Source organism: Diabrotica undecimpunctata, unplaced genomic scaffold (genome assembly GCF_040954645.1).
Source record: "Diabrotica undecimpunctata isolate CICGRU unplaced genomic scaffold, icDiaUnde3 ctg00000625.1, whole genome shotgun sequence".
Taxonomy (NCBI): Eukaryota; Metazoa; Arthropoda; class Insecta; order Coleoptera; family Chrysomelidae; genus Diabrotica; species Diabrotica undecimpunctata.
In genome coordinates this window covers 190,805-262,893 of record NW_027311926.1, presented here as the reverse complement: position 1 = coordinate 262,893, position 72,089 = coordinate 190,805, and the positions used below count along the sequence as shown (strand labels likewise).

Genomic DNA, 72,089 nt, shown 5'->3' with positions numbered 1-72,089 from the left:
TTGTTAAGTGAAGTTCCTGGTCCCCATGATGGCAGTGTTGCCACCTTCGAAAGGTCAACTTCTTCTTCTTCCGTTTCTTCTTTTTCTGATTCTCCTATTTCTTCTTCTTCCTCCGTGCAGTAATCAATTGTTTCATTCTCGTAATATTTCTTTAACCTATTTACGTGCACTACCGGTCTAGTTTTTCCTTTTTTTGTACCCACTGCATACGTCACTGGTCCGACTTTTTCTATAATTTCAAATGGTCCTATCCATTTTTTTCTGTAACTTCTTTGAAAGACCTGTCGTGCTACTTAAGTCTCTCAGATATACTTTGTCTCGTTCTTCAAATTCTCTTATTTCTGTGTTTTTATTGTATCTTTCTATCCTTGATTCTTTAGCTTTTTCTACATTCTCCTGCGCTTTTGTATATACTGTTTTAATTCTTGCTTCTAACTCTGCTGCATAATTTTCGTCTAAATCGTACCTCTTCCTCTGGGGTTGTGTTATGAGATATAAGGGTAATATTTGTTCTGCTCCGTGTAACATATAATATGGTGTGTATCCTGTAGAAGAATGTATACTTCCTCGATAAGCCATTAATACGTACGGTATCCATTGATCACAATCTCTTTGATTATCCGCGATATAGTGCGAAAGCATGTCCTTTATAACTCTGTGCAATCTTTCAATCTGTCCGTTCGTTGTAGGTGCATAGCTAGCTGTGTATAACCTTTTAATTTTCAATATATCGCAAACTTCTTTCATAACTTGTGACATAAAATTGCTTCCTCTGTCGGTCAGTAATTTCTGAGGGGTTCCATGTCTGCATACTATTTGCTCTACGAATGCTTTTGCGACCGTTGCAGCTTTTTGATCTGGTAACGGTATAGCTTCACAATATTTCGTAAGGTGGTCCTGAAATGTAAGTAAATAACGATTTGCATTATGCGTCACTGTTAGAGGCCCTACTATGTCCATTGACGCAATTTCCCATGGTTTAGTAACTGCTGTAAATTTTTGTAATGGCGCTTTTCTGAAATGCGGGGAAGTTTTCCTTATGTTACAAGAATCGCATTTTTGACAATAATTTGTAACGTCCGCTCTGAGGGTTGGCCAATAAAATCTACCTGTTATTGACGTTATCGTCTTTTGTTGTCCCTTGTGGCAATGTAGCGGTGTATCGTGGAAATCTTCTAAGACTTTTCTTACTAGTGTCTTGGGTACTACTAATTTCTCTGCTCCTCCTTTCTTGTCACAATGATAGAGCAGTCCTTCCGTGTCTATGTAATAATTTTCTTTACATTTTTCTTCTCCCATTTCCATTTGTTGTATAATACTTTTGCAAAAGGTGTCTCGTTGTTGTTTATTCCTCAAGTTATCTTTATCCCAGACTGGTTCCCATTGTTCTTCCTCCTTAAATGATAGAATTTTCTTTTCTTTCTTCGGCTTTACTACTTCTACTTTTATGTTTGAGTTGTAAAAAATAAATTTAGCCATTTTGCTTATTTCTTCGCAACCTAATCCGTTAAGTTGCTTCTCTGAGTATATTATCGTAATCTGATTTTCTTTATTCTGTTCACATTCATTTTTTAAGTTCCTTACGCATTCCCAAACGTTCTGATATGATGACTCGCATTCTGGTCTTGCCTTTTCTATAATATAGTAGAGATTCTTTTCTGGTACGTTCCATTGTACTATGCTGCATATTTCATGATCTTTCGGTATCACTGGTTTTCCAAACACTTCTGTGAGTTGATTTGTTACGGGGTCCATGATGAGTCCTTCTCGTGGTATGAATATTGCTAATGGTTGATCGTCTGGTGTTGTTATCGGGGTTTCTTCTTTAATCGTACTATTTTGGATTCCTTGTAAGGTATTATTTTTTTTGTACTCTAAATATTCGTCATATGTGGTGTCTATGAAATTGTTGGTTGTGTCGTACATTCTACTGAGCGCATCTGCGTTTCCGTGCTTGCGTCCTGGTCTGTGAATGACTTCGAAATCATATTCTGCTAGAGTAAGTGCCCATCTGGTTAGTCTGGAACTAGGATCTTTGAGTGATAATACCCATTTTAGTGGTCGATGATCTGTAATGATTGTGAATTTTTTTCCATGTAAGTAGCATCTGAATGTTTTCACTCCGTATATTATTGCTAATAGTTCTTTTTCCGTGGTGAAATAGTTTAGTTCGGCCTTGTTGAGTTTTCTGCTTGCGTAAGCAATCGGTTTCTCTTTTCCTTCTCTTATCTGGCTTATTGTAGCTCCTACACCTATATTTGATGAGTCTGTTGATAATATAAACGGTTGATTGAAATCTGGGAATATGAGTAATTTGTCGGATGTTAGAATTCCTTTTAATGTGTCGATCGCTTTTATTACTTCTTCTGATATTTTGAACTTTACGTCATTTTTCGTTAATTCTACCAAAGGGGCTGATATTTCCGTTATATTGGGGATGAATTTTCTATACCAATTTACAAGTCCTAAAAATGATCTAATTCCTTTGACATTTTTCGGTAACGGGTATTTGTGCACTGCTTCCAATGTTTCTGGATCTGGGGAAATTCCTTCCTGTGTTACTATGTGTCCCAAATATTTTACTTTTTGCAAAATAAAATTGCATTTCTTTGGTTTCAATTTTATGTTAGCGTCGCTTAATCTTTCGAAGACTTCTTCTATTTTCTTTATGTGGTCCATTTCGCCCAAATAGTTGAATAGTATCATATCATCTAGATATACCATGCAAAATATTCCTGTGAGTCCGGCTAGTATGGCGTTCATAAATCGCTGAAAAGTTGCTGGGGCGTTCGCTAATCCAAAAGGCATTTTCGTAACTTCGTAGTGTCCGTGGTATGTACTGAATCCTGTTAGTGGAATGTCTTTTTCGTCCATGTCTACCTGGTGGTAAGCGTCCGCGACGTCTATTACTGAAAATAACAATTTCTCTCCTGCTTGATATCCTTGTAGAAGGTCATTTATGTTTGGTAAGGGGTAATATTCTTTCTGTGTTACTGCGTTTAATCCTCTGTAGTCTATAAGTCTATGCACAATCTTATTTTTTCTGTTCCGTCCGGTTTCTGCTTAACAATCAATACTACTGGGGCGCTCCACTGACTGGTTGATTCTCTTATGACTTTAGCTTTTAGTAGTCTGTCTATTCCTTTCTTGAGTGCTCCTCTTTGTTGATATGGCATTCTATATGCGGTCTTGAAAACTGGTTTTGTGTCTGGTTCTAGAGTAATGCTGTGTTTGACTTTCGATGTGCTTGTAATAATCTCGTTGTCGTCCGTAAAAATGTGGTGATATTTTCTTATTACCTTTATTAATTCTTGTCTTGCTTCCCTGGATAGGTGCTCCATTTCGAATCCATCTTCAATCCATTTATTGTTTGAGACACCAAATTTGGAGATTGTTTCTGCTTTCTTTTGTTGTTGTTCTACAATACATTCTGATGCTATTCCAATCTTCTCTCCTTTTCTCAAAGTTATGCTTTGGAACGATGCGTTTATTAGTCTTATGGGAATCATTTTCCTTATTATCCACTACTGCATTAGCCATTCGTATGAAGTGTGGCCCATTTTTTTGTGATTTACAGACTATTGTCGTACCATCTATTTGTTTTCTGATTTTTCCCATTGTGACGACTTCTGATCGGGCCGGTATGGCTAGCTCTTCGTTCAGTACTGTTGGAGACTCTTTGTTTTTTGAGAAGTATTCTTGTTGGTTATCTTCATTCTTTAGATTTGTATCGTTGGTTCATGGTTCGATCTTCTTGACCCTTTCTGATTCGTTGTTTTTGTCGACTAGTATCTCTTCCAAGTCCACTTGTTTTTCTTCGGCTTTTTTATCTTTTCTCTTGTTTCTTCTTTTTGGTCTCGTTCTTTGTTTAGGTTCCGTCTTTTCTACCTTTGACTGATCATTTTTCTGTTGTGTTTCATTGATGTGGTGTACTGTTTCTTCCTGATTGTGTTGTGCTGTTTATAGCCGTTTTCTCTTATCATCTGTATATTGTTTCATGTCGTTTTTCCTTCTTTGCTTTGTTCTTTTGTTTGTAGAGATTCTAGTTTTTTCTGTCCTTTTCATTTTGTTCCTGCTGTTCGATGTTTTAGTAGTGGTTGGCTGCTGTTCTGGTGATACTCTTGGCATTTGGGATTCCTTTTGTGTCTCCTTTTGTTTATTTGGTTCGCTCTTTCTTGATGTATCCTGTCTGTTTGCGTTCGGAAAGTTTTTTCTGTCTTCTTTTATAACACTTTTATGTTGTTTTTCCAAAAATTCTTTTACTATTGATAACCATTTGTTCCATTCTTGTCTTGTGGTTTTGTGGTCATTGTCGAATGCTTTTACCGTCATTACTTCCATTATCTCTCCTGCTGTTATCATTGGAATTGATTGTCCCCATCATATTAGTGAAGGTTCGTCTTCATATGAGATGATTGCTTTGTGGCTTGCTAAAAAGTCTCTACCTAATAACATTGATACTTCGCCTAGCGTTATGTCGCTACAGACTATGAATCTGGCTTTTGTTTTCCTGCTTTTGGGTGTTGTTTGTATATCCACATATGCTGTTCCGTATATATCTATCTCATGTCCTGTTATCCCTCGTAGCGATAGTGATTCCGTGATTTCTGGGTTTATATCTTCATCTTTTATTAGTGATTTCCTTATCAATGAGAACGCGCCGCCCGTGTCTATCATGGCGGAGAGTTTTCTTCCATTAATCGTGAGTGTTATTACATAGGTTTGTTTTGTTTCTGTGCCGTCATCGATGTGTTCTATTTTGTGTGTGCCCCTCGTAATTTTTCCATTTTGGCCACTGGGTGAGGGCTTATTAGTGGCCATGGTAAGTTTAAATTTTGGTTGCGGTTCTTGTTATGTTGACTTTCTCGTGTTTCTTGTTTTCTTCTATCCTCGTTCCTGTCTCTGTTGCTGTTCCATCTGTTTCTCTCCTTTCCTTGCGAATTGTCTCGTTGCTTGCTTGTGTAATTATTCCTTCCATATTTTTGCGTGTATGTTTTTGTCTCTTGTCTACTTTTTGGCTGAGTGTCGTTAGGTTCTTCTGTTAAGTAAGCAATTTCTTGCCCAGTGCCCTTTCTTTCCACATTCAAAGCATTCTTTTACCGTTTTCTTAGCTAGATTGGCTCCTGTCCAGCATTCCTCTATGAAGTGTCCCTTTTTCCCACATTTATAACATTTAAATTCTTGTGCTGCTGGTGATAATTGTCCCCTTTTCCTTGTTCTGCATTCCCTTATGAGATGCCCTGTTCTGTTACAGTAATGGCATCTTTGTTCTTCTCTTATGGCTGAAACTCTGGCTGTATTCGCTCTTCCTTGTATCATCATTAGATTTATCTCCTGTAATGGTACTATTTTCTCTGCTTTTTCCAAGTCTAAGTTTGGCTCCTTTAACAGTAAGATGCCTGTTTCTTTCATTAGATCTCTTCTGAGTCCTAGTTTAAGTTGGTTAAGTACCAGTTCTTTGTTTTTCTTCCTAATACCTGGTTGCTCTTCGGTTGTTGCTTCTTCCAAATCTTCTTCTAGAACTCTGACAGCTAGTATTTGTAGTCTTGTCGTAAAATCCGATACGCTTTCGTCGTGTCTTTGGAAGCAATTTGAGAGCATCATCGTCCTCTCTCCTGGCAATTTTTTTGGTGCAAATTTTTGGATTAGCTTCGCTTTTAAATCTTCGTAGTTCAGGTTATCTAATGTTGGATCTGATTTGAAAAATTGGTACGCCGGTCCTGTTAATTTGAATTTTAATATTTGTAAGGCATCCTGTTCTTTCCATTTATCTAATTGTGCGCGCTGTTCTAGGTTCTCGAAGTATCGAATGGGATCCTTTGTATTGAAATCTGCTAGGGTAGCCGCGACAACTCCTAGGGGTTGCGGTGGCCATGATATCGTTACTGGGGTAATAGGCGTTGCTTGTGGCATGTTAAAAAATAATTTTTTTTTATATATGTTTATACTTTTATACTTTCTTCAAAATATTCCTCGAGTAACAAAATATATATGGCACACTTGATTCATTAAAACAAAATTGAATGTGATATGTGAACAGTTATCTAGTAATACTCAACAAATGCTATGTTGCACTTTTACAAGCAACAAGGTCGTGCACTCGACACTGTGAACTTGACCTAGTTACTGAAATTCCTTATTTTCAACTACTATGTAAATAATACCAGTGTCTTAAACTGTATACATTATATGTTTAGTAGAGTATTATATGGTAATTTTTAAGAAGTCAAAAAAAACAAATATATAGAGAATAAATTGTTGTCAAATAAAATAAAATTAGAATTGTACGTTCAATTAAAATCGACTGTTCCAGTAAAGTGTTAGTAATAATAAATTTTTTTGAAAAAATATTTAAATTGTCCTTCCTTTAATGTTTATAAAAGGCTTTACCTACCTTAGTAAGGCTTCTTAGGATTCTGGGTTTAAGGACGGGATTATTAGGATGCTATTTCCTTTAAAAAAAAATCTACTTTCTACTGACAAATTTGTGCTACAGTGCAAAAATTATTTTGTACTGAATGGAAATTTTCCAACTGATTAATTTGCTTATTCACGAAAGATTCTGCACACGAAAGGGAATTATTCACTATATATTTCACTCTGTTGCTGTACTAGGAAAAAAAAATTTGGAATGTCACTGGTGAAACCAAAATTTCAACGATGGAAGAAATTCTTATAAATATAAAAAAACTTGCAAAAGTTTACCAAAAAAATAAAAAAACTGAAGAAGTGACTTAATCATCCCTATTTTCCGAATTAATTTCCCTAAACCGGAACCGCTGTCACCACTCTAATAATTTGTCGCCACTCTAATAAATGCTGTCACCATTGTAGAAGACGCCTGTCTCAATATCCTTATCAATGTATCTACAATTCTTAGGGATACTTATCCCTGCGAGCGGGGCACGGCTTACTGGTTCCACTAGCCTGGACTGACTGGTTTCGCCCTCGCGGATTTACAAGAGGGTAGGGAGATTTTGGGAGGAAGGTGATTAAGGACTTTTCGGGCTCAGGTCCTGCAAAGAGTAAGAAGCTATGGGCTTACGTTAGAAGCCGGAGCACTGCATAAGCGAAAATGTGTATCTCTTCTAGTCTCTACCTGTAACGGCCGGGAAGAACAACAAAACAAATTTCGAGTTTACAATGTATTAAATAGACTGTATACTACAAAATATCAGTTATGACCAATAATGTTTCGATCAGGCGCGAAGGGAGACGAGAAGAGACAAAGCAAGGAATTAAAGGGCGGACAATTCCGTATTATTAGATATACCTTGGGTTGGTATATAGATCTTAATTACCTTCGCGTATTTAGGCTGTAGCTAATGAATACGCCTCCAGTCCTACATGGATTCGAGATCCGTCCGTTGAAGCACGGCGCGCTATCGCGAACTTTCTAATCTCCAGATACCGGCACTTCTGCGTCACACTATCCCGTCGAGTTAAATAGCGCTGCGTATCGTTATTGTATGAGCCCATATTCTCAATTTTTAGTCGTAGTACCAAGGCCGAGTTATTGGTTTTTTTGCTGACTGAGTCCCCGTGTTATTTTTTCAGCGGAGGTCTATATTTTTTAAACGTGATTTTTTTTCTTTTAAGCAACCGTGGTGACCTGATATTTGAGACTCGTGTAATACATTTAAACTGGATCGAGTTTTCAATCTTTGTTTAATGTAAAAATATATACATTAACTATGTTACTTACTAGCTATGAATTTATTTGTTCTTTAATCAATTTGGAATATATAATAATTACTTAAATAATTATTACTCTTTTCTAGGCTAATTACCCCTTAATTTTTCCTTCTTTATTTCCTTGCTATGTTTACATTACAGTAAAACAAAGTTCTACAAAAGACCTCCAGTACCTTGGTGGAACAATGAAGTAGCATATGCTCTATCTTCTTGCAACCATGCTTTTAATGTAATTAAAAAACATAATACTAATGAAAATTTACGTAGTTTCAAAAAACTCAGGGCTACAGCAAGATATCTCATAACGAAAAGCAAAAGAAATACCTGGAGAGAGTATGTATCATCTATCAATTCGTCAACACCCTCCGAGGTTATCTGGACTAAAATTCGTAAACTTAAAGGCTCCAATTCGTATAGAAATATAAACACCTTAACACACAATAATAAATTAATCACTTGCAAAAATACAATCGCAGAAACTTTAGCTAATGTCTATCAAGAAAATTCTAGCGACAAAAATATTTCTGACAAATCCCTAACATATAAGAAAAACATAGAAGCTTCTACAATCTCCATTAACAACTCTGAATAGCCCTTAAATGCTCCTATAACTCTTCAAGAGTTAGAATTTTCTCCCTCAAATATAAAAAACACATCTGCAGGACCAGATGATATTCTACCAGTCTTCATAAAAAACTTACTATTCGGCGCCAAATTAATTCTGTTAGATTTATTTAATACCTGCTTCTTAAAGCATGAATTCCCAGATCTTTGGTCTAAAGCAATTATCATTCCCATTATTAAGCCTAACAAACCAAAAGACAACCCTACCTCTTACCGACCCATCTCTCTTGCATGTTGCATGTTCAAAATCCTAGAAAAAATTTTAAACCTCCGCCTTATATGGTACTTGAAAAATAATAACTTTCTTACTCCCTTTCAAAGTGGTTTTCGAAGAGGCAGGTCCACATTAGATAATCACGTTGCATTGCAGACTTCAATTAATGAAGCTTTTGCAAATAACCAAAAACTAATATTTTTCGATATTACCCAAGCTTACGATAGAGCATGGAGACACTGTATTCTACAAACATTAAAAGAAACTGGTATTCAAGGTAACATACTTGCATTTATAAAAAAAAATTTTAAAGATCGCTCGATTCAAGTTGGAATAAATGGTGTTAAAAGCTCATTTAAGATACTAGATACTGGAATTCCTCAAGGTTCGATTCTTAGTCCAACTTTATTCTTAATCGCTTTTAATAATATTATGGATGTAATTAAAGCACCCATTAAAGCTGGTTTTTACGCAGATGACATTGTTATTTATACTAAATTGAATTTTGTACTGAGAGCAACTAAAATTATACAGAGTCTCCTAAATCGGCTTTGTAATTGGACGATAAAAACGGGATTTGTTTTTTCTACTGAAAAGACACAATACATTATTTTTAATAAAAAGAAAACCCACCTCACAACTAGTCTAACATTAAATAATTTACCTTTAGAACAGTCAAAAGAAATAAACTTTATAGGTCTAACTTTTGAGAGAACTTTATATTGGAATTCGCACATAAATAAACTACAGCTTTCCTGTCAAAAGAGATTAAATATACTCAAAATATTATCCGAGAAAATTTGGGGTGCTGATCGTAAAATATTATTAGGCTTTACAAATCGCTCATTAGAACTAAAATCGACTATGGTTGCATATGTTACGATGCTGCATGTAAAACCACTCTAAAAACCTAAACAGTATTCAATCTACAGCTTTGAGATTAGCACTGGGAGCTTTTAAAACTAGTCCGGTTAGTAGTATGCAAGTTCTAACTGGAGAACCTCCCTTACATATAAGACGACAGAAACTATCCTTGAACTACATTGCAAAGATATCATCCCAGAAACAGCATCCTGTATTTTTCCACATCTGCAGCCCTGGACTTCCTCCTAACAATAAGACCAAAAACTCTACACCCCTCATAGAAAGAATAAAGCTCAAAACTTTCGATATGAATCATCTTAATGTATCGCTAAATATAAATGCAAACTATCCCCCATAAACAAGCCACCCATTAACTATTGGCGTAACACTTAACAAGTATCCCAAATCAACTACAAATTCCACAATAATTAAATATCTATTCATGTAAATTCTAGACCACTATCCTAATTATTTGCAAATCCTTACCAATGCCTCTAAAACTCCAAATAGTCACGCTGCTGCCTACTACTGTAAAGAAAATTCTTATAGGATATCGATACCAACCAACTGCAGTATACTAACAGGTGAGGCTACAGCTATTTTGGAAGGCCTAATCTTCTTCGAAAAGAGTAGAACGATGAAGTGCATTATCGTAACAGACTCATTAAATGCATTACTGGAACTGAAACAAATATATAACCAACAACCCTATTATACAGAGTATAAAAAACGAACTAGAAAAATTTCGATCATCAGGAAAGGAAGCGGCTTTTATTTAGGTACCTTCACATACAGGTATTTACGGAAATGAAAAAGCAGACCAACTAGCTAACAAAAGTCGAATGAACTCAAAACATCCTGCAAAATTGAAGACATATCCGTACACCGATCTAAAAAACCTGGTTAAAATCCACTGTATTAATACTTGGCAAAATTATTGGGAAAAATTAGGTACTAAATTAAATGAAATTTACCCAAAAATAACTGATGTCCTGGAGACTTCTTTAAAAAGAAGAAACCAAGTCATTATTAATCGTTTAAGAATTGGCCATACTGTCTTAACACACAAATACCTAATAACAAAAGAACCACTACCTATCTGCTCCAGCTGCTCTAACCCACTGACTGTAAAACACATCCTGCTTAATTGTCCTCAATTCAGGGAAAAAAGAAGATCCCACGGATTCACAGATGATGATCTCAAGACAGTTCTCACCAAAAAAATTTCGACAGTATTAAGCTATTTAAAAGACATCAAGTTATTCAATTTTATTTAATGTAATATTTCATGTATTTGTTATATCCACTAATAACCCTGCGTGGTTAGTGTGGTTTTGTGTTTAAATAAAAAAAAATAAGTTGTTATTTTTATTTAGTTAACCTAAATTTTATATGACTTTCAAAAGATTAAATAAATATAATTAAACAAAAAAATCGGAGGACGCCTATGCTAGTATTGCACGCGAGAACCTTTTACCCTATTTTAACACTGGGACTGTCCAAAACATCAATAATTATAGTAATTATAATAATTATAATTTACACCAAAATGGGAAACAGGCAACTAAATTGAAAAATATTTTTTCAATATATCGATATTCACATATTATCCAGGACCCAGAGAACCAATAACATTGACGAAACCATTTTCTCATAGCGTGTTTAACGATAAAAGACTTTTATTTATATAATTTGCCATCAACAAATCCCACGAGCGGTATGATTATCAGAAATCATATCCAGTTTCACGATCACTTGGCTCTTGAGTGAATTGAGATAATGACATTTGGAAATAATAAATCTTTCTATATCTGATAAAATTTCATTAGTTGCAATTTATGCTTTAAACATTTTATAACCGTACAATTAGGGACGGACTAAGGCCTAGGCAACCTAGGAAGTGCCTAGAGCTCGTAATTTTTAGGGCCCTAAAATTAGGTTTTTACTTTTTAATTTTTATAATTAATTTTTATTTTTATTTAACAGCAAAACGTAATACTCGTAATTATTGCTGAAACATGTCTAAATTATACCGAATCGTTGATTGATATTCGACAAGGTTAGAAAAGCGTTCCCATGCTTATCATGATTGGAAAACTGTACATAAAAAATTGCCAGAGTATGAAAACTCCAGTGACCACATTAACTCCATCAATAAAATGTCGAGGACAGCGTTTACATAATGCGTTAAATATATCAGGTAAATATAACGGACTCCAATCCAGAATAAAACATTATATTTTTCTGCCCATTTTATACCATGCGCCAATCATTCTTAAATTTAATTGGACAGGCTAGTGTCGAAATTTTCGTGGAAAATGAAAGTTTGAACTTTTTTCAGTATCGCTCAGGAATTGTACGTTTTTGTTTTCTAATTCAAGCTGTACACATAGGTGAAATTCATTGTAAGGGCAAACACTTGAGTATTAAACCTATTTGTGATACCAGGTGGTCTGCTCGTTCTGATGCTGTGAAATCTTTAAAGGAAAATTATGAAAAAATTAAACATTGTGTTCGTCATTTTTCCTCAAACAAAAATGGAAAACCATTAAAAAGGTCATAAGCTATCATATCACATAAAACATTTGATACATTTGAATATGTACTGTTACTTAGTATGTGGAAAATGATTTTAGAGAAAATAAATGCTGTAAACAAGACTTCAACAAAAAGACGAATACCTAAATACAGTAGTTTTAATATTATGATTCATTGATTAAGATTCATTCAAAAGAAGCAGAAAAAGTTAAAGATATTGTATATTTTATACTAATGATAAAACACGGCAGAAAATACAAAAACTATTTTCGCATAAAGATCTGAGGGATAGAAAACAACTATTAACAAAAAATTCAAAACAATTTTTCGTGATAGTGCAGTCACACTATTATCCTAATACGCTGATCAGCTTAAGTCACTAACTTACTAATGTCCTAATTAGCTTAAGATGGAATACTGGTAGTTCTGTTATGACATTGTGAAGTCACACTCAACTTCTAATACGGTGATTGGCTTGGGTCACTAATTGCCATATATGGTCACGAGTAGTTCGGCGATGACACATAAACACAGCGGAACGAGAGATGATAATTTGGTGTGATTTAATTATGACCATTGTGAACGAGTTTGATTTAATTTAATAAAATAGCTATATTTACGTAAATACGTGTTTTAACTATTTTAATAGACGATACTATTTTAATAGACGATATCAGAAGTGTGTTAAAGAACCTACGGTAGAATTTAGTGAACTGTTTTTAATGTTAAGTGATTGAAAGTGTCCAAAATGCCGAAAAGGAAAAAGTCCAAGCGAAATAGTAGTTCCAGTAGTAAAACCACAACAATTTCGTCTACCGATTCTTCGCCGAGAAGGGAGTCAAGGTATACAAAAACGAAAAGAACCAGTAAGTAAAAAAAAAAGATCTAAACATTCAAAAATAAATAGAACCTATACGTCTTCGCCTTTGCCTCAAATTAAAGAAAATGCCACATAAATAAATTCACCATCTGCATCTTATAATTGTACGAATAGAAACATTGAATCCGTCAGTTTTATTCCTGAATTTGATCCACTAATTGGAGAAATAGATCGATGGATTGAAATAATAGAGCACAATGCTAAGACGTATAGTTGGTCTGATAACTACATTATATTTCAAGCGATTTCTAAGCTTAGAGGTACCTCTAAAACATGGTACGCTAGTTTTATTGAAAATGAAGTTGCATGATCTCAATTTTCTTGGGCAGAATGGAGATCAGTGTTAGAAAATACTTTTCAAAGTACACGAAATACTTATGATCTTTTTATGGACGTAGCCCATCATAAACCAACAGAGGGTTCTTCATTATATGAATTTTATTTTGAACATTTAGCAAAAATTAATAAACTTAAAGTAAATTTTTCCGAGTCAGATAAGATTTCTTTAATAATTGGTGCTATTGGAGACGAACATATTAAATCTGCTATTGAAGTTGCTCAAATCAAAGATGTCAATTTATTGGCAGTTTATTTAAGAAATAAGCTTTATCACAAAAGTCCAGAAAAATTGCCTGATTTAACAAATCCAATTGTTTTTTTTTCCAAATCAAAATTTGTACATAATAACAAATTTGTTAATAACAAATTTAACAAGAATAAACCTTGTATGTGCTGTGGAATTCAGGGTCATTTAAAAAAAGATTGTCACCACAGAAACCAAATATGCAGGTTTTGTAAAATTAAAGGTCATATTGAACAATACTGTTTTAAAAAGAACAAAGAATGTCAAGAGACAAAAGTAAATAAAACGAACAAAAATTTAGAAAAAAAGAAATCTGTTAAACAAATACAGTTTGATTCTTCCGAAAATAAATTTAATAAAATTATTTTCTTAAATGAGCACAGCCATACTGCATTCATTGATTTTGGCAGCGATTGTTCGCTAATTTCAAAAGAATTAGCGAATATAGCAGATAAGTTTAAATTAGAAATAAAATCATTAACTAAAGATGTAAAACTTTCTGGATTTTTGGGAAATTCTTTATCAGTTGAATATTATGTATTTGCTAAAATAAAAATCGATTTTGTAGAATTAAATATTATGTTGTATGTCATGGATAAAGATTGGGTTAATGACCTTCTAATAGGAAGAAATTTTACAGAAGATGTAAATATTATGTATTATAGGATAGATAATAGTTTAACATTTAAATATAAGAAAGACTTAGATAAATAAATAAGTACAGGAAATATATCTAAATACGAGAAAATGATGTTGGAAAATATTTTGCTAAATCACGAGGACTGTTTTTATACAAATTTGAAAGCTCTAAAAAAATCGCATTCTGTTGTTATGAGAATCGATATTACAAATTCAGATGTAGTTAAGTTTCGTCCCTACATAACACCTGCAGCTGACAAAGAAATTTTACAAAAAAACAGTACAAGAATTATTGGATGCAAATATTATTTGAAAGAGTAATTCATCGTTCGCAAGCCCTTCTTTTCTTATTGATAAAAAAAAGATGTAAATTGGACATGGACATAAGAAGAAACAAAAATTGTTAAAGAAATAAAGAAAGGTATAGTCTCAGAACCAATTTTAACAATATTTAATCCGAAACATGACATAATAGTTTACACGGATGCAAGTAGAGAAGGATTTGGAGGCATAATAACTCAAATTGTTGATGGTCGTGAAAAGTCAATTGCCTATTTTAGCAAGCAAACCACAAAAGAAGAAAAGAAATATCATTCTTTTGAACTAGAGCTTTTGGCTATATTGTCAAAACCTTAGAAAGGTATAGATATTATTTAGCAGGAAGATATTTTACTGTAATAACAGACTGCAATTCCGTTAAAAATGCATTAGTAAAACAAACAATAATCCCAAGAACAGCAAGATGGGTTTTGTGTTTACAAAATTTTTGTTTTGAAATAAAACATAAATCAGGAGTACAACTACAACATGTAGATGCCTTAAGTAGGACCTTTGAAAGAACTGAAGCAGAGGAAAGTCTTGAAATTAAAGTGATGCTCATTCAAGAAGACGACTATCTAAGAGAAGCACAGGATACAGATACGGAAATAAAAAAATATTAAAGATATTCTTTTGTCGGGAGATCAGGAAAATCATAAGGATACTTTCAAGAAATATGATTTAAGAGGAAACAAAGTTTATAAAATAACAGAATATGGTAGAAGATGATATGTGTCTAAAAATTGCCGTTGGCAAATTGTCAAAATGAATCATGACGATATTGGACATTTTGCGTTGGATAAAACAATTGAAAGAATAAAAGAACGGTATTGGTTTCCACGAATACGAAGTTTTATTAAGAAATACATTGCGGCTTGTCTTGCCTGTTTATACCATAAACAACCAGGAGGAAAAAAGCCTGGCTATCTAGACTCCATTCCAAAATATGCTAGACCGTTTCATACACTCCATGCCGATCATTTAGGGCCATTTGTGTTAACGAAATCTCAAAATAAATACGTCTTGGTTTTGATTGATGCCTTTTCTAAATTTGTGTTTGTTGAAGCTGTCCCAGATACATCAAGTAAACATGTTATTCGTGCTTTAGAAGAAATTTTTAAAATATTTGGTAACACCAAACGAATGATATTAGATGCAGGATCAGCTTTTGTTTCAAAAGAATTTTTGAATTATATGGCAAAGAGAGGAATTAGAGTGTTTACAACTGCAGTAGCAATGGCAAGAGGCAACGGCCAAGTAGAAAGGCAAATAAAACATTACTGGATACCATGGCCACAATGGGTGCAAAATTTGAGTCCGATATGTGGGATAAAAATTAAAAAAAAAACATTCAACAAGGAATAAACGAGACAAAACACCGAATAACTAAATCTTCTCCCAGTGAAGTGTTTTTCGGGTACAAATTAAGAGTTGATGGAGACAAATACATAGATGATAATGATATGGACATTATTGATGTAACGTTATTGAGAAAGGATGTAGCTAAACGATTAGAAGAAAACAGAATCAAACAGAATAACGAATTTAATAAAAAAAGATGCTCTCCAGTGAAATATGCTGTTGGTGACCTGGTATTGACAAAAGTTACAAGTTTTTCAGCAAACAATGAAAGTAAGAAGCTTTTAGAAAGTATAGAGGGCCATTCAGGATTGTTGAGGTTCTACCAAATGATAGATATCGTGTAAAAGAAGGTGTACATTCATTAAGAACAAGGCGTCCTTATGAAGGAGTTGTTGGTGGAGAAAACATCAAGAGATTTAAGATTCAAAGATCATAAAATTATTCAAGTTAGTTACATGATAGTGTAGTCATTTTGTAGAATGACATAAAGATATTCTATTGTTTAAAAGGAATTTGTTTGCATAGCTGGAACTAAAAAAAAAAAAATATATTTTAATTGTCATTCTGAAAAATGACAACAAAGTGTTTCAATGATCTGAATGGATTTATTTGAGTAGTTCTGACTATTTGGGGCAAATTTATTTTATTCGTCATTCTGAAAAATGACAAATAAATGTTCTAATGTTCTGAATGGATTTTCAGTTCGTCATTCTGAAAAATGACAAATAAATGTTCTAATGTTCTGAATGGATTTTCAGTTCGTCATTCTGCAAAATGACAAATAAATGTTTTAATGTTCTGAATGGATTTTCAGTTCGTCATTCTGCAAAATGACAAATAAATGTTCTAATGTTCTGAATGGATTTTCAGTTCGTCATTCTGAAAAATGACAAATAAATGTTTTAATGTTCTGAATGGATTTTCAGTTCGTCATTCTGAAAAATGACAAATAAATGTTTTAATGTTATGAATGGATTTTCAGTTCGTCATTCTGCAAAATGACAAATAAATGTTCTAATGTTCTGAATGGATTTTCAGTTCGTCATTCTGCAGAATGACAAATAAATTTTTTAATGTTCTGAATGGATTTTCAGTTCGCCATTCTGCAAAATGACAAATAAATGTTCTAATGTTCTGAATGGATTTTCAGTTCGTCATTCTGAAAAATGACAAATAAATGTTCTAATGTTCTGAATGGATTTTCAGTTCGTCATTCTGAAAAATGACAAATAAATGTTATAGTGTTCTGAATGGATTTTCAGTTCGTCATTCTGAAAAATGACAAATAAATGTTTTAATGTTCTGAATGGATATTCAGTTCACCATTCTGCAAAATGACACCCAAATATTTTAATGTCTTGAATGAGTTTGTTTGAATAGCCGTAGCTATTCGAAACAAATTTATTCACATTGTCATTCTGAAAAATGACAGCCATATGTTTTAATGTTTAAAAATGAGCTTGTATGGATAGTTGTAGCTATCTGAAACGAATTGATTTAGACTATGTCATTCTGCAGAATGATGGAGCCTTTCTATAAATTGGCATTCTTAATAATAAAGAACATATTAGTTTTTTTAATAGGTGTTGTACGATCGAGGACGATCGTGACGTCAGGATGGTCGAATGCAGTCACACTATTATCCTAATACGCTGATCAGCTTAAGTCACTAACTTACTAATGTCCTAATTAGCTTAAGATGGAATACTGGTAGTTCTGTTATGACATTGTGAAGTCACACTCAACTTCTAATACGGTGATTGGCTTGGGTCACTAATTGCCATATATGGTCACGAGTAGTTCGGCGATGACACATAAACACAGCGGAACGAGAGATGATAATTTGGTGTGATTTAATTATGACCATTGTGAACGAGTTTGATTTAATTTAATAAAATAGCTATATTTACGTAAATACGTGTTTTAACTATTTTAATAGACGATACTATTTTAATAGACGATAATAGTGATGTTAGAGACTATTCAATAAAGGTATGAAAAGTACAAGAACAAGATTTGAACCTATCAGAACTGAAAAATTAGGTATATATTACAATTTAAGACTTTTCCAAGTAACGAAAATATTATTTAAGCTGTACGAGTATCTATGTAGTCATTTACTAAGAGAAATAATATTATTGCAACACTCACAAATTTAAACACAATTCTGATTTAATTACTACTACTACTTGTCGGTTTATAACGTTTTCCGCCGTTTTCCGACTTCCAATCGCCACTTAGTCCGGTTGTTCCATAGGTCTTCTTCTATGGCCCTCTCTCTCAGTTCTTTATTTATTCTTTGGCTCCAACTTTTTCTCGGTCTACCTCGTTTGCTCTTTCCTTCTGGTTGCCATTTTAATATTTCTTTTGGTGTTCGTTGCTCATCCATTCTTTGTATGTGAACGAACCAGATAAGTTTTGTTGTTAGGTCATCAGTGATTGTTCGTTTGATTCCCATTATTTCTCTAATGCGTTCGTTGGTAATCCTTTCTCTTCCTGCGGCTCTTCTCCAAAAATCCATTTCCGTCGCTTTTAGCGTTGCCAGTGTTCTTTCTTTCAGTGGCCATACCTTAAAGCTGCACAAAGTGATACTTTTTACTGTAGTCTCATATATCCTCTTTTTATTTTCTTTGTTGATGGATTGGACCCATAAAATGCTGTTTAATATTGTGATGGCTTATCTCCCTGACGTATTTCTCTCTCATGGCTTTGTCTAATGTTTCATCGTGTGAAATAGTGATAATATATTTGTAGAAAAAACAGTGCTTTATAGTGGTGTTATCGTCTAATATGAGATCTTTTTGTTCTACTCCAATGCACAGTTTCGGTTTTCTTTTTATTTACTTCTAGACCCCATATATCATACTTTTCAAGTAATTTTCGTGTCATATAGTTTAAATCGTCATAATCTTGAGCCATTATTATTTGATCGTCTGCAAAGTTGAGCGTATATACCATAGTGTTGGTGAGTGGTATTCCCATTGTCCTGAATTTTTATTTCCATCTATTTAAAGCACTTTCAAGGTATATTTTAAATAAAGTGGGTAACAGACAACATCCTTGCTTTAATCCCTTTGATGTTATAAATCCTGTTGTTATTTGTGTCCCTGCTTTTATTTTTGTTATTGGTTGGTAGTATATTACTTTGACGGCTTCTATTAATTCTATATTAATATTCGTGCTTTCCATTGATTGTCACAGCTTCTTCAGTGGAACGCTGTCGTAGGCTTTCCCTAGGTCGACGAACAACATATGAATCTCTTGATTCCATGCCATCTTTTTTTCTATTATCTGGGTTAAGGAGAAAATGTGGTCAATAGTGGATCGACTTGTGCGAAATCCTGCTTGTTCTTCTGCTTCATAATCTAAGTATTCTCTCTCGATTCGGTTCTTTAAAACCTTTCCATATATTCGATTCATAAATCCAGTTACAGCTCCGGTTACAGCTATTCCTCGGTAAATTTCACAATTATTTTATAACCCTTTTTATGTATAGTACTGAGGTATGATATCTTTCATTCCGTAGGGATTTCGCTTGTGTTTATGCATTCTTGAAATAGTTGTCGAAGATATTCGTACAATTTGTTCATTCCGTACTTAAACAATTCTCCGGGTATATCCCCTAGTCCTGGAGTTTTGTTCCTCTTCAGATATTTACATACATTTTTAATTTCCTCTGTTGTTAATCTTATTGGCGCGCCGACTATTGAAATTCTATCTTGTTTTTGATTTATATGTTCTTGAAATTCGATTCTATTCTCTACCAAAAGTTCTTTAAAATACTCTTCCCAATCTTCCGGTTTTATGCTCTATATTACTTTTTTATTCTTTTCTTTTCTCAATTTTTTATCAGTTTCCAGCTTTCTGTGCTTCTAGTTCCTTCTAGATAAGTATTTATTCGTTGACAGTTTCTTTCCCAAGACTCGTTCTTCTTCTTAGAGATTTTCCTTCGTACTTCTGCTTGTTTTTCTTTATATTTTATTTTGTCTTGTAATGATTTGGAGCTTAAATATTGTTGGTATAGTTGTCTTTTACATTTTACTTCTTCCTCTATTTCGTTATCCCACCAGTATGGTTTGTTTACCTTGGGTTTTATGTAGAATCCCATTGTTTCAAATGCTGCTTCGTGTAAACAGTTGTTTTTTATATGTTCATATAACTGGTCGATATTCTTAGGAGCGGGAATTTGTAGCTTCTCAGCCAATCTATTTTTAACTAAGTCTGGGGTACTTTCTTCATCTAGGCTTCTGCTGTTGTATCTTCGTTCCTGTATCTTTTCTGTCTTGTTTATATCTATATGTGTTTCTCTCTGTTGTCTTCGGATTGGGAAGTGTATTTTTGAACGTAATAAACAGTGATCGCTACCGCATGTTGCACTTCTCTAAACTCTTACATCTTGTAATCTCATTCGGGTTTTTTGTTTTGTTACAATATAATCGATTATTGATTTTATGTTTCGTGTTTCCTGAATCCATGTATAGCTGTGTATCAGTTTATGTGGAAAGTATCCATTTAAGATTCTGAGTTGATTCTGGTTGCATAAATCTATGAATCTTTCACCATTGTTGTTCTTGGTGTCTTCTCCGTATTTTCCTACTATTTCATCCGCATCTTTTCTTCCTACTCTACTGTTAATATCCCCTATTAATATTATTTCCCGCGATTGACTTATTTTCGATATTTCTTCGTAAAGCTGTTTCAAAATCTGAAAATCCGAAGCTGAATCATTAAAGAAATTCCCTGTTGAGCTCTACATTTTTTTGGTATTCCACTATAGAAATGGTCATATTTTCCTTAATTTTCAGAGCCGGTTCCCTTCTTTTTTGTTTCAGTAATGACTGCTATGTCTATTTTTAGTTCTGTTAATTCATGTCCGACTTCATTGAATTTTTTTGATATACCTTGAACGTTCCATGTACCAAAAAATCGTGTCCTTTTTTGAAGCTTATGTCGTCTTTGTTGTGCCGTCCTATTCCGAGGCGTGTGATTGGGTTTTTTAACATTTTTTATGTTTTTTACAAGTACTGGGGAGTTAGCCCAATGCCTTAACCCCCTACCTGGAGGACCAGGGGTTTGGGTTCAGAGTCTCCCTCTCCAGACTTTGTACTGCGAAATGAAATGAAACACAATTTTGTTACATGTAGAATAAAAAAGTCGCACAAATGAATTATATAGTCAACTGCTACATTTATTTATAATTGAATATATGTCAATATTTTTAACGTCCGTTGAAAAGTCTTAAAAATTATTATTTTCAATAATAAACAAATAGTTTCAATTTTAAAAAATACGGGATTCTAGAATCATCATACTTTATGATATATAATTTAATTAAAAAATAAAAAAGATTGACAACAGTAGGAATTAGGAATTGATCCCATTCTTGACTGTTGAAATGTTGAGCGTTGGTACTTATAAACCGTCAACACAGTTTTCATTCGGTTTACTACATATATTGCGGAATGTTTACGTTCTTCGTTAGTACTGTAAAGTTTCTAACTTATTAGAAATATGCAGTGATAATATACGAGTGATTCGTATACAAACCCGCTGGTATCGATGTGACCCACACTTTTAATTTTATTTTATATAAATAAAAAACTAAACGAAGCTAACACCTAAAGCTACTAAAGTACGGGAACGTCGTAACAACTAAAAAGTATTTACATGGTGGTCCACTAAAAACTATTCACCCAGGTTTTCTTTTTAGTGAAATCCATAAATCTTTTTATGGATATCATGTTTAAAATCTTAAATAGAAAGTAGTATCGCATGAAATATTTAAAATTATTTATTTGTCTTTGCAACGGCACCTCATAGTGCCAGTGTTGACTAAATTTGATTTTAAAATATTTGTATACTTAAAATAAAAAAAAATAAAATAGATTCAAATAAAATTATATAAAATAAATAAAATTAAATAAAATTAAATAAAATTAAATAAAAGTAAATAAAATTAGATAAAATTAAATAAAATGAAATAAAATTAAATAAAATTAAATAAAATTAGATAAAATTAAATAAAATTAAATAAAATTAAATATAATTAAATATTATAATTTTATTTTTTATAAAAATAACAAAATGGAGCAGTTTTTCTTCCAGCATTCGTTTTACTTTTTGGTTATTGCCCTTCGTACCCCTCTTTGAACCGTTTGGTATTCGTGTTTATTTTTTATCATTATTGGTCTCATACTTACCTTATCGATTCTTCATTTTATCTTACAAATAATGTACTTGATCTCTCATCTCCATTAATTGTTCGATGCTCCAGTGACTTCCAGTTTACGTATTATTGGGTTTTTACTGATTTCCATTAAAAATGGTAAATAATTTAAAAATGCTACAAGGAAATAGCTTTAAAAAATATACATTTTAATATACATTTTATTCAAAATATATAGAGGAGCAGGGTACCCAAACCCTCATTTACAGGTGAAAATACTCTGCACCTCTTATATTTTAGAACTGTCATAAATCTACAAATTAAATTTAGTTGAAGAAATTAAGTATAAAAATGTTTACTAAAATTCCAAAAAAGTTAACAAAAACAAAAAAAAATTATATTTAAAAACTTAATGGGTACCTGGGTATCTTTTTAGTCACATTTTAAGTTTAAACAATTAATAAAAACAAAAAACTAAAAATAGCACTTTTATTAGTTAACTTTAAACATCCCCAATGTTGATACTTGTTCACTCTGTATATAACTAGCCAGTGAGGGTGAGCTCGAAACGCATATCTATAGAGTCAAGGTATTCCTTATGGTGCAATGCCGCAGCTGCAACCACCACTTACCTTTTAATAATTACAACTTTTATACACAATATCATGATCATTAAGAGTATTGATAAGATTAAGGTGAGACAACCAGAAAAGCTTTCTCGTAGTGTGTTCTACCAGTCCTCACATATGGAGCAGAAACCTTAACTCTCACCCAAACATCAGCGGAAATATTGAAAAGGACACAACGTAAAATAGAGAGATCAATTCTTGGACTAAGCTTGAAAAATATCCACTAATATCCACTCTGGGTAAAGCAACCATCAAAGCAAAAGTAGATGGAGGCTGTCCACAAGAAGGAGTTTTGTCCCCTCTACCTTGGTAGATGATTTCCTCAGAAATCTGTTTACAGAAGTCTTTTACTGTCTAGGATATGCTGACCATATAGTAATCATTGTCAGACGCAGGTTTGTCCAGGTGCTGTCTGAGAGAATGCAAGCAGCCCTAAATATAGTTGACGACTGGTGTAAACAAGAGAGACTGATAGTCAATGCTCAGAAAACACAAATCGCCAATTTCACCAAAAAAACAGTACTACAATGCCTAAAACCACCGATGCTGGGAGGAACAGAGACTTCATTTGCCAAAGAAACAAAATACCTTGGGGTGTATTTTGGTCATAGGATTACATGGAATACACACATTCTGAAAACCACACAGAAAGCTACTATGTCCCTGGGCAGATGTAGAAGAATGTGCGGTAAGAATTAGGGACTTAACCCCAAAATGACTCTATGGTTATAGACAAAGGTTATTAGACCCATGATAACCTATGGCTCGGTGACGTGGTGGACAAAGAAGCAGAAAGTGGGAGCAATAAGGCTGCTAGGTAATACACAAAGGCTAACATGCCTGTGTATTACGGGGCCATGAAAACAACTCCTACTGCATCTTTGGAAGTCCTGCTGAATCTACAACTACTTCATATCTTTATACAGAGCGAAGCCACATCAGTGATGCACAGATTAATCCATATTCAGCGACATATAAGCCAGATGCATGTTACTGACAACAGGAAGCTAATCGAGGAGCTAAAAGCCGATATTGTGATAGGGAAACCTATCGTTGCAACAGCTACGAGATATAGCTTTAAAAATGAGTTTAGTATTAAGATACCAGGCAGGGAAGACTGGAATAAAGGTGTAACCATACAAGCTGCTGCTACCTGGTACACGGATGGCTCAAAAACATCGGAGGGTGTGGGAGCCGGCATAGTAGGGACAAATCAAGGGATACATTTCTCGGTAAGTCTATCTAAGGATGTGACAGTTTTCCAGGCGGAAATAGCGGCAATCCATCACTGCGTGGAAGAAATAAAAAGGCAGGAAACAACGTTATGTTCAGTTGCCATCTTCACAGATAGTTAGGCAGCGCTTAAGGCACTCAATTCTGTAGAGGTCAATTCTAAGTTAGTATGGGATTGCGTGTGTGCCCTAAATAAACTAGGAGACCGTAGCAAGGTTACGGTAGCGTGGGAACCGAGGCACGAGGGTCATAAGGGCAATGAAGAAGAAGATGTAATGGCCAAACAAGGCTCATCAATGCCATTCATTGGACCGGAACCCTTCTGCGGCGTTGCAAAGTCAGTAACAAGAATGGCTACATGGAAGTTGGTATCTCACAAATGTCTGGAATGGTGGAGGAATTTACCAGGACAAAGACAGGCGAAACAGTTCATTACAGAACACTCGCCAAAATTTACGGCAGACCTAATAAGCAAAGATAGGAAAACAGTCAAAGTCATAGTAGGTCTTCTAACAGGGCTTTACATAGTAAGCTAAATAGGCACTTGAAGCTGATGGGATTATCAGATGATGACCTGTGCAGATTGTGTCACCTTGAAGAAGAAACATCAGAGCACATTCTGTGTCAATTGACATTCTAGCAAATGTGCAGTTCTTTACATTAGGAGAAGAATATCCACCGGCAAATAGCTACATGAAAGGTACAGTCTTGAAGCTATTAGACTTTTTAAAAAAGAATCACACTTGAGAATGTTATCTAGAACTAAAGAACCACAATCAATCTGAACAGGTCGCAGTAGAATAGGCCAAAAGGCCACCTCTCTAAATCTATCTATCTATCTAAACTTGAGAAATAGACTAACAAACAAGAAAGTTGTGTGGCACCAGAGCGGACCAGAGTGGAAAACATCGAACTTATTACAAGGCAAAAATGGAGATGGGAAGAGTGAGAGACGGCAGGTGGACAAAAAAATTACTTGAGTATAGACCACGGGCAGACAAGCGAAGCCGGGGAAGATCCCAACGCGACTTCAAAAGAAATGCGAGCAATTGGATAGCATAGGCGCAAAATGGAAATATTTAGAGGAGGATATCAATAGTATTGGTAGATATAATATCTACCTATGTTATGTCTACTATAAATGTTATTTTAAAATTGTAATCTTCTAAATCGAAGGACATTCTAGTCAGTTTTTGACGATTTTACTAAAAATTTGTCGTTTTGTGTCGTAACATATAAGGAACTAAATGCCCGAATGGATGGATATTAACTGCTTCAAAATAATTATTAATTAGTTTAGGTCACTCTTTAAGAAACTTCCTGATTCATACTCTATTCGTTGTTCTGCTTTATATGTTTTTTGAATACATACAGCTTAACTTGAGAGCTAGTTCATTAGAGCATTTTTTAGTGTATCAAGGACAACTTTCTTTTGTCACATTGAATTTAACATTTTTGTTCATGAATGCGTTGAGGTATAAAATTTTAGACAAATTTCTTCAAAATTAAAAATAAAGAATTTATATTAGAACTTAAATTTGATAGCTTTTTTACTCTTGTCATTTTCATTTTTATTAAATTACAGTAATTTGTCTTTGAAACTAAGTTCCTGAATAGTTTTCTGTTCTTTTCAAATTTCGAAGGCGTAAAAAAATTTTTTTGTATTTATCTTTAAAATATGCGATCAATTGGGCTAAGTGCCACACCTAAAATTGTTGTAATAACCGACGCGACGCGACGGAGGAATTTGTCGAATATGCTATATTATACCCCCACTGTTAAGTTAGAAATATGCTATGCTGTAGCCGTAAGCCCTAAGCCCTAAGCCGTGTTCGTACTTCAGTTCAGTTTCAGTTATCAGTACTTCGTATTCGTTTAATTTTACTTAACGTTCGAAGTAACACATGTTTTTTTGCTTGTTTGTAGTAAGTGGCAGTAGTAGTAACTTAGTTTATAGTGATTTTAACATTACCGACAGATAAAAGACAATAATAATAAAAATAAAGCAGATAAAGCAAGAAAGAGGGACACCGGCAGTGCTTTACTTTAACAAAAGCAACTTAAAATAGTGCAAAGAGAGTATAGAACCCACACAAACATCTTGCGATCTGCGAAAAAGGAATCAAGTGAAACGGTAAATTAACTATTCATATTTTTTGTTATTTGGCAGCTTTAATTATGTATTAATAAAATGTAAAGAAAAATATCAATCTTTTCAAATAAAAATTGTGAGCTTCTCAGTCTGATTTTAAGTTAGTTTGGGTTATATTGTTTTAACAGAAACCTACTGCTTTTTACCAGGGTTAGGTTAGATTTGGTTAGGTTTGGTTACGTTATGTTAGGTTTATTATCATTGGTGTATGTTCTTATGAGTGTAGGCGCAAAATTTCGGACCGATGCTTTTTAAATGCATTAATTTTTTTCGAACACTGAGAGAACTAATAAGTATTTTTAAAAAATTTAAACGCAGAATGAAAGACTATATTATTACCGATTATATTATATTTAGTAAGTTACAAGGGTGAAAAAGATAATCAGTATGCACAATAACACATAACAAGCATATTAAGTATGATTTTTAATTTCAAATCTTCTTCTTCTAATGGCGCTACAACCCTTTGTGAGTCTTGGCTTACTTAACAGTGTTCTTCCATTCTGCCCTGTCGGATACTTTCCTTCGCCACTGCCTGATGTTCATGGTTTTAAGATCCCTCTCTACGTCGTCTATCCATCTTTTACGGGGCCTTCCTCTTGTTCTGTTTCCTTGGGGCTTCCATCTCTGGACTACTTTTACAGCTCGATTATCTGGCATTCTTTATAGGTGACCAAGCCAGTTTAGTCTTTGTGATTTTACAAATCTGACAATATCTGCGCTCTGCATTAGTTCATCCAGCTCGTGGTTCATTTTAATTCTCCACGAACTATCGCTGCATTGGGTTGGTCCAAATATCCAACTTCAACCCGCTTCTTGCTTTCTTGTTTATTCGTCATCGTTACTAAAAAAAGCTGTAGGTAATGTCACAGAGTGACATTACCTACAGCTTTTTTTACATTACACTAGTTTTTCTTTTATTACACTATGTTTAATCAAAAGATTTTTGATTAAAAATAGTGTAATAAAAGAAAAACTATTGTGTCGATGTGTCAACGAGTTTTTGCATTGACGCTGTAAGTAATGTATTATGTAATAAACTTGTCCCAAAAGGTGTGTATATACCTTATCGGCAAAGAAAGGGACCTTTTTGGAAGCGAGTAAACTGCCGGTAGAGGAAATATTTATGTTGGTGGCATTAAGCATTTTTTCATAATTTAACAGTAAAAATCACTGATATTTATTATGTTTTAGTTACGTTGTTTTAAGACTATATATATATATATATATATATATATATATATATATATATATATATATATATATATATATATATATATATATATATATATATATATATATATATATATACTCTTTGCTTTTTATGTAATTTTTTTTTGGTTCATAATACTTTTTTTTATTTTTTCTGTATTTTTTGAATATTTTGACATTTTTACTAGTTTTCAGCAAAGAAAACATTAAAATTTGAGGCTAAGTCCACAAAAAATTGGGCATTTTTGAGGCGTTTCCGTCTTACTGAATAATTGCAGTTCCAGATTACACTTAATATTCGACAAATGGGGTAATTATTTAATAAGCCGGAACGCCTCAAAAAAGCCAAATTTTTTGTGGACTTAGCGAAAAAGTGAAAAAAACCTCAAATTTTAATGTTTTCTTTGCTTTAAACTAGTAAAAGTGCCCAAATAATGAAAAATACAGAAAAGATAACAAAAAAAGTACTATGAATCAAAAAAAAATTTCCATAAAAACAAAGAAAAGTATATATACATGTCTTAATAAAAAAAACGTAACTAAAACATATTAAATATCACTGTTTTTTACTGTTAAATTATGAAAAAATGGGTAAAATTGTTTAAAATAATCAAAATTTTTAATATTTCAAACAATATGGCGGCCATGCGCAAGAAGTTAAATTTTATGTACTTTTGACATTGTTGCCAGTTTCAACCTTTAAAAGATCTAAAAACTTCATGAAAATTACCTTAACACGTTCGCGGACACCTAGTTTTTATAGGGGGTCGCAAAAAACACACTTGTAAAAATCTTAAAATTTGTTATTTTTCTGTCATAAAAAAGTAGTTTCATAATATTTTAGAATGTTTAGGATGTTTTTTATAAAAAAAAACAAGGTGCGGTAAATGCCGCTATGTCCATATATGTCACAAAAGTTGTGCAACTGGATAAAGCGGTACATGCCGCTCTCAAGTAGTAAATGCAACTAAATCTTTATTTCTGTAAAAAATAATAAAGAAATATCCTTATAACGAAAACATAATACCGAGATACGCTTATATTAAAAAATTTAATTTTTGTGGTACAGTTCAAAACACGGTACAATGCAGTGCTGGTTTATCGGCACACGTTTTACACAAGTATCTGGTTTTCTTGCGTTTTTTGTTTCGTAAACACCACTTACACCTCACATGATGAGTTTTGCGGGGTCTCCGTAGGGTGTGGAATTATATCTGGAAAGTGTTGTTCATTGTTAGGGTTGAAAACTATATTCGCTTCCATTCGAGGTCGTTTTTTACCGTGCAAAGCTCCCTTATGCATTAGTTTTCTCCCATCATTCATATCTTCTGGAATGTTCAATAATTCTCTTACCAAATTTTCTCTGCATTCCAAAAGGGTCAGTTTTACATTTTTGTGCTTCTTCATTGCATAGTAGGAATTTCATATAGCTACATCCAGTAAGTGAAACATCACTTTTTTGTACCACCTGATAGTTTTCTGTGGAGAAGAATAATAACTCACAATTTTTTTTTTTTGTGGCATTGACTTTCGTCATTCAGCCAGTCTCGAAAGGTTATAATAGATTCCTTAAAAAAGTATACACAGATAAGTACAGATTATTTCTCTCAGACAAATGCACAGCGATATCCCTAAAACGAAATAGACGAATAATTAATAGAAGAACACGTCGAAGGAAAATACAAGGACACTCGCTTCTCGTCTAGGGGTCCGCCAAGACATTTATTTTAACAGACAAACAATACTGGACCATGGATAAGGTATTGATATATATACATATATCAATATATATATATATATATATATATATATATATATATATATATATATATATATATATATACTCACCATTTAATCGCTCCTAGCTATTCCTGACATGTACTCATTGTACCTGGCAACTTCTTCAGGTTTTATTACTGTCTTTCCAAACCTGTTCTGTACATTTATAAGTTTTGGGTGATATTTGGTTGTTATGCAGAGTACTTCCCTTTTATCCTTCCACTTTGAAATATAGATGCTACCGTCTCTTCGCCATTTGTGTTCTCCTTTCTTTAGATTGGTGTTTAGAAGAGCTTTTGGATTTCCTTTTCTGTTTCGTCTAAGAGTTCCTGTAGAATGAGTTTTTCTTTCCAAAAGGGATTTTGACAGCAAAATGCAGTTGTAGAAGTTATCAAGGAATAAATGATGGCCTTTATCCAAATAAGGTTCCATAAGTTGCAGTACTCACGACTCAATTTTAGATAATCCTTCTACATCTTCGGATTTTCCTTTATAAATTTTTATATTCAATACGTATCCGTCTGCTGTAGATAGCTCGTAGAACTTAATGCCATATTTCGCTTTTTTTCCTTTGATATACACCCGAAAACTCAGACGACCACGAACGAGAAGCAATGATTCATCTAGTGACATTTCTTCTGCAGGGTAATCAGCTTTTTGAAAATTGAGTAATAGTTTATCGAGCAGAGGATTGACTTTTTTCAGTGAATTAGTTCCTGTTGTTTCCTCTTTACAAGAACAGCTAAAACAATGCAGCATTTCTTCAAATCTTCTACCAGATTGGGTGTAATGAAAAACTGGTGCATAATAAAGTGGATTCATTGAAAACAACTTCCTTACAGAGGGGTATTTTATTTGACCCTGTAATATGCACATAGCTAAAAATGATTGAAGTTCCTCCATAGTAAATGGCCTAATGTATGCTTGTCTGCTGTATTTTTGCTTGGGCCTATTTACATTAATCAATATTTCAATGTATTTGTTCATTGAATCAAGAATTAGCTGCATAATTTCTTGATCCCAAAATTTAAAAAAATAGTCTGTAGCTTTAGGAGTATCTGTGTCAAAATTAAGATGAAGGCCACTTTGGGAATTGTCAAACAATATCATCCCACTCGTTATCAGTTCCAATATCGCCCATCTCTAGCAAATTTTGTATATCATTACCTGTTTCGTCATTTTCTGGCTCAACTCTGTCTTCTTAATTTTCGTTTGAAAACAGATTCTCGTTTGCCAACGAATCTTCACCACTACTGGATTGATATGATGGATCTTGTAAATCATCATCAGAGCTATAAGGTTCTGATTCAGAACTTTCAAATTCATCTGTGCTCACTTCATCCATAAGTCCAAGAAGCCTTGCTTCTTCTCTAGAATCCATTTTCTGTAAAAACAAAAAATAGTATATTTACCGAAAATATAACCTCAACATTTTATTACTGCCTCAACAAATCTAGTCAAAATAAACAAAACACCAACAAAAACAACAAAAATGAAGTGATATAGTACCACGTGCTCGCCGCCTAACACACGTCTAATATTTCAAAGCTAAACTGACCGACACGGATAGTTCACAATATTTTATGTTATTTGCTGGGACACCTAAGGTGTTTGAATAGTATTTCATGTACAAAAATGTGCTTGGTAAGCCGCTTTGCGTTTTGGCCGTTCTCAACATTAGACGGGATATCGCGCTTTGTCCCAGAAAGTAGAGCGGCATATGCTGCTTTGTCCGCGAACGTGTTAATTAAAACAGGTGGATGCAATCTTAATAAACACGTGCAAAAAGAGTACCCGTTAACCATCGTCTTATTTTATTATTAAAAATGTAAACCAATAAACCAAATCTAACCTAACACTGGTAAAAAAAAGCAGTAATAAGAATAAAATGTTATAATATAATTAAAAATAACAATTTTTATATTTCATAAGAAAACATGAAATTAAAACTAAACCAACGTAATCAAATCCAACCTAACACTGGTAAAAAAAAAAGCAGTAATATAAATAAATAAAATGTTATAAACTTTGTTTTATATAAATTTTTATTTTTCATTAGAAAACATAATTTTGAATAACTATGGCAACACTGGTTAAAATTACCCTTCTTGACCATAAGAAACAGTTGTCATTCCTGTCATGTGTCATTTCATGTTGTTTCATGGTAAATAATGGCGGTGGCTTTTAAAAATCGGGAATATTTCTCATGGAAATTACATAAAAAAGAAAGTTTTGCACCGAATAAAAATTATTGCGCAATCATTAGTAAGTGAAGCAGAATTCATTGATATATCTCGTATGATCTTCGTAGACATGGTTCCGGCTTATTACACTAGTACCGAATTTGGTTTTACACGATGGTACTCCAGTTCATAACACTGCTCTTATTTACAATCATCTAAAAGATAACTTTCCTACGACGTAGATAGGCAGAGGGGAACCAACTGTTAGGCCACCTCGATCTGTATTAGGATTGTTGTGCTTATTTCTTCTATTTTTTTTTTATTTTTTTTGTTAGGATACCTCCATCTGCATTATTTGCCCGATATTTTTTTTATTTTTCTGTAAGTCTGTGTTGCTGTGTTTTATATGTTTTAGTTTCTTTTCTATAACTTCTTTTACTTTTATAAGTTGTTGGTTAGTTGGGCTTATTACTTCTATTTTTTTCTCTAATTTATTTAATCATTTTCTGAATTCTTCTTGTTATTCTTTTGCGCGTATTTATCAAACAATAATAAATATTTGGACACACATTGAAATCCTTTATTTTGAAAGATACATTGACGCTGAAAATTAAGAAATGATCTCAAAATACTCATAATCATAGTTAAATCCATTTATCGTCTATTAAATGTCTACATCTTATATTTACAAGCGTTTTATATCTAGTTCAAGCTGAAAAAATAAAATATAATCATTCAATCAACAGCATTCATTCAAAATTTGTAAGATATTTAATTTGCTTTTTTTTTAGGTTCGCCATTTGTAAGTTCCGGCATGGCATCTTCTAATATCTTTTCGATCCCTACTTCGATGCGACGACTCCCAGTAACGGCACTATTCTTTTTGGGAAATCAGCGTATCTTAGTTGCCGAGTTCGAAATTTAGGAAATAAATCAGTGAGTAGACTACTTTATGTAATTAAAATATTTAAGTTGGGATAAATAAGATACTGGCTGGGGGATATAATTCGATTAATATTTTTACTAACGTTTTACAATAAATATTGTTTTTAAGAATAATTCAAACTTAACTATAAAAAGCAATTTTTTTTTAAGCTTGTATGAAGCTTCCATACTGGCGTTGTATTTCCTATGTATCCAACGATGCTTCCCGATGAGCCTTCCCTCTTGTATGTATGCTTTAAAGCCTGTTTCTTCTTCAATATTAGCCTCCTAAATTGTTTAAATTATCGCACCATCTTTTTCTTGGTCTGTTAATACTTCTTCATCCATATGGTGACTTATCTTGTGCTAGTCGTACTATCCTATCCTCTGTCATTCTACTAATGTAGTCGTTACACTCCTATTTCCGTTTTGTCACCCATCGCCCATTTATGTCTTCTATATTTCATGCTTTTAATGTTTTCGCTTCTGTGTAGAAGTATTTTCATCTCTGTTGTTTCTAGTAGTCGTCTCGTTTTAGATGTTTCAGGTCTTGTCTCCGCCGCGTATGTTAATATAGATCTAATTGCAGCTTTATAGATTCTTGTTTTTATTGTATTTTTTTATAGAGATTTTATGTATTTTATAGATCCCGTAGCTTTACTTGCTTTTAAGCTTTGTTGTGGTAGTTCTCCTTCAACATCTCCTTAACTACTTATATCTATTCCCAGATATCTAAACCTTGCTTCCTGCTTTATTATTTTCCCATCAATTTCGATTTTACATCGTAGTGGGTATTTAGATGTTGATATTATCATATTGTATTTCTTGTCTGTTGTATTGAAGATGTGTGTTAATCTTTGGAGCTCGTTTTCTGTCTCGGTGATTATTGCGACGTCGTCTGCATAACATAATATTTGGATTTCTTTCTTCCCCATTCTGTTACCATGCCCTTTACGTACTGCGTGTATTATTTCGTTCATTGTTATATTAAAAGAGAAGTGGGCTTAACGAGTAACCCTGTCTGACTCCGCTTTGTTCTGGTATCCACTGTGTTAGTTTTCTATTTATCTTTGCCCGTATTCGATTATGGAAGTAGATGTTTTCGATGGCTTGTATAATATTGATTGGTATGTTTCTTTTATACAATAGGTGTAAGACGTCTTCTACTGGGATGCAATCGCCTTTATCAGTTATAGTACAAATACGGCGGCTACGCAGGATCGTTCGGATCTGAATACTTATTGTTTATCTAATAAAGTTGTTAGTTTATTGATTTTGTTGGTTAGGACTTTTGTGGTAAGCTTAAGTGCGGTGTTCAGTAGATTTATACCTCTATAATTCTTTATCTCCTTTCTTGAACATTGGTATCATTATGATGTTTCTCCATGCGTCTGTTATCTTGCAGTGCAATATTAGTTTTTGTTTAAGTTTTGTCATCTCTAGGGTCATACTTTCTCCTCCGTGTTTTAGAAGCTCTTTGGTTATTCCGTCTGGTCATGGTCACTTTTGATGGTGCTATTTTTGAGTGAATTTATGGCTATCTCTATTTCCTGAAAACCGATTTCTATTTCGTATCTTTTTAATTCAGGTACATTATGGTGTTTAATTATTATTTTTCTTTCCTTTAAACAATTCCGTCAGGTATCTTTCCCATTCGTTTGCTGGTATGTTCCAGCTTGCGTTTATATCTTCGATGGGTTCTATTTGTTTCAGCTGTATCTTCTGTGCTAGCTTCCTTTGGTACATTTTTCTTGCACTTGTTCCACAGTGATTCTATATTGAGTTTTTTTTCGGGGAATTTCCTGTAGAAAATGTTTTGGTGTTATTTTAATTCTTATTTTTGCTAGTTCTAGTTTGTGTTCACTCCCTGCGTCTGTTGAGTTTAAAGTTCGGATATCTAGAATCTGCTTTGGGTGGATTTTTCTATTAGTGACTATACAATTAATCATAGATTTGTGCCCCCTGGAGTTTTCAAATGTACAGTTATGATAATATGAGCCAACAATCTCTGTAATTTTTACATTTATTTTTATCTCTTTTTTGTGTATAGAGCTTATATACGCCAGGTTTTAATCTTCTGAAATATTTTATTGTTTGATTAGATATTTATCAAAGATCTCTGCTAACAATTCTGTTGGTATTGACTGTCCGAGTTTTATCAATTTAATGGGTATCTTTACAGGCTCTGTAACTTTCCCGTATTTCATTTCCTTTAAGGTTCGTCTTATATCGTCCACGTTGCTTAGTTTTACTTTTTCTTCTTCTATTGGATCTGTTCTAATGTTTGTATAATTTATTTCACAATATCATCTTGCGTCCGTAAATAGGGATTTGTAATATTCTTCTCACTCTAACCTACCTACGGGGTTTAATCTCTCTGTTCCTTTGTGATCTTTTCTGAAGTTTATTATAAACTTCCAAGCTTTATATACTCCAGTTACATCCGTATATCTGTTTATTTCTTCACATTTTTTGTTCCACGTTTCGTTTTTTCTGTTGGTCACAGTGTTCATAACTTTCCTATTACAGTAAGTGTATGTTCTCCAGTCTTCTAGATTTTGTGTTTGGAGCCAGATTCGATAGGCTTTCTCTTTAGTATCTACAAACTCTCTTATTTCTTGTGACCACCACTCCGGATCTTGATGTCACACAGTTTCCTATAGCCTCTTGTTATATTTGTTTATACTCATATTTCTGGATACTGTTTTTTATATTGATGGTCGCTGTTATTTTCCCGGTATTTAACTACTACATTTGCCATAGTTAAGTCATCCCATCCGCACTCCGCTCCCCGATACACCCGTACATCCATAATTTGTAGATTTGAGTGTTGACGTATGATGACATATTCAACAATTAACCTTAGCCCTCTTGTTGTCTGTGTCCATGTATATTTCTATATGTCTTTATAAGCGTAGAATCCATTTGTCACATTTATGATTTGTCCGATAAGCTCTCACATAAGCTAAAAGGTCGCACATCGTTTTAATTTAAAATAGCTTCTCCCTACTTCCTAATAATCTGAATGTTGTCTCTTCTTCCTGCTGTAGCATTTAAATCTACCAGGATGAATACTTCCTTGTTTTTCTTAATTCCTTCAAATACTGCCATTAGATTATCATCATCGTTTTAATCCATCCATATTCCATATTCGAAACTTTTAGCATATTTAAATCGTTTTCCGAAGCACGAGTTTTATGTTCGGGGTTTTTCTCTTAGCCGATCTGTTTATCCATTATAAGATTACGAAACAGTAGACTACAATAGTCTTGATACCACTGTTTAAGAGAATACACACGCGTTTATATTTATTCTTAAAGATAAGTAAAATTACTTAAGTTGCTCTTTATCTCTTAAATTTCTACTCCTTTGTCTTAATACTAGTTAACTAGTTACACCTACTTTTGCATACTATAAAACTTTCTCCTCTGTTTTTTCATAAAGTAGCTCAATTTTGTTAAGTTCAGATAGGAATTAAGTTCTGTGGGGTATAGCACGGACTTTTGTCTGGGAAAACGGGTGCATACCACAACGTCAGTAATGGCGAAGGTGCAGATCATTTACGCTGCGCAGCCGGCATAAATGGCAACCGAATTCCACAATATTATTGAGATGATGACTTACTTTCAAAAACGAAAACTAGCTCCATAAACTATTAAAGATTTCCACAATTCCAGCAGGGTCCTTTTTTAATTTTTTTTGGGGATTGAAGTATTTATTACTAATTAATTCCATCCAGGTACCATTGTCATTTGTGAATTTCGTTCTTTCCCAGCTTTAAATATTTTATTTTTAGGGGATTAAATCACAATTGATTGTAATGAGAATTGCATTTTACAATAATTTTGACGATTCGACATCCAGTACAGAAATCTTTTTAAAATAATTTATAAATTAAGAAATTATGTTAAAATATAAACTTTACCATTAATTTGGTACGAAGAGCTAATTGGTAAGCATTTTGAAACGTTAAAATAAATGTAAAATGAAATTCTCATTACAATCCATTATGGTGTAATTGCAAAGAAATACAATATCTGGATACTTTCCATTCTCCATTGTTTTTTAATTTAAATTTCCAGACTTCTATACTTAGTGATCTTTTCATTGTATTTAACATGCAGATTGTTGTTGTTAGATATCATCACTACACCAGTTAATATTGTCCAGATTTAGCCACCTTTTCAGGACGTGATTTATTTTTTTGTTGGGTTGGCTTCTGTCGCTGCATTGGATCTACTGGTGGTTCGCTTCGTTGGATATGTCCCGCGGAGGAGGATCCTGGATAATCAGAGGCGAAAGGGTTGTTGAACTAAAACGGTCCTTTTTAGAATTTTATTAGCGAAAATATATAGTTATAAATTGACTGAATTTAATTAATAAGTATATGAATTGTAAATCGCGTTAGGACAGTTGTGGCTGTATCCTCTGCAATAGACAGTTATCATTGTGCAATGAGATCGGGAAACCACAGAAACCCTATCCCTCCCTGTCTATCGAGCTCGAAGTGAACATTTACTGATTATTGCTGCGATAAAAGAGTGGAATTGCTTCCAGGGTGTTAATGTATTCATCAGGGAGTTCGTTGCTGGCAAGGCCCAGTAATTTAGTGGGTAGGATAGGGAGTTTGGGTTTAGGACGTCTTTTGAATACATTGTCGATGGATGAGTAGGTTCTGAAGTTTGGGCCACGGATGGTTTTGATTGTGTAACTACTGCTCAGAGAGGAGAGCCTCTCATTGATGGGTTGGATGTTCTACAGTTGATGAATGAGGGCGGAGAGGTAGTCATACCGTTTGTTGTTTACTCTACGCAGGATTCCCCGTTCCAATCCCAGCAGTCTTTGTGTGAGGTGGCAGTTGAACAAGATATAAAGATTAAATCTATATTCAATCACCGACCTGATAAATGTTTTGTATGTATGTATGAGTGTATGTGGGTGTGTCCGTGTCAAAAAATAATTACCCATTGTCATTTATAAACAAGGAATTTTACAAGACTGGAGAAGTGAAACAACAAAACGTCACAAGTAATCCAGAAACACTCACAAGAAGAGATTCAAAGATGACAATAATACCATATTGAAAGGGCTTAGAAGAAAAATTAAAAACTAGAGGAAATAAGTACATCACATTATCATCAGCCGTTTTGAGTCCACTTCTGGACATAGGCCTCCCGTAAATAATTCCACTGCATTCTATTTTGAGCACCCTGAATCCAGTTGTGCTGAATGCGCTTGATGTCATCTGACCACCTTGTTGGAGGACGTCCTCGATTACGATAAACATCGTGTCTAGGTCTCCATTCAAATATCACAACAACATCACGTCAACATCACAATAACATCAAAAAAAAAACAATACACTAAGATATTTCATGTCCAAAACCAAATTTAACAACAGAAGATTTCTATGTACGGAACATACATCAAAAACAGAGGCTTAGTAGAGAGAAGCTAAAACTTAGTGTTAGCCAAAATTTGATCTTAGGCTCCTGGCGATCATGTTTTCTATTTCAAACCATTCAACAACTTATCTTTCGTTATTGGTTAACAAATTTAATAATGTTTAATATTTTTGGTTTTAGGTATCATGGATCAGACACAGAGATATTCATCTCCTCACAGTGGGAAGCTATAAGGCAAATTAATATTTAAATGGGAATAAGCTACAATTAAAGTTAGTTTATTGACGTTTCAATTTCCACTTCGAAATTATTAGTAAATTACTAATGTTTATATTTTGAGAATGATTTCCGAAGCGGAAATTGAGAGGTCAATAAACTAATTGTAACCTTTATTTGTGGCTTATTCCCATTTAAATATTAATTACTTTTGAATGCCACAAGAACATTGTTTCAGTTTTCACGCAAATCACCATCCTGAAACAGATGACTGGACTTTCCAGATCAGATGGGCTCAAAAGAGAGAGGCTGGTACTTATGAATGTCAGATTAGTACCTAACCAGTAAAAAGTCATTTCGTCAACTTAAATCTAGTCGGTAAGTTATTTTACTATTTTATCAGTGTTTTGTTAAATTTTTTTAATGCATTATACTAGGGGTATAAAGAAGATAGAAAAACAGAATGTTTAATATACATTTATTACAAGATTAAGATTAAGATTAAGATAAAAAATTATCTTAGCATGTAAAATTCAGCATAAAACAAGTCGCGTTAACAGCTTTGAAAGAAGTTGTAAATATAAAATATAAATGAAGAACAAAAAAGTTCTCCCAAAAGTTAGACCTAGAAATTTTATTTCTTTTGACTGTTCTAAAGGTAAATTATGACTAGTTGTGAGGTGTGTTTTATTTTTATTAAAAATAATGTATCGTGTTTTTTCAATAAAAAAAAACAAATTCCGTTTTTATCGTTCAATTATAAAGCCGATTTAAGAAACTCTTTATAATTTTAGTTGCTGCCATTACATTATTCGATTTAGTATAAATAAAAATGGCATCTGCATAAAAACTAGCTTTAATGGATGCTTTAATTACATTTATACTACTATTAAAAGCGATTAAGCATAAAGTTGGACTAAGAATCGAACCTTGAGGAATTCCATTGTCTAGTATCTTAGAAGATATATCAAATATAGATACTACTTCAAATACCAAAAGCTGCGAACATAATACATGCGGCACAAAACAGAGAAACCTATCGTTTGATGGTCGCCAACCTTCGGTAGAAGACGGTACATAAAGAAGAAAAAGTATCTTAGATAAGCTTGTAACATCATTAATTCTAACTTGAATTGAGCGATTAAAATAAAAAAATTATAAATGCAAGTATGTGACCTTGAATGCCAGTATCTTTAAATGTTTGTAGAATACAGTGCCTCCATGCCCTATCGTAGGCTTGGGTTATATCGAAAAATATTGCAATTAGTTTTTGGATATTTGCAAAAGCTTCATTAATTGAAGTCTCTAATGCAACGTGATTATCTTATGTGGATCTACCTCTTCGAAAACCACTTTGGAAGTTAGTAAGAAAATTATTATTTTATAAGTACCATATAAGGCGAAGGTTTAAAATTTTTTCTAGGATCTTGCACATGCAACATGTAAGAGAGATGGGTCTGTAAGAGGTAGGGTTGTCTTTTGGTTTGTTAGGCTTAATAATGGGAATGATTATTGCTTGAGACCAGAGGTCTGGCAATTCATGCTTTAGGAAGCAGGTATTAAATAAATCTAACAGAATTAATTTGGCTTCGAATGGTAAGTTTTTTATGAAGACTGGTAGAATATCATCTGGTCCTGCAGCTGTATTTTTTATATTCGAAAGAAAACTCTAACTCTTGAAGAGTTATAGGAGCATTTAAGGGGCTGTCAGAGTTGTTAATGAGGATTGTAGAAGCTTCTATGTTTTTCTTGTAAATTAGGGATTCATAAGAAATATTTTTGTCGCTATCAGCTAAAGCGATTAATTTATTATTGTGTGTTAAGGTGTTAATATGTCTATAAGAATTAGAGCCTTTAAGTTTACGAATTTTAGTCCAGATTATGTCGGAGGGTGTTAAAGAATTGATAGATGATACGTACCATCTCCAGGTGTGATTGCTAGAAGATAGAGCAAGTACTACTTCATTGTTCCACGAAGGTACTGGAGGTCTTTTTCAGAGCTTTGTTTTACCTATATTATTTAAAGCTGCTTCTATAAATATCCTGTTTAAGGAGGTAATATTAGAGTTTATATCATCACTTGGATGATAGTTTTTAATTTTCTTTTCAATCTCGACTTGATAAGACGACCAGTTTGCATTCCTTAATTTCTAGGATTAATAGATTGGAAAATTAGGAGATCGAATTGCATTTAATGATATGCAGATAGGAAAGTGATCACTGTCATATAACGATTTTAAAGTATTCCACGTGAGAAACGTTGATAAGGATTGACTACATAATGATAAATCTGTGGCGGAAAAAGAGCCGTTATAGAAGTTAAATCTGGTAGGTTCCCCTGTATTAAGTAATAATAAATGAGAAGAGTCAATAAGATGTTTTATTAGGTTACCGTATTTGTCTGTTTTCGAGCTTCACCATGCAGAATGATGACAGTTCATATCCCCTAAAATTATTTTTCTGTGTGGAATTTGATCAAGAAGGTTATTTAGTTCTTATAGGTCTAGCTCGCTAGGATGTGTTAAATAAATGTTGGATATATTAATATGTTTTTAATATGTAATACTCACTGCTACAGCTTCGAGATTAGTACTTAATGCAATTGGCTTAGCTTCTAGGTCTGTACTTAACAAAGATAGCTACTCCGTCACTGGCCTATTGTGCTAGTCTGTTTTTTTTGAAAACATTGGTAATTTCGAAGATTTATATTAACTTGTTTAAAATGAGTTTCTTAAAGACATAAGATCTTTGGGCATAATTCATTTATTAAAAGTTTTAATTGTTCTAAATGAGTATAAAACCCATTAAGATTCCACTGTAAAATAAAGGAATTGGACATGTTATAATTCTGCCTGAGATAATTGTTCATCTGTCTCTTCTGTGGAAGAGATATTATTGGGGTTTAGTTTTTTTTTAATATAGGCTATGGGAATAAGCTACAATTAAAGGTTAAAGTACGTTTATTGACGTTTCAATTTCCACTTCGGACCTTCTTCGGTCGTTCTTAAAATACAATCAAAAAGGTTTGTATTTTGAGAACGATTTCCGAAGTGGAAATTGAAACGTCAATAAACGTACTTTAACCTTCAGTTGTGGCCTATTCCTATTTAAATAGTAATTACTTTAAAATGTCACAAGAAAATAGCTTCAGAACAATATACCTGAGTTTCTATTATTTTAACATATTTATGGGAATATAGCAGTGAATCAACTGCATTTTTAAATCAAAGATATATACATTCTATTGTTGGCAATTCTGGAAGCGAATGATACGTTACGTGGACCAACTAATAAACCAACGGCTATAATGTAGTTATGAACTTTAGTTCCTTCAATACTAGAAAAGAATATTTAAACATTTTAACACAAGTAGCTTAAACTACCACATTAAGAATATTTATATACATACTAACATATCCTTCTTTTAGGTGAAATCCTAGCTGCAATGCAAACAGGCTCCGCTGGATTGTCCAACAGCTTATTCAACACCTTCGCTCTCATAATAGTTTCTTACATATACACATCCTGCTATTTTAGCCACCTTGAGATAAACCAAGGAAGTTGAAGGATCTTTGGAAAATAGAAATTTGTAAATAGCTGCATATTCTTCTTAATCTTAAGTAAAACATTGTTAATGCAATCTGTTTTGTCGGAATATCCCTTAAAGACTAAAATACTAGTGGTATATATATATATATATATATATATATATATATATATATATATATATATATATATATATATATATACAGATTGAACGAATTTAAAACGGAACATACAATTTAATATATGTCTGTTTGAACTGCATTTGAAATAGTGGACCAATATAAAACTTGGACAAAAATAAATCCATACCCAGTGATAGACATTGTATAAAATATCGTTCAACTATCTGTCTCCTTTAAAGGAAAGAGGAGCTTGCCTAATAGTCGGAGAGATAGAGCCGAAATTTTGGAATGATCAGTAATATGACATTTCTCTATTGGAATATATTCATTGTAACTGGGTTAAGACTTTGCCTTACAGGCGGACGCCACTCGTGGTACAGGGGGTGGCTATACAGGGATGAAGTTGTAATTTTTTTCGAAAAAATTAACGATCGATAATATGGCTGAAAATTTGCCCAGAGTAAGATCTTGGTATAACTAGACGAAATCCCAAAGGGCGGACGCGAGAGTGGATACATAAGGGGTGGCGGACAGGGGTGAAATTGCAATTTTTTGGGGAAAAATTAGCGGTAAGTAATATGTCCGCCATTTTCATGGCTCATTATTTAGCCCCCAAAAACTCTAAATCCAAAAGAGCGGACAGCTGGGTTGGTACAGAGAGCCATAAAACGGGGTCAAATGTACCACTTGCCTGCCCATTTTAGGTCTCGGTAACAATTTTTAAACTGATTTTATTATGATATTTTTATACCGATTGATTTGAAAATTTGTATGCTTACTTCTGTTACTATTCTGAAAAGCGTCAAGTAGTTTTCCTCAAAATTTTCCAAAAAAATTTCCGTAAATGAAAATTTTTTGATGATTTTTTTATGATTTTTTTACAAAAATTTTCAAACGATTTTTCCGATAAGAAAAAAAAATTGTGAAAAATTTCGTCATTTTTCTCACTCTCATTGATGTCATCACATTCATCATCTTCGTCACTTTCACTTTCAATAATATCACATTCATTATCTGCTTCATTTTCAATCACTACTTCTCGAATTGATTCTGGCATCTGAGGTCCACTAAACCATTTGAATTTATATGTTTCATCTTAAAACTCTCAACCATGTTCTTCAAGAATCAATTCTGTTGTTACTTTTTTATGAGCATTTGTCCAAATATTTGAAATATAATGGGCTCGCAGTAGATGTTGGTGTAATTCATCTTGACATGGTGGTAAGCTTGAAGCATCGAAATTTTTTAGTTTTTTTTTTAAAAAGGCTCGTTTACATCATGCAACTTATACTGCCGGTTAAATAGTGAAAATCTGACATCGTTTACTTTTCTTTATGGAATTGTTCTCGTCAGTCCTGTTCCATATAAGTGACATGAAAGTTTCTAAGGTTTCAAAAACTTCATTACAATCGAAGTCAGTTTCACCAAGTTGGATAAAAGCATCTTGATACTTATTACATTTAGCGCATGCGTCTAGAATTACTGGTCTAAATGGAACGCGCATCATAATATTTTAAAATAATAATGATGCAAAATTAATGTCCAAACAGAATTTGTAAAATTATAATTAACTAATGAAAAAAAAATTCAATCAATTTAAAAGTTAAAAAAAATATTGAAAATATCTACAAAGTAAATTTCAAAACTTAAAAAATTGATAATTCCACTATTAAATTGATTTTTATTAATAATTATTTGTAAAATGTTAAAGGAATTCTACAAAATGAATTTTACCTATTGATAAATAGAAATAATATATTTTATATTTGATTATTAATGTAATAATAAATCAAATTTTTCTTATATCTGAACAACCATTATATATGCAATATAAATTTAAAAACCTTTTTATTGTAATAAAAAATAAGTAAAATTACTATTTGTTATACAAAAAATATTTAATAGTTAACATTATAAAATTACTTTAATTTAATAAAATATCAAATATCAAACATTTATTCCATTAAAAATTAATTATAAAAATATTTATATTTAAGAAAAAAATGTGATTTGTAAAGTAAATATGACTTTAGTTTGAAAAAAAAAAACATTATCATAATATCATTTTAAAACTACAAAATATTCTATAAAAGATTCAGGCGATGACGTAGAGTTTTATCAAATGTTTTAGAAAAGTTTTTCTAAATTTTTTTTTCTTATCGGAAAAATCGTTTGAAAATTTTTGGAAAAAAATCATGGTATAACTTACAGAAAATCGAAAAGATTCTACAAATTAGATTTTACCTTTAAAAATTACGAAAATTTTCATTTACGGAAATTTTTTTGGAAAATTTTGAGGAAAAATCTACTTGACGCTTCTCAGAATAGTAACAGAAGTGAGCATACAAATTTTCAAATCAATCGGTATAAAAATATCATAATAAAATCAGTTTGAAAATTGTTACCGAGACCTAAAATGCGCAGGCAAGTGGTACATTTGACCCCGTTTTATAGCTCTATGTACCAACCCAGCTGTCCGCCCTTTTGGATTTAGAGTTTTTAGGGGCTAAATAATGAGCCATGAAAATGGCGGACATATTACTTATCGTTAATTTTTCCCCAAAAAATTGCAACTTCACCCCTGTCCGCCACCCCTTATGTATCCACTCTCGCGTCCGCCCTTTGGGATTTCGTCTAGTTATACCAAGATCTTACTCTGGGCAAATTTTCAGCCATATTATCGATCGTTAATTTTTCCGAAAAAAATTACAACTTCATCCCTGTATAGCCACCCCCTGTACCACGAGGGGGTCCGCCTGTAAGGCAAAGTCTTAACCCAGTTACAATGAATATATTCCAATAGAGAAATGTCATATTACTTATCAGTTCAAAATTTCGGCTCTATCTCTTGGACTATAAGGAAGCGATAAGTGGTTTGACAGCATAATAACTGCTTGTGTAGTCTAGTTTTTTCAGTGATTCTAGGCAACCTATTTGGGTGGAGTTTTGATTTGTTCTTGAATGAATTCAGAATCCAGCAGCCCGCTGAAGTATTAGATTTTTATAATATAATTATTTGACAACCTTTTGTTGGCCAACCACCTAGAGCGGAGTTGAGCCGAAATACATTGATTTCGTATGTTCCGTTCTAAATTCGTTCAATCTGTATATATATATATATATATATATATATATATATATATATATATATATGTATGTATACATATATATATATATATATATATATATATATATATATATATATACATATATATATATATATATATATATATATATATATATATATATGTATACATATATATATATATATATATATATATATATACATATATATATATATATATATATATATATATATATATATATATATATATATATATGTATGTATACATATATATATATATATATATATATATATATATATATATATATTTATATATATATATTTATATATATATATATATTTATATATATATATATATATATATATATATATATATATATATATATATATATATATATATATATAAAATTAGTTTTTCTTGGTTTTAGGTTCAATAAATTATATTACATGTGGAACTAGATTTTATTTGGAAATCAACGTTTCAGCAGGAAACCCTTGCCATTGTCAAGATTCTAAAATGTACAAGATTCAGAACAAAGATTTTATTATTTTAATTTTATTACATTTTAGAATCTTGACAAAGGCAAGGGTTTTCTACCGAAACGTTGATTTCTATGGAAAATAAAATCTAGTTCCACATGTAATATAATTTATTGAACCTATACCCAAGAAAAACTAGTTTTATATTAATTTTATATTAAATATAGTACGGTTCAAGAACGTAGTATATATATATATATATATATATATATATATATATATATATATATATACACGGACCATATTGTTGCTACCATTGGCGCTCCATTGTCAGAATGTGCTAGAATGGCAGAAGATAGAAAAACGTGGAGGAACATTGGGAAATTTAGTTAATAGCTTCATGATATCACGATACCTGCATCAGGTTAACGACTAAGAAGAAGATATATATATATATATATACATATATATATATATATATATATATATGAAAATTACTGAGTTCTCGGGAAGAACCGCGTTGAGAATTTAATACTCGACGTTTCGGCACCCATTTTGGAGCCATTATCAAGAGGGATACGGTTCGGTTCGAGTTCGGGGTCTCAATCTGCCTACTCCCCTCACTCGAGACGTACCAGTATCGTGTTCTATATTGCAAGAACTGTCTCTCGGCACTGAGGTCTCAATCTGCCTACTCCCCAGTGTCGAGTGACAACCGGTCTTACCCTGTGTGGCTGCTTTTATACTCGCTGTATGCGCGGGAACGGTATGCGCTGACGTGGTCTGAACTGACGTGGCCTGAGCGGTGTGGGCGGGAGGTCGCTGAAGAAGGGGTCGCCATGTTGCCGGCAATCGTTTCGCGTCATCGCGCGTGTTCAAGCTGTGAGGCCGTTTTTCGATTTCGATAGCTTCACGAATGATTCTCGCTTTTAATGAGCGGTTGGGAGCGATGGTTTTTGCTTTTTCGAAATCTATTTTGTGGCCTGTCTGAATATGATGTTGGGCTAGGGCTGAAGTGGTATCGGAATGTTTGACTGATAGAGAATGTTCGTAAATACGGTTATGGATTCGTCGGTTTGTCTGTCCTACGTATGTACGTGGGCAACTGGAACAAGGTATCTCGTAGACACCATGGTCTTCATTGGGGATTTGGTCTTTTACGGATCTAACGAGATTGGACAATTTGGAGTGAGTGGTGAAGATGGTTTTGATATTAAGAGGGATGAGAGTTCTACTGATCTTATCAGTGACACCTTTAATAAAAGGTAGAAAGATTTTGGGTTGATCCGGCGGCAAGGTTTCTTTTTTGGATGGAATGGGGTTTAGAAGTTTTTGAATGCTTCTATTGATTTGGGTTTTGTGGTAGCCGTTTTGTAGGAGTGTTTGTCTTATTGAATTGATTTCGGATGACCTGTGATTGTTGTCGCTAAGTCTTATGGAACGGGAAATAAGAGTGTTGATGACTGAATTAAGTTGGGCGGGGTGATGATGTGACTGGGCATTGAGATAGCGGTTTGTATGAGTGGGTTTTTCGCTTCTTAGAAATTCAATTCATTCCACCCGACGCAACTTAGATACAACAAATTCCCAACTTCTTAAAACCTACAATGACATCCACTCTTTCAATATCCATCCATTATTATGGGACACTTTCGATCGTCTTTCTCACCAAAAAGCCCAACACATTTCTGACAACAAAACCCAAACCCAGAAACGCAAACTGGACCAACTTATCTCTCAGCAAAATCCACCGCCCGTTTCAAATCAACAACCTTCTACTGTTGTCCATAATTTCTCAGATATTCACATATCCGATTCAGCTACCAAAGCTCTGTCAAAAGGCTTCAATTTCTCTGTCACTCCTCTTTCCATTCCAACTGAGAAAATTATTTGTCAAACTGAAGAAGCTATTTCCCATCTTCCTTCCGACCAAGCCGAAGTTGCCAGACAAGATGTCGCCAGAATTCTCCGTACTTCCAAACCCCCACCTTCAAATATCAGTCTTTCAGAAAGACGTGCCCTCAAAGAACTTTACAACAACCCTGACATCGTCATCCTTCCGGCCGACAAAGGTAATGCCACCGTCATTCTCAACTCTTCTAACTATTTCGACAAAATGTCCGAACTTCTGAATTCCACAGAATACAAACATGTCCCAAATGATCCAACCACATATCTAGAAAAAACGACCAAATCCATTATAAATAAGTCTACTCTATCTCCAGACCTCAAAAAATCTCTTATACCCAGAGAAAAATCATCCCGAATTCCAAAGATATACGGCCTTCCAAAAATCCATAAGCCCAATGTTCCCCTAAGACCCATCGTCAGTGCATACAACTGTCCCACTCAGAAATTGGCAAAACATCTCGCTTCATCCTTACAACCATTAGCCGAAAACGCCTCGTCCTTTGTCAAAAACTCTTTTCATTTCATTGATCTTCTGAAAAACTTTTCTATTTCGCCCTCAGACATACTAGTCAGTTTTGACATTGTTTCTTTATTTACCAACATTCCCATCGATGAAACCATTTCCATCTTGGACTCTAAACATCAAATTCCCCAAGACACATTATCTCTTATAAAACACTGCATGTCTAATACATATTTCACGTTCCAAAATCGTTTCTATCGTCAAATCAAAGGTGCCCCAATGGGATCGCCCCTCTCTCCCGTAATAGCAGATATATACATGGAACATTTCGAAACAGTAGCCTTGTCCTCGTCAAATCTCAAACCCACCTGCTGGTTACGGTACGTTGATGACACCTTTGTCATTTGGCCCCATGGTAAAGACACATTAGATCTCTTCCTCTCCCACCTGAATGGAATACATCCCAGCATTCAATTCACGATGGAAGTTGAGTCTGAAGCGTCTTTGCCATTCCTTGATGTTCTTATTCAGAAAAATCCACCTCACAGTTTTTCCTATTCCGTGTACCGGAAACCCACTCATACAAACCGCTATCTCAATGCCCAGTCACATCATCACCCCGCCCAACTTAATTCAGTCATCAACACTCTTATTTCCCGTTCCATAAGACTTAGCGACAACAATCACAGGTCATCCGAAATCAATTCAATAAGACAAACACTCCTACAAAACGGCTACCACAAAACCCAAATCAATAGAAGCATTCAAAAACTTCTAAACCCCATTCCATCCAAAAAAGAAACCTTGCCGCCGGATCAACCCAAAATCTTTCTACCTTTTATTAAAGGTGTCACTGATAAGATCAGTAGAACTCTCATCCCTCTTAATATCAAAACCATCTTCACCACTCACTCCAAATTGTCCAATCTCGTTAGATCCGTAAAAGACCAAATCCCCAATGAAGACCATGGTGTCTACGAGATACCTTGTTCCAGTTGCCCACGTACATACGTAGGACAGACAAACCGACGAATCCATAACCGTATTTACGAACATTCTCTATCAGTCAAACATTCCGATACCACTTCAGCCCTAGCCCAACATCATATTCAGACAGGCCACAAAATAGATTTCGAAAAAGCAAAAACCATCGCTCCCAACCGCTCATTAAAAGCGAGAATCATTCGTGAAGCTATCGAAATCGAAAAACGGCCTCACAGCTTGAACACGCGCGATGACGCGAAACGATTGCCGGCAACATGGCGACCCCTTCTTCAGCGACCTCCCGCCCACACCGCTCAGGCCACGTCAGTTCAGACCACGTCAGCGCATACCGTTCCCGCGCATACAGCGAGTATAAAAGCAGCCACACAGGGTAAGACCGGTTGTCACTCGACACTGGGGAGTAGGCAGATTGAGACCTCAGTGCCGAGAGACAGTTCTTGCAATATAGAACACGATACTGGTACGTCTCGAGTGAGGGGAGTAGGCAGATTGAGACCCCGAACTCGAACCGAACCGTATCCCTCTTGATAATGGCTCCAAAATGGGTGCCGAAACGTCGAGTATTAAATTCTCAACGCGGTTCTTCCCGAGAACTCAGTAATTTTCATTTATCTGACCGCGGAAACTTATCCGAACATATATATATATATATATATATATATATATATATATATATATATATATATATATATATATATATATATATAGATACTTTTTTGCATATTTTTTGCGATCTCAAAATTGATATTCTCAGCATAATTTGATGATGATTTTTAAAGGTTCACTGGCGTTTTCGTATCTGACGACTAGAGTATCGAGCGAGCTTTTTCGTTTTGTTTGGACTCGACATCCAAAGTTCGCAGGTTTACTCAGCCAATTCCCTTTCAGTATCTTTATTCAGACCCTCGAGGACTAATTAATATGTATTTTAAAAAATATATTTTTTTGTAGGGACTTTGAAAAAAAACCTTGAATTTTCTGGGAAACCTTTTCTGGGCTGATCAAAAGCGATTTTCGGTTTAAATATTAAATTATTAATTTTTTCCTTCTGTAACTAACGTAGGACACGACAGAAATTATTATATCCGCTTTTAATATTAAAAAAGAATTAGACAGTTTCTTAACTTTTTTTCAAATTCACTCTCTCATGTTTCTTCACCTTCTAAAGGCTACTGTTAGCTTTGTATAAAATTCCAGTTCTGATTGCCTAAAAGGCAGACCTATGCCAATTTACGAATCATGAATTTATTGAATATATGAAAAAAATTATTTTTAAGCAGTTTTTCGCTTTTTCGCCTCACTGTGCGTCGGTCTTTTCCACTAATTTTGAGTGATAGCTCGCGTTATCGAAAACACTGACAGCATTCATGCATGGCTTATTCACTCCTGGCGGAGTGTTTGCCGCCCTTTTGGGCTCTCTGATTAATTTATTGCGGAGAATCAGTCCGCTGTTGTTTTTTTTTATTATTATAGCGCTCCTTCCAATTGTAGATTCTCAGCTTCTTTATGTCTCCTAAGACTTGATCTCTCCATCTTGTTTTGGGTCTCCCCTTTGTTCTCTTTGTTGTTGGTCTCCATCCAGTTATTCGCTTTAGCGTAGAGTCTGGGTTAGCTCTTTCTGTGTGTCCCAGCCACCTGAGCCTTTGCGTCTTCACGAACTTGATTATGTCTTCACCCTCGATGACTTCTTTAATTTCTTCATTGGTTAATCTTCTAAATTCGCTTACACTTATTCTCACCGGTCCCATTATTCGTCGAATTATCTTTCTCTCTAGAATTTACAACCTCATTTGATCTTTTTGTATTAGGCACATCGTCTCTGCACCATAGGTGATCACTGGCCTGATTGCAGTCTTGTAAATTTTTAATTTGGTTTTATTACTAATGTGCTTTTCTTTCAGGAATTTTTGGTAGTTCCAGTAGGTTTTATTACCCAGTAGGATGCGTTCATTTATTTCATCCGTTCTATCATTTCTGTCATTCACCATCAGTCTCAGGTATTTGAAACGGTGTACTCTTTCAAATGTATATGCACCAAGCTTAATTTCTTTCTCTATGTTCGTATTCTCTCTTGAACACTTGAGGTATTTCGTTTTGCTTTGGTTTGTTACTAGCCCTCTCTTCTTTGCTTCTTTATCTAGTATTAATATTATGTTCTGCATGGGTTTTAAATCTCTAGTAACCAGTGCAATATCGTCTGCATACGCTATCAGTTGGGCTGAAGATTCGATAATCGTTCCCATAATTTTGGCTGTTCTTCCTTCTATGGCAATGTTAAATAATGTTGTTGACAGGGAGTCTCCTTGTTTGACACCTACCTCCATTTGTACTTCATCTGACGGGCCTTCCCTTGTTAAGATTCGTACCTTGGATTCCTTCATCGTCATTTTCGTGAGACTTATTAGTTTTTCTTGGATGCCTAATTGATTCATATCCTTAATTAGTTCCTCCCTTATTACACTGTCAAAAGCTTGCTTGTAGTCAATAAACAGTATATGTAGATCTATTCCGTGCTCGTAACTTTTTTCGACGATTTGCGTTACAATGTGTATTGCATCTATTGTTGACTTACCTTCTCTGAATCCATGTTGGTACTCACCTATTTTTGTTCTAGTTTCTTTTTCTATTCTTTGTCTGATAAAATTAGTTAATATTTTGTACATTGTATTTAATAACGTGATTCCCCTGTAGTTATTGCATTTAGTCTTGTCGCCTTTTTTTGGGGATTGGTGTTATCAGACCATAATTCCAGTCGTTCGGCATGCATTCTTCTTCCCATATTCATTCTATTAGGTTGTGGATTCTGTGGGCTAGTTCCTCTCCCCCTTTCTTGAAGAACTCATTTATAATGTCGTCTGGTCCTGCTGCTTTCCTTGTCTTTAATCTGTTTATGGTCGCCAATACTTCGCTGTATGAGGAAGGCTCTGATTGTTCTCCATTCCTATTTTCTGTTTTTTCTTCATTTTCTGCGTTTTCAGCATCGTCTTTGTTTTTAAACAGTTTTCTATAGTGTGTTTCTCATTCCATTTTTCCAATATTTGCCGGTATCACTTTTTTTTCTGTGATTTTATGTATTTGTATAGTCTTGCATTGCCATTACTATTGGCTTCGAGTTCCTGCAGTAATTCTTCGATCCATTTATTCTTTTTTGTTTTGCAGCATTTGTCTGACTCTTTCTTCTTCTCTTTATAGTGTAGGAGATCTTCTTGTTTCCGTGTGGTCACCCACCTGTGTCTTGCTTTGTCCTTATCTTTACTAGCTTGCTCGCATTCTTCATCGTACCAATCCTTTCTTTTATTGTCTTCCATTAGTCCTATCGTCTCCTCTGCTGTTATTAAGATACTATCTTTTATGTCTTCCCATGTTTTATCTACGTTCGATGGTTTTAGGACTAGTAGTTTTTCTTCCAATTTAGTGCAGAATTTTCTGTTTGCATTATCTGTATTTGGTTTCGACCGATTCCTCCTCTTTCTTTTCTTTCTGTCGTTTTTATCTGTAAGTATCTTCAATTTCATGTCGCTTATCACCAAAATGTGATCCGAATCAGCATTGGCTTCCCTGGAAGACCTTACATTCTGTAAAATTGTTCTCCATTTTTTTGAGATTAGGATGTGGTCTATTTGGTTTCCGTCTGTTGTTCCAGGTATTAGCCACGTTACTTTGTGCTCTTTTTTGTGCTTGAATTGAGTGCTAATAATAAAAGTATTGGTTGCTGCTGCTAGATTACATATTCTCCTGCCATTGTTATTCGTATTTTGATGGATCGTTTCTTTTCCTGCGATTTCTCTGTTCGTGTCTTCTTTCCCTATCTTTGCGTTGAAGTCTCCTAACAGGATTAGTATGTCGTTCTTTGGTATTTCTTCGTACAATTCTTCAAGTTTCTCATAGAATTCATTCTTTTCTTCTTCAGAAGCATTCTCAGTAGGGGCATATATGTTAAAAAATGTTAAATTTGCTTGTTGATTTTTCATTCTAATATATTATACTGACAGCATTATTTGGTAGAAAATTCAATACATGAGAAAAGTAATCCTTAAAAATATCGGAGTTCATTTTGTCGTGGTAATCTTTATTGGATTTTGAAACGAACTCAAATAAACCATTCTCCACACAACCATATTCGCTGCCAATGTGCGTGATTATTAATTTTCAACCCTGTAGGGAGATTTCATCTAAAAGTCAGATTTCATCTAAAAGAAAATGCACCTTCATTCTAATCTAAATCTTTTTGTCGTTCTCAAATATTTCCTTCGCCAACAAACAATCTCTTCTATATCGTTCAATATAGGATTTTTTCTTTGATTTTTATAGTATAAACCGATTTCTTTAAGTAATTTCCATAACTTATCTCGGCCAAAGTGAAGAAAATTATTATCTCTTATTGCCTATTAATATTGTATCCAATGTAGGAATCTCCTTGTTTAAAAAGAACAAATGAACTTTTCTCCGAAGGGCGTTTCCTCCAGTAATGGTTCCTTCTTTCCTTTCTTTTAAAAATCTGTAAATTGTTCTTTCACTTTCACTCACGTATTGAAAAATAAAATAAAAAGCTATTAAACACATCCAAAATGCATAGAATGCATTTGAATAAGGCGCGAAAAAACCAGAGCAATTGTCAAACTCGAAGAAGATTGCTCACTAAGGCAAGTTACTGCAGATTTAAACGTGAGCCATATGTATATATGGAAAATCAAACAACGATGGGATCATTTTCACTTTATAGTACGGTTAAGCGGTTCAAGGGTGCAGACGATCTCCACAGAGCAACAAGATGAGGTGTTAATAGATTATCTGAGACATCCTTTTGCCACAGCTCGAAGAGCTAACGAAGAGACAGCGTTTCCGGGCAGCATTCGCACTGCACGTAGAGGGATTAAAGCAAGTGAATTGATAATTTGTACAGCTGCAAGGAAACTTTTTTTTTGGCTGTGGATCACAAGGGAAGACGAATTGCGATTTGTAGTGAATTCATAAACCGTGAAGACAATTGTTGGTGTAACGTTGGATTTTCTTGTGAAAAAGTGTTTCAATCATATAATAGTTGTCGAATAGTTTATGCTCCGAGAAATCATAGGTTCATAGAAAACATATTCTTGAGAACATAATGTTGCCATCAGTGATCCAGAGATTAACCAATAACAACTCCATCTTCCAACATGACAATTTTCCATACTACATAGGTGCATACTAGTAGAATTGTTCGTGAATGGTTGAAAGAAACTCATGTTAATGTTCTTCCGTGGCCTTTCCAGAGTCTAGACCTTAACCCCATCGAAAATGTGTAGGCGGACAAAAATATTAAATGAAAGAAACCTTAAGCCACGAAACAGAATTGAACTATGGGAAGCAATTCAACAGGTCATGGGAGAAGCTTGTTGAATATAGCATGAGGAGATTGTTGCTATCTATGAACAAAAGATTGCAATTCTGTATTGACAATAATGAGGCTTTCACCAAATATTAAATATTATGTTACTGTTTATAATTATTTAATATAAGATCAATTTAAAATAAAATGGATTTTTTTAACCCAGACTTCCTTATTTTCGTTATTAAGAACATACTAGATTTTATTCAAAAAAACGTCTTTCTACAATTTCCATTTTATTACATTTTGTAAAGTAGATTTATTTTATTTTGATTTTTAAATTTTAATCAATATATTCCGGGTTCGCCACTGGTCATTAACATCACTTTGACTAAGATAAATGAAAAATTTTATTAAGGAGATGGATAAAGTAGTCAATCATGAGTAGTCTTTAAAGTAGATAAAGTCAATCATTGTACCCGAAGAACAAATTACTACAATCAGTAAAGCTAAAATAAAAGAGGGTCTATTTATAGGCCCTCAAATAAGGGAGCAGTGTACGAAGGGTCGTGGATTAGAAAAAATTTTAATTGAGACTAAAAAACCTGCTTGGAAGTTTTTTTGAAGATGTCACTACTAGTTACGACTGTTGCCTCATCGCCTTCGATAATGTCTACCACTGTTGTAAACAAAACGCAAAGAAGTAATTCCAGAGTGCAGCCTATAAATCTGAGACGCATGTATCTTTACAAAACAACTATCGTGAAAGCCCACACTACGAATAAATGTTTTTTTAAGCAAGAATTCTCACAGCATTATAGAAGATTTTTATGAAACGTCACTTAAACTTATTCCTCACTTTTACAAATTTTAAGTATTGGTACATATTTTACACTTATAAATTGTTTTTGCCTTTTAAGCGATAATTTGATCTGTTCTTTTTACTGTCCAATCTGAAACCTTTGTAGGGTTGATGCAAGTAAATCCTAAAAATTCATTTATGTATTATGGTCAACTTAATACATTATTGGTTTCCTTCTTTTCATATCACATTCATTCTATTTTGAAAACATATTTTCATTTAATCCTTACATGCCTGTCTATCTTGTGATTTGGTTTTCTTTTAAATGTAGTTCTAATTTGGTCCTACTACCAGAGTACCATGGGAATTATCGTGGAATTTTATTGTAAGTAGGTATATTGAACATCTCGATTTGTAGATATTCTGCGTTTGCCTTAAAGACGAAAGTCACTTTATATTAAATTTAACAATTTAACGACAAATTTGTTTGCCGCTAAAAAATCTTTTTTATATCTTCTATGGTCTAGTGAACTAAAAATAAATCTTTAGACATTTATATTTTTAAAACATGCTAAACTCCTAGACGCACTTACTTACTTAGTCCTAAGACTTTCTACCGTTAGGTGTAGACAAAATACGAAACGAAACAATCAGACAAAACCTAAAACTAGAACCAATAAACGAAAAAATAGTAGAGGGGCAACTAAGATGGTTCGGGCACGTGTGTAGAATGTCGAATGAAAGATTAACAAAACGAGTGTTTGAAACGAGAATGCAAGGGAAAAACAAACGAGGAAGACCAAGAGTTAGGTGGGTAGACGAAATCAGAAAAGAAGTTGAGAAGAAAGGATTGACATGGGAAAGTGCACGAAATCTAACACAAGACCGGATAGCATGGAGACAACAGTGCAAATCTTAACCCTAGACGCACTACTTATTTTAAATTTGAGAGTACATTAACACGAAAACAATAATAATACTAATGGTAATAGTGTTTCTCATCCGTGTTATTATTTAAAAAGTAAAACTGATTTTTGTGCATCATGTAGGTATTTTTATGAATAATGTATGGTATTGCGCAATATGTCAGTAATTTTTAAACGAAATTATTCAATATCTATTATTATCCATTATCCATTTTATCGAATAAGGATATTCATCATATCTATATTATAAATAAAAAACAAAATTAATCTTTGTTTCCAGAAATTCTATTTATTTATAAAATTGACAAGACCTAAATGAATTATTAAACTGCGTAATATTGCATAATGTCGGAATTAAGTAAATGATTAATTTGTATTCCTCTAATTATATTCATATAATATTTATCAATTATTTTAAAGGTAATCCTACAAAAGCGCAGAAAGGTATATATTCTGAGAGAGGACGTGATGTTACAATAGATTCTATTTTGATGTAATTTCAATTTATGTTTATTTATTAGCTATTTATTATAGTGATAATGTCATTTTTAAACACAATACTTTTTAATACCTACGACGGTCATATAACTCATCTAAAATTAAAAGATCCGTTATATGGAATAATAGTGCACCCAGATAACGAATTTCACTTCCAAACAGTTCCGACCAACTAAAACTAGTTGTGCAGCTAAATATTCGATAGAAATATATGACCTCAAACAATTATATCGAGTTGGAATACTTTAATGAAAGTCAAATATAATTATCATTCTAAATTTTGTGACATTTTGCATATATTTTATTAGCTTTTAAAAATACTGTATTGTATAAATTGCCTGAATTTACTCATAATATATATATCTTACATCTATACATCTAGATTAAATATTACCTTTTATAAATAAAATATTTCTCCTAGCATCTGAAACCATTAACTTTTGTCTTCTGTTTTAGGTGTTGCGTAGTTCATGAGGTGCTCTCTTTCTTGCTCAGTTCATCTATCGATATTATTGCAAAATTTCAAATACCATCATTACCATCTTGATAATGTCCTAAACAATTAATTTATCCTTATTTGGATCCTTTTCATCCTAATTATTCGTATAATGTCGCGAAATTTTAAACTTATCGGTAGATGCCGCTAGTAAAAAGGAAGTGATGTCAAACTTCCAACCCCCAGAAGGAATGAAAAGTGAAGACAGAGCGCATGTTGAGATTATCTTCTTTTTTAGTTTGCTCGTCGTACGGTGTGGACCTCGTGCCTGTTGTTACATCCCAAGTAGTGTTCCTGTTATTCTAAGTTTAATTTCGAAGACTTGCATTTACTTTATTTCCAAACAGTAAGTACAAGCTTTTATATATTATTTATATTCTAATTATATGTATTTTTCGAGAAATTTAGCAAAAACCTTTACTCACCACGTGTACATTGTACTTTGGTAATGGCGGCCATATGGTTTAATTGGTTTAAATTGAATTTATTATTAGATTTTCTTTACAAATATTAATTCTTTTATAAAATTTAGGATAATTTGTCGGTTATAATATTACATTTATCATAAAGATAGGATCTACATGAGATGATCATGTTCTTCAGGTCATACATGTGCAGGATATCCACCTGTTGTCGGCTTTATTGTTTTACTCAGCCAGTTTTTTAGTGAAAATTATTTAAATTATTTGTAGAATAATTTTGGTGATGTTTAAAAATTTGGTTTTTAATTATAACAAGGGTGATTGGCCTGTAGTTTTTTTTATATTTGCCAACTTTGTTTCTCAACTATTTTACATCTAATGCCATATTGTTTTTGCTGTTTTACTCTTATTTCTATTTTTCCAAATGCCGGTTAATCTATCTTTTGTAATAACTCATCCACATCACATATTCCGATAATTCATTTCATTCTACTCTTGTAGAAGAGTAGATTGTTCTTTGTGTCACATCATGCTCTACATGTATTCTTCATAATATTCAGTTTTTTTTATATCCACAGCACCTGCTGTGCTGCTGCTACAAATATATTGTGCAAAATTTTCAGGTTAACCTGAACGTGGTCTTCATATTGTTCTATGTTCCATGAACAGTCTTAATCATTTTAGTTTATATGTATATTTTAAATTTAGTATTTCACATTTTTTACACAACTGTTTTTGTTATAGATCAAAATGGGTAAAGAAAAGATTCACATTAACATCGTCGTCATTGGACACGTAGATTCTGGTAAATCTACTACTACTGGACATTTAATTTACAAATGTGGTGGTATTGATAAACGTACCATTGAAAAGTTCGAAAAGGAAGCCCAAGAAATGGGTAAAGGTTCATTCAAATATGCCTGGGTACTTGACAAACTTAAGGCCGAGAGAGAACGTGGTATTACAATTGATATTGCTCTGTGGAAATTCGAAACAGCTAAATACTATGTAACCATCATTGATGCTCCTGGACACAGAGATTTCATTAAGAACATGATCACTGGTACATCACAAGCTGACTGTGCTGTACTTATTGTTGCAGCTGGTACCGGTGAATTCGAAGCAGGTATTTCAAAGAATGGACAAACACGTGAACATGCTCTTCTTGCATTAACCCTTGGTGTAAAACAACTTATTGTTGGTGTCAACAAAATGGACTCCACTGAACCAGCATACAGTGAATCACGTTTTGAGGAAATCAAGAAAGAAGTAGCCTCGTACATCAAAAAGATTGGTTATAACCCAGCTGCAGTTGCGTTTGTGCCAATCTCAGGATGGCATGGGGACAACATGTTAGAAGGATCTGACAGGATGCCATGGTTCAAGGGATGGAATATTAAACGTAAAGAAGGTAAAGCTGAAGGAAAGTGCTTGATTGAGGCTTTGGATGCTATCCTACCCCCATCTCGTCCAACTGAGAAGCCCCTCCGTCTTCCACTCCAGGTATTTAAAATATTATTTTGGTAATTATTAAGAGCGATACCTCAAAAATGCCTAATTTTTTGTGAGTTTTGTTAAAAGTAAAGTTCAAATTTTAATGTTTTCTTTGCTGTAAACTAGTAAGTGTCCAAAAATCAAAAAAAGTATTCAATAGTAATAAGTAATAGTAATAAGTATCAATATTCAAAAAAATTGTTGTGAAAAGCTAAAAATATGTAATTGTCTTGAATCATATAACTTTTTTAATGTAGATAATCAAGATTTTTAGTGTTTTACAATAATATGGCTGATATGTACAAAAAGTAAAATTTTATGTACATTGTATACTGTTGCTACTTTTTTAACTTTTAAAAGACCTAACAATTTGATTTGAAAAATTTAATTTATATTGACTAAACTTAACCTAATGAAAGTTTTAATCAAACCTAATGTAACCAAATCTAAACCTGCTAAACACTTAAAATTTTAAAATATTAATTTGAACATCTGTTAATTTCCTGAAACATATTTTGAATAACTAATGCAACATCGGTTAGAATTAAACTGTTTGAGTATATTAAATGGTGTTCGTTAGTTTCATTTGTTATTATTTCACTGGCTTTTAAAAATAAGACATTTTAAATTGAAATTACATAAAAATGTTTTCTAGACAATTAAATTATTGTACAATCATCAGTAAGTGAAGCAGAATTCATTGATACAAATTTTATATCCGTTCACTTGTTTTAATGTTTTTTTTCTATTTATATAATAAAAGATTTTACCCAAAATTTACATAGTGTAATTGTAAGTATGAATTAACTGTTTCTTTTTTCATATATTTCATGATGACCAAACTAGAATGAAAACTTGATTTTATCATAAGGCTTAATCTTTTCTGATGTTGTATTTTTCATTTTTTAAATTTTTTGTTTCTTTAAAGATGTCTAATTTCAATGTGTTGTTTTAGGATGTCTACAAAATTGGTGGTATTGGAACAGTACCTGTAGGCCGTGTTGAAACTGGTGTATTGAAACCTGGTATGGTTGTAGTTTTCGCTCCAGCCAATTTGACGACTGAAGTAAAATCTGTTGAAATGCATCATGAAGCACTCCAGGAAGCAGTACCTGGTGACAACGTTGGTTTCAACGTCAAGAACGTCTCTGTTAAAGAATTGCGTCGTGGTTATGTAGCTGGAGACACCAAGAACAACCCACCCAGAGGAGCTTCAGACTTCACTGCCCAAGTCATTGTACTCAACCACCCTGGTAAAATCTCAAATGGATACACCCCTGTGCTCGATTGTCACACAGCCCACATTGCCTGCAAATTCGCTGAAATCAAAGAAAAGGTTGACCGTCGTTCTGGTAAAACCACTGAAGAAAATCCCAAAGCCATCAAATCTGGTGATGCCGCCATTGTCAACTTGGTACCTACGAAGCCCATGTGTGTAGAATTATTCCAAGAATTCCCACCCCTTGGACGTTTTGCTGTCCGTGACATGAAGCAAACAGTTGCAGTAGGAGTCATCAAGAGCGTTGCCTTCAAAGATCCCAGCGCCGGAAAAGTCACAAAAGCTGCAAAAAAGGCACAAAAGAAGAAATAGTCTGCTTGGACTCCATTACTTAAATAATTTTGATATGTTTTGTTTCTTTTCTATATTAATATTGGAGTATCAATGTATTTTTAATAACTAATGTGCTTACTTGCATTGCATTATTTGTGATCTGTAAATTAAACTTGGACAAATAAAGAAAAAAATTAACTTCTGCATTTTATTCCCCCTTTTTCAATGTCAGATTTGCAAATGTAACTTTTTGGACATGAAAGAAATCTTATTTTACTAATACAAAGAGCTAAATGAACTTTCAAACCATATATCACTCTAAAGAGCTAAATGTTGGAAGTTTTATAATAGGTTGGTTACTTTCAAGCAAAAAACTTTTCACTTATTTGTTCGTAAATAATTATATCAAGTAAAAAGAATTTATAGTTAGATTTAAAAAAGCTAAATTTTTGAGTTAGCTAAATATGAAGGATAGCAGAAACTGAATTTAATCTGGGTGTATATGAAAATAAGTAAAAAATTAATTGACATTTGTTTTAACTTTGGTAGTACATACATAGTTCTATTAACAGAAACAGTAAGAACAATTTTGTGTTATCCAGAGGCTGTATTATGGTAGAGGTACAGAGAATATAACAAATATAAGGTACAAGAGATATATGTCATACATGTTATGGAGATCGTTAAAGTATTTGAAGCTTTTATATATAAATGTGTATAAAAAGTTAAACCCAGTTTTTAACGTCCAATTTTCAATCCGAGTTAAAAAATTTTGTAAAATTTTAGTTGCCGATTTTATATTGTTTGATTTAGTATAAACGACGATGTCGTTAGCATAAAGACTGGCTTTAATTGGTGCTCTAATTTCATGAATAACACTATTAATAGCTATTAAGAATAATGTTGGACTTATGATGGAACCTTGAGGGATTCCATTATCTAATGTTCTTGTTGAGCTTTTAAGGCCATTTATTCTAATTTCTATTGATCGATTATTTAAAAAATTGTTTACAAATGCTAGTATGTTACCTTGAATCCCGTTATCGCTTAGATTTTTCAAAATGCAGTGTCTCCAAGTTCTCTCAAAAGCTTGGCTTATGTCAAAAAAAATAGCAATCAGTTTTTGGTTGTTTGCAAAAGCTTCATTAATTGAGGTTTGAGAAGTAACATGGTTATCTGACGTCGATCTACTTCTTCGAAAGCCACTTTGATAAGGGGAAAGGAGATTATTATTTTCCAGGTGCCATACTAGACGAAGGTTTAAAATTTTAAGATTTTACACATACTACAGGTAAGCGAGATGGGGCGGTAAGAAGTGGGCTTCTTCTTTAGGTTTGTTGGGCTTGATGATGGGAATTATTACAGCCTGGGACCAAAGATCAGGAAATTTATGTTTTAGAAAACAAGTATTAAATAAATCTAGTAAAACTAGTTTAGCTGTAAATGGAAAGTTTTTTATAAATATTGGTGGTATGTCATCTGGTCCAGCCGAGGCGTTTTTTAAATCAGAAATAGCAAATTCTAATTCTTGAAGAGTTATAGCGATGTTTAAAGGATCATTGGTATCGTTTATGGTGATAATAGAGGATTCTATAGTTTCCTTGTGCGTTAACATTTCCTGAGGTATATCATTATTGCTAGAATTTTTTTGATACATATCAGCAAATGTTTCTGCAATAGCTTTGTGACAAGTAATTAGTGTTTGACCATGAGTTAACGAGTTTATTTGTCTAAAAGAGTTGGAACCTTTGAGTTTACGAATTTTAGACCAAATGACAGCTGAAGGGGTCGATGAAGTTATAGAAGAAACATAATTTTCCATGTATTTCTTTTACTTTTTTTATGAGATATCTCGATCTTGCTCTAAGTTTTTGAAAACTAAGTAAATTTTCTTCCGTATTATGCTTTTTAAGTTTATTAAACGCTCGTTTTGTTATAGATGGAGCTAGTACGATTTCGCTGGTCCATCAAGGCACTGGTTGTCTATTACAGAGTTTAGTTTTACCGATATTAGTTAAGGCAGCTTCTGTTTATGTCACTGCTTAATTGGAAATTTTCAATTTTCATTTGGATGTCGATCTGATAGGAGTTCCAGTTTTTTCCAAGATTGATATATATATATATATATATATATATATATATATATATATATATATTATATATATATATATATATATATATATATATATTATATATATATATATATATATATATATATATATATTATATATATATATATATATATATATATATATTATATATATATATATATATATATATATATATATATATATAGAAATGTTGGGAACACTTAAACTTATATTTTTAAAAAAGGTTTTAATTGAAAAATCAAAAATTTTGCAAATTATGGAACTTTTTTTTTTAAACACTTATACCACATCAATCACGCAGGGTTATTAGTGGGATGACAAACACAATAGTTTTAATACGATTATGTACATTAAATAGTATTATACAATTTCATATCTTTTAAATAGCTTAATACATTTAAATTATTATCTGTCAAGATGGACTTGAGGTCGTGTTTCACTGTCAATGAAGTATAGCAGTTATTGCAAATTCGCGGTGGATCTTTAGTGATTAAAAATTTATGTGTGACAGCAGTATGACCAATTCTTAAACGGTTTATAATTACTTGATCTCGTCTACTTGTGGGGTTATTCAAAGAGCAGCTGTTCACCTTTGGGCATATTGGGTTTAATTTGGTTACTGAATTTTCCCAGTAATTTTGCCAAATGTTACTGCAATGATCTTTAATCAGATGTTTCATGTCACAATAAGGATATTTTGTCATTTTTGTAGTATCTTCTAAGTTGATACGGCTTGTAGTTGCTAGTTGATCTGCTTTTTCATTTCCCCAGATTCCAGTATGCGATGGTACCCAAATGAAAGCTATGTCCTTTAGTATGCGATGGTACCCAAATGAAAGCTATGTCCTTTCCCATGGAATGAAGTGTTTCTAATTCATTTTTTATTACTTGTATAATAAGATTTGTTGTATAAATTTGCTTTAATTTCAATAACGCATTAAGTGAATCTGTAATGATGACGCACTTCATATTGTTTTCTTCATCAGAATAGTAAGCAGCAGCATGTCCATCTTGGGTTTTAGAGGCGTCGTTAAAGATTTGTAAATAGTTGGGGTAATTTGATATGATTTCTGCAAAAAGATGTTTAATTATCGAGAAGTTTGTATATGATTTGGGATATTTTCTTAGTGTTAGGTCAATGGTAAGTAGGCGGGTTGTCCATGGAGGAGAAATTGTATTTGTATATAGCAATAGACTAAGTTGATCCATGTTAAAATTTGTGACTTTTATTCTTTCTATTATAGGAATATAGTTTGTTGTCTTTTTAAAAGAGAGGATGCCAGAGTGGAAAATTTAAGAGAAAAGAGGATGTTGTTTTTGAATTGAAATTTGGGCAATATAGTTTATTGATAATTGTTGTCGCCTTATGTTTAGAGGTGGCTCTTTAGCTAGAACTTGTAAACTACTAGTAGGACTAGTGCTAATCTCAAAGCTGTAAATTGAATACCGTTAAGCCTTTACCGTTAAGCCTTTTTAAGGTAGTTTTGCTTGCAGAGTTATAACAAATGCAACCGTAATCTAGTTTACTCCTAATGAGTGATTTATATAAGTTTATTAATATTTTAGTATCTGCGCCCCAAACTTTATTAGACATAATTTTGAGCATATTTAAGCTAGATTGGCAGGAATGTTGTAGATTATTGATATGCAAGTTCCAATTTAAGGTTCTGGTAAAAGTTAAACCTAGAAAATTAACTTCTTCTGATTGTTTTCATGCTAAATTATTTAAAGTTAGGTAAGTTGAATACCGAGATCTGTTTTTATTAAAAATTATGTAATGTGTTTTTTCTGTAGAGAAGTTAAACCCAGTTTTTAACGTCCAATTTTCAATCCGAGTTAAAAAATTTTGCAAAATTTTAGTTGCCGATTTTATATTGTTTGATTTAGTATAAACGACGATGTCGTTAGCATAAAGACTGGCTTTAATTGGTGCTCTAATTTCATGAATAACACTATTAATAGCTATTAAGAATAATGTTGGACTTATGATGGAACCTTGAGGGATTCCATTATCTAATGTTCTTGTTGAGCTTTTAAGGCCATTTATTCTAATTTCTATTGATCGATTATTTAAAAAATTGTTTACAAAAAGTATGTTACCTTGAATCCCGTTATCGCTTAGATTTTTCAAAATGCAGTGTCTCCAAGTTCTCTCAAAAGCTTGGCTCATGTCAAAAAAAATAGCAATCAGTTTTTGGTTGTTTGCAAAAGCTTCTTTAATTGAGGTTTGAGAAGTAACATGGTTATCTGACGTCGATCTACTTCTTCGAAAGCCACTTTGATAAGGGGAAAGGAGATTATTATTTTCCAGGTGCCATACTAGACGAAGGTTTAAAATTTTAAGATTTTACACATACTACAGGTAAGCGAGATGGGGCGGTAAGAAGTGGGTTTCTTCTTTAGATTTGTTGGGCTTGATGATGGGAATTATTACAGCCTGGGACCAAAGATCAGGAAATTTATGTTTTAGAAAACAAGTATTAAATAAATCTAGTAAAACTAGTTTAGCTGTAAATGGAAAGTTTTTTATAAATATTGGTGGTATGTCATCTGGTCCAGCCAGAGGCGTTTTTTAAATCAGAAATAGCAAATTCTAATTCTTGAAGAGTTATAGCGATATTTAAAGGATCATTGGTATCGTTTATGGTGATAATAGAGGATTCTATAGTTTCCTTGTGCGTTAACATTTCCTGAGGTATATCATTATTGCTAGAATTTTTTTGATATATATCAGCAAATGTTTCTGCAATAGCTTTGTGACAAGTAATTAGTGTTTGAGGGCCTGCGTAGCGCAAGCGGTAGGATGCTTGCCCCGCAAGCCGGTGGTTCGGAGTTCGAATCCTACCGCCGGCAAGAACAACAAGACATTTTTAAAAATGTCTATAGGCCCCAGGTCGACTCAGCCTGAATAAAAATGAGTACCTTGGGTAAAACCAGGGGTAATAATAGGCGGTTGAAGCGTAGCACTGGCCATGTTACCTTCCTTGTATACCGTAGGCCCTAGATATAGCAGACTATCCTGCTATACTCCCAAAGCCGCGAAGCGGTATAAAACGGGAGACTATTATTATATAATTAGTGTTTGACCATGAGTTAACGAGTTTATTTGTCTAAAAGAGTTGGAACCTTTGAGTTTACGAATTTTAGACCAAATGACAGCTGAAGGGGTCGATGAATTTATAGAAGAAACATAATTTTCCATGTATTTCTTTTACTTTTTTTATGAGATATCTCGATCTTGCCCTAAGTTTTTGAAAACTAAGTAAATTTTCTTCCGTATTATGCTTTTTAAGTTTATTAAACGCACGTTTGGTTATAGATGGAGCTAGTACGATTTCGCTGGTCCATCAAGGCACTGGTTGTCTATTACAGAGTTTAGTTTTACCGATATTAGTTAAGGCAGCTTCTGTTATGATATTATTTAAGGATCTAATATCAGAGTTTATGTCACTGCTTAATTGGAAATTTTCAATTTTCATTTGGATGTCGATCTGATAGGAGTTCCTGTTTGCATTCTTTATTTTCCAAGATTGATATATTGGGAATTTAGGAGATTGAGATTTATTAAGTGAATGGGGAAATGATCACTGTCGTGTAGTGATTCGAAAGTATTCCATAACAGATAAGTTGACAATGATTGGCTACATAATGTCAAATCTATGGCGGAAAATGAGCCGTTGGAAGAGTTAAATCTGGTCGATTTTCCATTATTAAGTAGTATTAAGTCTGAGGAATCAATGAAATGATTTAATAAATTACCGAATTTGTCAGTTTTATGACTTCCCCATGCCGGATGATGGCAATTCATATCACCTAAAATTATTTTTGGGTTTGGAATTTGATCTATAAGATTTCTAAATTCTTGTAAATTGAGATCGTTGGGATGAGGCAGATAAATATTGCAAATGTTAATATGTTTTTGGTAAGTAACTGTTACAGCTACAGCTTCAAGACTAGTACGTAATGCAATTGGTTTAGCTTGTATATCTGTTCTAGTGAAAATAGCTACTCCGCCACTGGCTTGGTGTGCGTTTCTATTTTTTAGAAAACATTGGTAATTTCGGAGATTTATATTAGTATTTTTAAAACGGGTCTCTTGAAGACAAAGTATTTTAGGAGATAGTTTATTTATTAAAAGTTTTAATTGTTCAATATGGGTGTAAAACCCATTAAGGTTCCACTGTACAATAAAAGAAGCTGGCATTAGATTTCCCAATGGGATGGCGGTTCATCGGACTCTTCAATTGAAGATGTTTTATTGGGGTTTAGTTTCTTCTTTAAACGGGTAGATGAAGTTAAGAATATCGATTAGTTCAGTAGGTTCATTGGAATAATTTTTGGAGATTATTTCGGGATGTTGGGAATGTAGTGTGTTTTCTAGGAAATCGCAAATCTCATTATAATTTAGAATAAATTCGGGTGATCTGTTCTCTATTTTTTCTTTTATTGATTAAAGAGAAAGAGTGAGTTCATCGCGAGAAGTTTTATCTGATTTTTTGGATTTTTTCTTGGGTTTGTTTAGAGTAGGAGGCACAAAAAGTTCTGTGTTAGTTTGAGAATTGTTTTCGATAATGTCTGGAGAGGACGATATTTGTCTTTTACCTTAATTGGTTTTACTGGCAATGTTTATAGAAGGTAAAGATGTTTCCTCTGCTAAATTTTTGGTTAAATTGTTTGAGTCTGATGATGTATTGGGAGAAGGGTTTTGGGTAGTGTTGGTTATAAGTGTTACTAGAATAGAGTCGGTTTCCATTGTTACATTTGTTTGCTCATTAGATTCCTGAACTGGTGTTCTAGATAGGATAGGTGCTAGGGAAGGGTTTAATGGGGTGAGATCAGTTCTGTGAGGACATTCTGCTTCTTTGTGACCAATAGTTTTACAATTTGAGCAGTTATATCCATCTATGGAATGGTACAGACGATACAGGGTGTTATCATGTGATATATTAAAAGAATCGGGGATAAAGAGATTTTCTAGGGGAGTGATAAATATTTGCCTTCTAAAACTGAGGACATGGCTGTATTATTTTTCTGGCATACCTATTCTTAAGATAGTCATCTTAGACACAGCAATGATACCCATTTTTTGTAGTTATGCTTCTATAATATTATTAGGAATTGTAGGACATGCATTAGGTACTATGAGTCTATCGGCTGGAGTGATCAATCTTCTTATTTCTATTTGTGATTCTTTTATGTTTACAAACTTGTAGGAGTGGAGAAGTGAGTCGATCGTGCTTTTTGAGGAAAGATAAATACAAATTCGGTTGTTAGAAATTCTTGATGCGAAGACGACATTACGTGGTCCTACTAGTGATCCTACTGCTATGATGTAGTCGTGAATTTTGGTATCTTCCATACTAGACAGGACAATAGCCTGTTGTTTTGTTGGGCGTTTAAAAGAATTTACTACACTGGAATGTTTAAGATGAGCTTTGTGGTTGATTCATGTTGATTGGGGTAGTGTTATTTAAAATAATATTGGTAGAAGTCATGATATTTTAAGATGCCGTAAGTCCGGTCCTGCCGCCAGTTCGAAAACTGGTCGTCGTTCCGGATCCAGACTCAAACTTGTTTTATCTTTGTGTATTTTGCAGGTTATATTTCTGATAATATTGTTTATATTAATGTAATTTCGAGTACTCACGTCTGTCTATATTGGTGAGCACTAGTGTAGCACTATAACTTTTTGCACAGATGAAATAAAAATTTTTGAAAGGTAATTTACCATTCAAAATAATTTTATTTTCGGACGGCTTTAAACGTGGTATATTGTACCTTAGTCAGGACCGTACTCCATGGAACTTTTGTTTAATAATGAAATTACAAATTTAAAAGATCGTTGAAAAATGTATGTTGCACCTATTTATTGGTCAGGTTATGCTTCCGTCAGAGTCTGCTTCCGGGTCATCGGTCGGCTTGGGTCGCTGAGGATTGCATTTCTCCTTCCTCCTCTGGAATTGACTTCGACCTCGAAGTCTGGGAAACTTCTGCGATGAGCTGATCTAGAATTTGAATTTGGGCTGGCTGTAGTTTGGGCCCAAAAAGTAATCTGGAAATCCTTTTTTTCTTTTTTATTAGAAAAATAAAAATGAATAATAAGAGGAAAACTATTAAAATTAAACTGGTGGTGCCAAGTCCCGTTGAAATTTGTGGAAGAGGGTCCAATGTTTCTATTGGCTGAAGCTGGCTATGGGTCTCTGGAATTTTGAGTTTTTCAATTTGAATCTTATGCTCGGGTATCAATTTTATGGGAACGACTTCTGGGGTGGAGATTTCTTGTGTAATCTTTTTATTATATTTGGTTCCTTCTATGATAATTGGTTCGTCCGTCATTATGATACCACTGGTTATGACTTCTTTTTCTTGAATTTTTATTGGATTGACTACTCCTAATAAAATTACTTTATTGGTTTCTTGAAAGAAGTTTTCTGTGACAACGACTTTCGGGCAATTTTGAACATTGGGTATGGAGCATCTCGATTTGACCAATTTCGTACAAACTATGTACTCAGCATGTCCCTTACAGTCTTCGTACCATTTATTGTTAGCATAGAAATGTGTGGGTGGCAATATCATAATGTGATCTGAATTAGAGATAGGATAAATTCTATAGGTGAGGTATAGGTTAATGTCAAGGATAGGAATTTTTATTATTATGAGCATTGTTTGAAAAGTGACACAAATAAGGGCTTTAGATGCTTCTATAAGTTCATAAGGATGATTATCATCGATGAGGAGGGCATTTCTTGAATAAATTTGAAGAAGATTTTCTTTTAAACTTTCGAGTTCATTTAATGTAAATAATTCAATATTTGGGATATCTAAATGAGATAAAGTGATTGTTCTGATAAGTTTCATAAGAAGTTCATTAATATTTTGAAGGTTAATTATTTCATTATGTAGAGCAATATAGCCGTCAAAATCGGCAGATAATTTATTAACTGCGGATAGAAGTACGAAACTATTGTTATTATTTTGTTTATAAGTTTCTCGAATCTCGTATCAATTGACTGTCCAAATGAGATTTGATTGTTAAATTTTTTTATGATTTCATTTTCTTTAAGTTCAATAATAGCTGTAATGTGTGTTCTTACCATATCTAGATCTGAATTATCGGGATTACCCGCTACATATTTAATAGCTGTACCAAGAAAATTAAAAAGTCCTTTTTTCTGTTTTCTAGTTATTTTATGTAAATTGTCTTTAGGTAGGTCATATAAATGATTATACTGGGAATACAATGAGGACAGGGGTCCATTTTTAATAGGGGTTTTAAAATAGTAAATAGGATCTCTTTCTAAGGTTTCTTTTAATTTTTGTAAATTTATGTGCAAGATATGTCTGTGATAATGTGAGGTTTCTCTGGATTTTCCAACTTCTTCGACAAAATAACCATTATTCGGAATTTGTTGGATCGTGAGAAGATGTCCCAGGTATAAGATCGTTCTGTAAAAAAGTTTTGTTTCTAAGTTTTCGGGCTCTTTTTGCAAATTTTAAGTAAGTGCTTGTTTCGTTTTCTTTGTCAGTTTTACCGGCTACTTTTGTCTTAATTTGTTTATCGGGGCGTAATGTATGTAGAATAGTTTTGCAAGATTTATTTCAGGTATCTCTTCGGCAGTCTCGTTTGCTTTGTCAAATATGTTTTGTTTTTTTTTTTTTGTTTTTTGTATGTGTTCTATAAAAGGTTGAAGTTCATCTTTATGTCTTTGGTTATAGATTTCATATACCGGAAGATCAAAATCGAAATATATTTCTTCGGCATAAGGTCCGTAGAGAATAGAAAAAAGAGAATAATTAGTGGCACTATGGATTGATTGATTATAAATTAACACAGCATGGGTGAAGATATCATTAAATGGATCGTTTGGATTTTGGTCTTTTAAAGTTCTAAGCTTTTTGATAAGGGTAGAATGAAATCGTTCTACAGGGGAGTTCGAAGATGAATTATTTACTGTAGTAAAATGTAGTTCCATTTTGTGAAGATTCATGAATTCTTTAATTATGGAGGAATTAAATTCTGTACCACTGTCGCATACTATTTTTTTGGGATAGTTGTGGTGTGAGAAGTAGTGTCTGAGTTTTCTTAGGATTGACAACGAAGTTTTGTCAAGTATTTTGTAACACTGTCCATACTTTGAGAATTAATCAATAACTGTCAAATAGAGATTTTTGTTGGAATAGAATAAATCTAGGTGTAAGATATCAAAAGGTTTTTGTCCAAGTAAAGGTCCTAACTGTGGAAGTTTCTAGGGACGTCTTTCATACTTATTTTTAGGGTAAATTTCGCATTGGTTAATATAGTTTGAAATAGTAGTTTGCATATTAGGCCAGCAAAATTTATTTTTTAAATGTTTGTAGGTTTCTACGATACCGTTATGATTCTCGGTATGGTATTTCTTTACGCATTCGATTTGTCTTTCTTCTTCTTCTTCAATGTCTTGCAGTATTTTATTGCAGAAAAAGGTTTTAACGGTTGAGTCTATATTTTCTCTAAAGTAGTTGCAAATAAAAGGTCTAAATTTATGAGATACTTTTATGACAAATTTTTTTTTGGGTCTTAAAATATTTTTAAAAGAATCTGGTATTTCTATTTTCCAATCTTCTGTGACATTTACATTGTATCTATGTTTGTTTAATATTTTTCGATAAACTAAATCGAATTTTTCGGAGTTATCAATAATTATAATTTGATTTGTCGACATATTAATTGGTTCTTCCGAAATTTTGATTCCAGAAATGGGATTTTCAACTGCAGTGTGTTGCGTATCGTCACAATTTTACAGTCGGTCATATTGTTCCAGAATTCGTCTGGGTCGAACTGTTCATCAATATCTAAAGGTTCGGCACAGTTTGAATTGGTACTTAGAGCATTAATTTGTACTCTAGAAAGGGCGTCAGCAACTTGGTTTTTCTTTCCTTTTTTATATTTTACATCAAAATTATATTCATCAAGTTTTAGTCTCCAGCGTGCTAATCTAGACGTAGGATCTTTAATTTTATAGATCCAGACAAGGGGATTATGGTCCGTTTCGACCAAAAATCTTTGGCCATATAAATAGGGACAAAAATGTTTGCAAGAATCTATGATGGCTAAGAGTTCCTTTTCAATTGTGAAGTAAGCTTGTTCAGCTGAATTTAGAGTTCGCGAGTAATACGCGATTAGATGATTGTCCTGAGAAAGCACAGAACCAATAGCTACATTGGAAGCATCAGTAGTGAGAACAAAAGGTTTTGAAAAATCTGGATATTGGAGTACAGGGGCATTGGTTATTAATTGTTTGCATTTTTCAAATTATTTTAGAAAATTAGGATTCCTAGGATCGACTACGACTCCTTTACGAGTACATCTGGAAAGAGGGGATGTAATTTTCGCAAAATTTGGTATAAATTTACGATAATATCCTATAAGACCTAAGAAGGATTTGATTTCTTTGACTGATTTTGGCAATGGAAATTTTTGGATAGCTTCTATTTTGCTAGGATTTGGTTTAATACCATCAGCGGTTACTAAGTGACCAAGAAAAGCAACTTCTTTCGTCAGGAATTCTGATTTATCCAATTGTACTTTCAGATTATTATTTCGGAATGTATCGAATATTGTAGCAATATGAACAATGTTCATGTAAAGACTTGAAAAACATAATAACATCGTCCATATATACGAAACAAAATTTATGAAGAAAAGGTCTAAGAACATTGTCCATCAATTTTTCGAAAGTGCTTGGGGCATTTTTTAAACCAAACGGTATCCTCGTAAATTCAAAATGACCATGAGGAACTGTGAAGGCAGTGTTCTCGATGGAATTAGGATGTACCTCGATTTGGTGAAAACCTTGAGCAAGATCGAGAACTGTGAAATATGTGGCTTTACCGAGATTGTCTAATATCTCGTCAATTTTGGGTAAAGGGTATTTATCATCTATCGTATTTTCGTTCAGTTTACGATAATCAATTACCATCCTGAATTTTTGCTCTCCGGATGCATCGGCTTTTTTCGGTACGATCCAGAGAGGAGCAGAAAACGGCGATATGGAAGGCCTAATAATATCATTATCTAATAATTTATTTACTTGTTTTGTACGTCTATCGCCATATTTAGCGAGTAAAGCTGGCCGAATTTCAGTCCAAATAGTTTTATTGGAATAATTTAAAAAATCTTTAGGTTCGCCCTTGATACGAGAAGCGATATTGGCATTTAAAACAAATTCTTGTGACTGTGTAATATCTTGTGTACCCAAAAATACAATTA

At 33.3% G+C, this 72,089-nt stretch overlaps 1 protein-coding gene and 1 long non-coding RNA gene across 2 annotated transcripts; both read left to right on the top strand.

Moving 5' to 3' along the window:
- The first annotated feature begins 31,887 nt into the window (after nucleotides 1-31,887).
- On the top strand, nucleotides 31,888-41,285 carry LOC140431310 (uncharacterized). Its single transcript, XR_011949655.1, has 3 exons — nucleotides 31,888-32,007; nucleotides 37,581-37,994; nucleotides 41,045-41,285. It is a non-coding gene; the product is annotated as an uncharacterized lncRNA (long non-coding RNA).
- Nucleotides 41,286-56,468: 15,183 nt separating this feature from the next.
- Nucleotides 56,469-59,780, top strand: LOC140431306 (elongation factor 1-alpha-like). Its single transcript, XM_072519240.1, has 3 exons — nucleotides 56,469-56,604; nucleotides 57,425-58,183; nucleotides 59,130-59,780. The coding sequence occupies exons 2-3, from the start codon at nucleotides 57,431-57,433 to the stop codon at nucleotides 59,763-59,765; spliced, it is 1,389 nt and encodes a 462-aa protein (XP_072375341.1). The 5' UTR covers nucleotides 56,469-56,604; nucleotides 57,425-57,430; the 3' UTR covers nucleotides 59,766-59,780.
- Nucleotides 59,781-72,089: the final 12,309 nt, after the last annotated feature.

Coding starts and splice junctions, on each gene's coding strand:
- LOC140431306 (XM_072519240.1), top strand. CDS start 57,431: ATGGGTAAAGAAAAGATTCACATTAACATCGTCGTCATTGGACACGTA. Junction 58,184..59,129: donor CCCTCCGTCTTCCACTCCAG/GTATTTAAAATA, acceptor GTGTTGTTTTAG/GATGTCTACAAAATTGGTGG.